Raw genomic sequence first — 72,089 nt, forward strand, 5'->3', positions numbered from 1 at the left:
CAAGTCCCTGTAGGGTTCACATTGAAAATAAGTGCACGAAGACAGTAATCTGTTATGTTCAGTAAGTATTAACACAAGTTACAATGGGATTACAATATCAATAAAATGGCAAAACTCATGTAATGAATCTGAGATGAATACGTTAAAGTCAACAGTACATTGGGGGAACAATCAAGTTTGCGGAAGCAGCAATGTGATTGTCGAATGTTAATCATAGAGGAAAGAAATACGGAAAGATACTATGCATACACCTACCATCTTCATCGAGCACATGCCGAGTTGTGAGTGTTCATAAATATACTTGAATTAAAATTGTGAAAGTCCTGCCATTAATCTGAAGTCCTCGCATGGTTCCTACACTTATGTTTGCAAACACTGCTGCTGCTCACTTAGAGTTACCAGTGTCCAAGACCGGTGGCTGCTAAACTATAAACCATCTGGTCTGCACCGAATGTTGCCCTCCCTCAAAGCCTGGAATAAAGGCCCCTCTCTTGGCTGAAACGTCACCTGTCGAGTCTCGGATGAAAGACACTCTGCAGATCACTCCCAGCAAGCAGCGGAATTTTTACTCTTACTTTCTGAGTGTGAGCATCCGAATGACAGCCAATCAGGTGCTAAGTCTTCCTTCCTTACTCACTTTTAATACAACTGACCATCTGTAGGGAGTTTTAGTACTGGAGCTCAGAAGCAGCCAAGCTCTGACTCCCACTACCTGTGGTATTTCGCGCTTCAGCCGGTAAGGCCTTCTCCATGTTCGCAAAAGCGAGTTAAGTTCTGCCATTCCAAAATTTATTTATGCATTGAGGAGCCGATGAAGTTCACCTGCCTAATATCGTGTAGGGCCCCCGCGAGCACGCAGAAGTGCCGCAACACGACGTGGCGTGGACTCGACTAGTGTCTGAAGTAGTGCTGGAGGGAACTGACACCATGAATCTTGCAGGGCTGTTAATAAATACGTAAGAGTACGAGGGTGTGGAGATCTCTTCTGATAGCACGTTGCAAGGCATCCCAGATATGCTCCATAATGTTCATGTCTGGGAAGTCTGGTGGCCAGCGGAGGTGTTTAAATTCAGAAGAGTGTTCCTGGAGACACTCTGTAGCAGTTCTGGACGTGTAGGGTGTCGCACTGTCCTGCTGGAACTGCCCAAGTCTGTCGGAATGCACAATGGACACGAATAGATGCAAGTGATCAGACAGGATGCTTACATACGTGTCACCTGTCAGCGTCGTATCTAGACGTATCACGGGTCTCATATCCCTCTAACTGCATAAAAGCCACAGCATTACAGAGCCTCCTTCAGCTTGAACAGTCCTCTGCTGACATGTAGTGTCCACGGATTCATGAGGTTGTCTCCATACCCGTAGACGTCCATCCGCACGATAGGATTTGAAACGAGACTCGTACGACCAGGCAACATGTTTCCAGTCATCAACAGTCCAATGTTGGTGTTGACGCGCCCAGGCGAGGCGTAAAGCCTTGTGTCGTGCAATCATCAAGGGTACACGAGTGGGCCTTCAGCTCCGAAATCCCTTATCGATGATGTTTCGTTGAATGATTCGCGCATTGACACTTGTTGATGTCCCAGCAGTGAAATATGCAGCTATTTGCGGAAGGGTAGCATTTCTGTCGCACTGAACGATTCTCTTCAGACGTCGTTGGTCCCTTTCTTGCAGGTTTTCCGGCAGCAGCGATGTCGGAGATTCGATGTTTTTCCGGATTCCTGATATTCAGTGTAATGGTCGTACTAGAAAATCCCCACTTCATCGCTATCTCGAAGATGCTGAGTCCCATGGCTCGTCCCCCGACTATAAGACCGCGTTCAAACTCACTTAAATCTTGATAACCTGCCATTGTAGCAGCGGTAACTGATCTAACAACTGCGCCAAACACTTGTCTTATATAGGTGTTGCCGATAGCAGCGGCGTATTCTCCGTATTTGGATATCTCTGTATTTGAATACGCAGGTTCGAATCCTGTCTCGGGCATGGACGTGTGTGATGTCCTTAGGTTAGTTAGGTTTAAGTAGTTTCAACTTCTAGGGGACTGATGACCTCAGAAGTTAAATCCCATAGTGCTCAGAGCCATTTGAACCATTTTTTGTATTTGAATACGCATGCCTATACCAGTTACTTTGACGCTTCAGTGTATTAGCCAATGGTAGTTACTCTTACTATTTCACAGTAAAGTCAACATTAATTCAGTTAGCTTAGTAGTGTCCTGATGCCTCGAGTGCCACGCTCCAGAGCACAAAAAAATGTTTCAAATGGCTCTGAGCACTATGGGACTTAACATCTGAGGTCATCAGTCCCCTGGACTTAGAACTACCTAAACCTAATCAACCTAAGGACATCACACACATCCATGCCCGAGGGAGGATTCTAACCTGCGACCGTAGCAGTCGCGCGGTTCCAGACTGAAGCGCCTAGACCCGCTCGGTCACAGCGGCCGGCTCCCGAGCACAAAGGAGTCAGATAATCTCATCTCACTCCACCTTACAGACCTTATCTTTGAGCTGTCCTGTGTCGAGCAGTTCCAAAATAAGCATTTTCTGCATGGCGCAGTGCATTACTGTACAACATACCCTGGTGCTGTTAGCTCAAGACATGCCTTCCCAGTGCCATTGGACACGCCATGTTAAAAGCAGTCTTTGATTACACAACAGCTTTCTTTAGGACGCAAATATAGACAGCGCCTATCCAGTGGAACTGGGCTCACACGCAACGTACTGAGCCAGTGCTTCTACCTGGACGCTTCTCTTCCCCTCACAGAGGCAGTGCGTACCTTTTTGAAGAGCACTGAGACACCCTAATGGCCTGAAACTGGCTCTTTTCCCTGGTTCTGCTTGCCTCCGCTTAACTTGTTTTCAACAGGTTTCCCAATTACCAATGTAAACAATCCTCCAGAATAAGAAATCAATGTTGAATTTAGTAGTTAATTAGAGCAATCACTTGCATCAACTTAAACCATACTCATACTCTCATTTCTAGCTGAGAGTTAATTTAGATTAGATGGGTTGATCATTTTAATGGCGTTTGATTACCGTACATGGCAGTTTTGACAAAACTGGTGACCACATGGATTCCAAGCTGCATGCTAAGCTATATAAGTAGGCTATTTGTACCTCACGACAGTCTGTGGTTTTGTTTTTATGGCGAGTCGTTCCACGTGTTGTAATTATATTTTCCTGGAGACATGTTGGGTACAAATTTTATCTTCGATAGGGAAAGATGAAGTAATGAGTTAAAATTTGTGCCGAGGTCCGGATATGAAACTGTGCCTCCTGCTTACTAGGCGGATGTGCCGACCACTACACCAGCCTGGCATTGTGACTGCCACAGCCACATGAATTACTCTAGTCCAACACCCTCCCTAGCACAAACTTCAATTCACACCTCAGCCCACCTTGATTTTCTCCTTATTAAATCATCAGAATAGCTGAGGCTGTCCAGTGCTGTAATAGCACATTAGCTTCTTTATGTAATGGGGAGATGCTACCTGTATCTCAGGCATAGGTGACCTACGAGATGTGATTGGAAAGTTTTAAGAATGGGCTTGTAATTGTACAATGGTGGCACTTACATGCTACTGCGATGCATCTCCTTCAAAATAGTCCCCTTCTGACTGAAAACTCCAACAGTGTTTCCACTTTTGGAAACATTCCTGGAAATTTTTTTCCCAGAGTGTGTTAACCCATTAAGTCCCAAATTAAGTTTTTTTTTTAAATGTAATTTTTTATTCCTTAATTATAATGTAGATAGTGTATGAACCACAATAAGTACATAAATAGCCAAAGAATATTTATACATGCTGATATAATGGCCGTCCTCAAAATAGGCCACTGGGATCTAACAGTAGCGTATAGCATACTAAACTGTATTCTAGTCTCAACTATTTATTTCTTGTGAAATGGTACAATCCACTTCACACACAGTGTTACACGGCATTTAACACAATATGTTTTAGGTTTCCCGTTGCATTTAGCTCTTACACATCTTCTTTGCGTGCTTCTTTTGTCAATCATATGACCAATTCCATCAAACCTGATGTCTAGTATCAGTCTCAACTGACTTGATGGGTATTCCATTGGATGTCCAATATTCGGTCTTCCAGTGCCCAATTTCAGGTATGTGACTGTAACAGCACGTCTGAAATCCAGTAAATCCTGTGCATTTTTCCCATGTACTAGTCTGTAGCAGAGTCAGGCATTTACGGGGACCATTTCCAGCAAACATGTAACAGGACCCAGTACCATTTCTTGTCCCTCTAATTAACGTCGCATATTTTCCAACTAACCAGTCATGGTGGTCAACACCTTCCATGTACGCGTTGTACGACTTCAAAACGGCAGGTTGTTCCACTTGTGTCTTCTTACTTGCTTGTCTACTGTACCGCGTAGCTGCTCCCAAAGGTTCAACTTGGTCAAAATTTGTATCAATTGTAATGCATCTGTTGTCGTGCCATCGAACAAATAAGACTTCACCATTCCTGTCGAACTGGTAGTCATAGTTTCGTCGAACTGTCTCTTTCAGTTCGTTGCTGCTCAGTAGTGGACAGTCACCGACTCGATTCTCTCTGTCAGTCCCAGTTGCTCGAAAACCCAAATTTCTCTGATGAATCAGAAGATCTCTACCAGTGAAGAAATTGTCAAAGTACACACAATGATTCTCAGGTTTTTCAATGCAGTCCAACATGTTTAGGACTACTCTTGATCCCAATAGTAGGTCATCCCTTGCAGTATCTTCTGGATCCTTTCCACAGTATAAATCAAATTTGAAACAGTAGCCACTTGCTCCACAAAGAGATCACAACTTTTAGCCAAATCTAATAGGCTTGCCTCGGATAAACTGTCCATCTCGAACTGTATTATTTACTAATGGGTACGATATTCATAAATATACTTACATAATACACTGTAAATTTCAAAGTAACTTCATATCCTGTAATTTATATATAAAAGAGGGGTCGTTACTTACCTCAGCAACAAAATCTGGTAAAATTACCACGTTCTAAAAAGAAAATACATCAGCAGTAGCAGAGTTTCATATTGGAACGTGCAGCAATACAAATTACTGAAATGATAACACCAAGTCCCAGTGTCCTATTTCGAGTACACCATATTTTATAACAATGGAAAACAATGAATATAACTCCAATTGAGTTAACAATGCAAATAGATTAAAAGACACATTGTTGACTGTAAATAATCGCAAAAAAGATCTTTGCCACATATTTCAGATATTACTAAATTGACGATAAAGTAAATACCTGTAATAACGAAAAGTGTGCCTTAGTATTCAATAATCAATTAAAGGTAGGATTTATTGCTTTTAATTTCCTCTAATCATACATTTGTTATAAAAAGCATCAACAAATGACGTAGAACAGTAAAATATGCAAATTAATAATTTATTGTGTATTTATAAATAAATATGTGCTCTGTCCTCAAAATAGGACACTCGTACTTAATGGGTTAAGGACGACCTCCATACTTGCCTGGATGTCTTCAATCGAGTCCAATCACTTCCTTCTCAAGAAAATTTTAGTTTACGAAACAGTTAAAAGTCCGCAGGGGCCAAATCAGGGGAATATGGCGGTTGTGGAAGCACAGGAATTTGGAATTTGGTCAAAAATTCAACGATGGAGAATGCACGATGAGCCGGAGGATTGTCACGGTGTAGCACCCAGCTCCTGCCCCTCCACAATGCAGGCCTTTTCTTCCGCATCTTTTCACACAAACTCTCAAGGACACATCTGTAGTATTCCTGGTCAACTGTCTGTCCTCCAGGAGTAAATTCATGACGCGCAATACCAGTAGAACCGGAAAAAATCACCAACATTTTCTTCACCTTCGACCGACTTTGCCGTGCTTTTTTCGGTCGTGGTGAACCTAGAGTCTTCCACTGTAAAGACTGCACTTTGGTTTCAGGATCATATCCATATACCCACGATGCGTCACCTGTAATTACCCTGTTTAACAAATCTGGGTCATTTTTAGTCCGATTAATCAGTTCTTGACACACTTCAAGTCGGTATTGTCTCTGGCGACTTGACAACACTTTAGGAATGAATTTTGCGGACACTCGACGCCTGTTCAGATCTTCATTTAAAATTGACTGAACTGCGTAGAAACATGTTCATCAGCAATCTCCCTAGTTGTAAGTCTACGGACAGAGCGCACTAAGTTGCGAACTTTCACAACATTTTCATTCGTTTTTGAAGTGGAACGACGGACGGTCCGTGGTTCATCTTCACATGATTTGCGGCCATTTTTAAATCTGTTGAACCAGAGAAAAACATTTGACTGGCTCATACAATTACCTCCAAAACTGTTTTTAATAGTTCGTAAATCTCTGAAGCTCATTTCCCGGTTTTAAAACAAAATTTCACACAAACTCGTTGCTCCGTTTCTACGTCTATTTTCGCGCAGACAGAATCCCGCAACGAGCCCTAACAGACCCGCACGCAACCAGCTGCCACAACGAAATGAATAAAGGAAATGCAGTTTCCTGACAGAGGGCGTTCAAGGAGTAGGCAATGACTCACTCCCCACCCTCCGTGTACCTGCACGCCAAACTAGTAAACAGTAGTAGATCCATTCTGGGAACTTTCCAATAACACCTCGTATGTCTTCAGGAAAATATAATCACATCATATCCATTGTTGATCACCTGTGCCTGAGGTACAGGCAGGGTTTCACAATTATGCACAAAAATTGGGATGCTGTTCCAGTATTGGAGAGTCCTGGCAATACCAATGATATTAAGTCAGGAAAAATGGGCTGATGGTGTGAACTGAAGCAAGCGTTGGGTAGGGCAATGGACTACAGCCCTGCAACCACAATGCCCAGGTGGTGTATGGTTAGCCCATCGACCTAGTAAGCAGGGGACCCATGTTCAAGTCTCAGCCTTTGCATAATTTTTGCTTCAGTACTTATCTTATATAATTATCGAAGGTTTCATGTGTGATGTTGAGATGGCAACAGATCACAGATGAAGCCACACGTATAAATAAAAACACTAGTTGTCGTCGGATATAATTTAAAAAAAAGGAAAACTGTTTTCGAGCACAATTAAAAAAATGTACATCGTACTATCTAACAATAACATATTTGTGTCAGTAACTCAGTTGATACAAGAGTTATGAGTGATAATCGCAGAACAAAATTATGAGCCCATTTGCATACTTCCGTTTGACAGAAATCTTGTTTTTATGTCTTGAACTGTTCGCGAACCAAAACTTAGAGGGTCTCGGGAAAATACAGAAAAGAGCTTCAGTCTGAAAGAATGCCGGACGAACACAGGAAGAGGGTGTATATACACTGTGTGATCAAAAGCATACAGACACTTGAAAAAAATGATTTACAAGTTTGTGGTGCCTTCATCGGTAATACAGGAATTCAATATGGTGTTGGTCCATCCTTAGCCTTTATGACAGCTTCCACTCTCGCAGGCCTACGTTCAATGAGGTGCTGGAAAGTTTCTTGAGGAATGGGAGCCCATTCTTCATGGAATGCTGGAGGAGAGGTATCGATGTCGGTCGGTGAGGCCTGGCACGAAGTCGGCGTTCCAAAACATCCCAAAGGTGTTCTATAGGATTCAGGTCAGGACTCTGTGCAGGCCAGTCCATTACAGGGATGTTATTGTCGTGTAACCACTCCGCCACAGGCCGTGCATTATGAACAGGTGCTGGATCGTGTTGAAAGATGCAATCGCCATCCCCGAATTGCTCTTAACAGTGGGAAGCAAGAAGGTGCTTAAAACATCAATGTAGGCCTGTGCTGTGATAGTGTCACGCAAAACAACAAGGGGTGCAAGTCCCCTCCACGAAAAACACAACCACACCATAACACCATCACCTCCGAATTTTAATCTTGGCACTACAGACGCTGGCAGATGACGTTCACTGGGCATTCGCCATACCCACACCCTGCCATTGGATCGCCACATTGTGTACCGTGATTCGTTACTCCACACAAAGTTTTTCCAGTGTCCAATTGTCCAATTGCTCCTTACACCAAGCGAGGCGTTGTTTGGCATTTACTGGCGTGATGTGTAGCTTACGAGCAGCCGCTCGACCATGAAAACCAAGTTTTCTCACCTCCCGCCTTACTCTCATAGTACTTGCAATGGATCCTGATGCAGTCTGGAACTCCTGTGTGATGGCCTGGGTAGATGTCTGTCTATTACGACCCTCTTCAACCGTCGGCGGTCTCTGTCAGTCAACAGACGAGGTCAGCCTGTTCGCTTTTGTGCTGTCCCTTCACATTTCCACTTCACTATCACATCGGAAGCAGTGGACCTAGGGATGTTTAGGAGTGTGGAAATCTCGCGTACAGACATATGACACAAGTGACACTCGATCACCTGAGACTACATTCAAAGTCCGTGAGTTCTGGGGAGCGCCCCATTCTGCTCTCTCACGATGTCCAATGACTACTGCGGTCGCTGATATGGAGTACCTGGCAGCACAAGGCACCTAATATGCAAAACGTATGTTTTTAGGCGTGTTCGAATACTTCTGATCACATAGTGTATTTGTGTCAGTACCTCAGCTGATACAAGAGTTATGAGTGATAATCGCAGAACAAAATTATGAGTCCCTTTGCATACTTCCGTTTGCCAAAAACCTTGTTTTTATGTCTTGAACTGGTCGCGAACCGAAGGTTAGAGGGTCTCAGGAAAGTAGAGAAAAGTAGAGAAAGGGTTTCAGTCTGAAAGGATGCAGGACAAACACAGGAAGAAGGTAGACATAGCAGCCATCAATGTCGCAGTTGTAAACCGTCCTATCTGTATTGGGAAAGAACCAGAGCTCCAACTGCTACTAGAAAGCACTGAAGCTCCAATTGCTAGAGGTATAAAATGCTGGCTAAAGCTAATTTTTACAAAGGACCTGACAGTGTTCAGAAAGGATAGATTAAATACAGTTTGTCACTGATAGTAGCAGTTTCTCTTGTAGTGAAATTGAATTACGTAGCCCCTTGTGAGTTGGTATTGGTAGAGGTTATACTAGACAACCAGAATAAATTGATAACTGTCTCCTTTTACTGTCCCCACCTCTGACACAGATGACTCTGTTGCTGAACATTTCAAAGAAAAGTTGAGTCTCATTCCAAATAGGTACCCCACTCATATAATTATACATTAGCTGGTGATGACTTCACTCTACCCTCAATATGTTGGTGAAAATACATGTCCAGAGCTGGTAGTCGGTGTAAAGGATCGCCCAAAAACATACTACAAGCTTTCTTAGAAACTTATTTTGAGCTGTTAATTCAGGAGCCCATTTGAACTGTAAATGATTATGAAAACGTACTTGAACTCTTAGCAGCAAATAATCCTGAGCAAATAGATAGCATCATGTCAGATACAGTGATTAGTGACCATAAGATAGTTGTATCGGGTTTGACTGCCGCAACATCCAAGTGCATAAAAATAAAACCGAAATATACCTATTTAAAAAAGCAGATAAAAAATCGCTTGGCACCTTCCTAGCAAACAGTCTCCACTCTTACCAAGCTGACTATGTAAGTGTAGACCAGTTGTGGGCTGAATTCAGAGAAATTGTATTGGTGGCAGTTGGGAGATTTATACCTAATTAATTACTAAAAATGATTCTGAACCCATGTGGTACACAAAACAGGTCAGAACACTTGCAGAATCAATGTAAAAAGCATGCCAAATTTAACAACTCACGAAATCTCCAAGATTAGCGGTTTTTTTATTTTTTATTTTATTTTTTTTATACTAAAGCTCGAAACTTAGAACGGACTTCAGTGCAGGATGTCTTTAATAGGTTCCACAAAAAAAAACTATGTCTCGAAATCTGATAGAAAATCCGGTCATATGTAAAGTACACCAGCCGCAAGACACACGCAATACCTCAGGTCACCGAGCGATATCAGTGCAAATATTACCAACGACATTTTTACGAAATTCCGACACCAAAGAAGATGAAGTAAATGTTTCATAATTCTAATGAAGAACAGCTCCCAATATGAGTAACTTAGGTGTAGATATTCTCGGTGTAGCGAAGCACCTTAAATGACTTAACACAGGCAAGTCTTCAGTCCAGATGGTATACCAATCAGATTCCTTTCAGAGTGTGCTGATACAATGGCACCATATTTAGCAATCATATACAACCAATCGCTCGACACAAGATCCATGTCAAAAGAAGGGGAAAGATACAGAAGTCATATCATTGATCAAGAAAGGAAATAAGAGTAATCAGCTGACTTACAGACCCATATCACTGACGCCGACTTGCAGTGGGATTTTGAAACATATACTGTGTTCGAACGTCATGAAGTATCTCGAAGAAAACGATTTACTAAGTACAGATTCAGAAAATATCGTTCTTGTGAAACACAAATAGCTCTTTATTCACACGAAGTAATGAGCGCTATCGACATGGGCTCTGAAACTCATTCCCAACTTCTAGATGCCGAAAAGGCTTTTGATGCGGTTCCTTAGGAAAGATTTCTTATTGAACTCCGTGCCTACAGGGTAGCGTGTCCGTTGTGCAAATGGATTCATGATTTCCTGCCAGTAAAGTCAAAGCCTGTAGTAAGTGAGCCGGCCGGAGTGGCCGTGCGGTTCTAGGCGCTACAGTCTGGAGCCGAGCGACCGCTACGGTCGCAGGTTCGAATCCTGCCTCGGGCATGGATGTGTGTGATGTCCTTAGGTTAGTTAGGTTTAATTAGTTCTAAGTTCTAGGCGACTGATGACCTCAGAAGTTAAGTCGCACAGTGCTCAGAGCCATTGAGCCATTGTAGTAACTGATGGAAAGCCATCAAGTGAAACAGAAGTGATACAAGGCATTCTTGTGTACTAAAAGAAAACCGTTAAATTTAGGTTACACGGTAAATCACAAAACTCTAAGATGGTCAGCTGAACTAAACACCTAGGAATTAAAGTTACAAACAACTTAAACTAGAACAATCACATAGACAATGTTGTGGGAAAAAGCGAACCAAAGATTGCGATTTATTGATATAACACTCAGGAAATATAAGAAGTCAACTAGAGACACTGCCTTCACTACACTTATCCTTGGTCTCCAGGAGTATTGCTACGTGACATGCGTTCCACATGAGACAGTATGGCGGAGGATATCGAAAAAGCTCAAAGGAGGGCGGCTTGTTTCATATTATAGCTAAGAAGGCAAGAGAGTGTCACAGATATGATACCTGAGTTGGAGTAGCAATAACTGAAATCAAGGCGTTTTTCGTTATGGCGGAATCTTTTCACATTCCAATCACCAATTTTCTCCTCTGTATGTGACAATATTTTATCATCACTACCCTGCACTGAGCGAAATTATCATAGTACTACACACATCAAGAAAAGTTTTGCATCACCCCAGTTCCCAGAACTCCTGAAGATAGACGTTGTGTAAACAACCACGCATGAGCAGCTTCTTTTAGTCAGAGGGGGTTCGACAGCCGATCAGTTCCAGTCATTCCACCAGAAAGGAGGTGCACAGCTCGAGTTGTCTGTAGTTTAACCATGCCTAGACGGTAAATACTGCAGTTCGATCGCGTCTTCAATGTTACTTTGTGCCAGGAAGGGCTCTCAACAATGTTCAGGCGTCTCGGAGTGAACGAAGGCGATGTTGTTCGGACATGGAAGAGATACAGAGAGACAGGAACTGTCGATGACATGCCTCGCTCAGGCTGCCCAAGGGTTACTACTGCAGTGGATGGCCTCTACCTACGGATTATGGATCGGAGGAACCCTGACAGTAACGCCATCATGTTGAATAATGCTTTTCGTGCAGCCACAGGGCGTCGTGTTATGACTCAAACTGTGTGCAATAGGCTGCATGACGTGCAACTTCACTCCCAACGTCCATGGAGAGGTCCATGTTTGCAACCATGACACCATGCAGCGCGGTACAAATGGGCCCAACAACATGCCGAATGGACTGCTCAGGATTGGCATCATGTTCTCCTCACAATGAGTGTCGAATATGCAGCCAACCATAAAATCGTCAGAGACCCTGTCAGGCTGAACTCCTTTAGACACACTGTCCAGAGAGTGCAGCAAGGTGGAGGTTCCCCACTGTTTTGGGGTGGCATTATGTGGGGCCGACGTACATCACTGGTGGTCATCGAAGGCGCCGTAATGGCTGTATGATGCGTGAATGCCATCCTCTGATCGATAGTGAAACCTTATCGGCAGCATGTAGGCGAGGCATTCGTCTCCATGTCCCCATCGTGCCCATCTTGTGAATGACTTCCTTCACGACAACGACATCGCTCGACTAGACTGGCTAGCATGTTCTCCAGACATGAACCCTATAGAACATGCCTGGGATAGATTGAAAAGGGCTATTTATGGACGACGTGATCCACCAACCACTCTGAGGGATCTACGCCAAATCGCCGTTGAGAAGTGGGACAATGTGGACCAACAGTGCCTTGATGAACTTGTGGATATATGCCATGACGAATACAAGAATGCATCCATGCAAGGGGATGTGCTATTTGGTATCAGAGATACTGGTGTGTACAGCAGTCTGGACCAACACCTCCCTCCAAGGTCTCGCTGTATGGTGGTACAGCATGCAATGTGGAGTTTTCATGAGCTATAAAAAGGGTGGAAATGATGTTTCTGTTGATGTTCTGTACAGGTTCCGAAACTCTCAGAACAGAAGTGAAGCAGAACTTTTTTTGATGTGTGTGAAATAAGAAACATTAGAGCTTGCAAGGAAAGTATAAGTGCTCTTTCTCCTCGAGCGCTGTTAAGGAGAGGAACGATAGAGAAATATCGTGTGAGCTAGATGTGGAGGGGGAGAAATGAATCGAAAGGGATTATTTATCAGGACTTAATGAGCTGAGTGGAAACGTGTGCCAGAACGGGTTTCAGACGTGGGATCTCCTGGTTACTAGGTGGCTGTATTAATCACTGCACACTACGGACAGAGTATTTATAGCAACTGCATTGACTATCTTGGCACACCACCCTGTTGACCCACACTGCCACCCATGTCCTCCATGCTCTACTTTGAGATTCCCACAGGGGATCTAAAGTAATTGTGCATCCACAATGAAGGTGATGGGTAGATTCATGGTCCATTGAGGCGAGTCAGTTATATGAATGTGTGGTGTCTGTTCTTTCAAAAATATGTATAGCGTCTGTGGATTCCATGTGGTGTCTGTGTTTTTGGACATGTCGGAAAGAAGAAGCTTCACACACTGATATGACAGAGAAATAGTCTGAAAATGGTTCAAAAAAGCCTCCGCCAGGCACTTAATTCTGAATTGTAGAGAAGTCGTGTAGATGTAGATGAAGCGCATCATGGCGGAGATACGCCACAAATGTCGATACATGCCTGAGTATGCAAATAATTATCATTTCAACATACACTATGTGATCGAAAGTATCTGGACACCTGGCTGAAGCTGACCTACAAGTTCGTGGCACCCTACATCGGTAATGCTGGAATTCAATACAGCGTTTCCCCACACTTAGGGTAGATGACAGCTTCCACTCTCGCAGACATACGTTCAGTCAGGATCTGGAAGGTTTCTTGGGGAATGGAAGCCCATTCTTCATGGAGTGCTGCACCAATGACAGGTATCAATGTCGGTTGGTGTGACCTGGCACAAAGTCGGAAATCCAAAAATCCCAAAGGTGTCCTATAGGATTTAGGACAGGACTCTGTGCAAACCAATCCATTGCAGGGATGTCATTGTCGTGTAACCACTCCGCCACAGGCCGTGCATTATGAACAGGTGCTCGATCGTGCTGAAAGATAAAATCGCCATCCCCGAAGTATCTTCAGCAGTGGGAGTCAAGAAGGTGATTAAAACATCAATGTCGGCCTGTGCTGTGATAGTGGCACGAAAACAACAAGGGATGCAAGCCCCCTCCATGAAAAACACGACCACACCCTGCCTCCGAATTTTACTGTTGGCCCTACACACGCTGGCAGACGACGTTCACCGGGCATTTGCCATGCCCACACCCTGCCATCGGATCGCCATATTGTGTATCGTGATTCGTCACTCCACACGACGTTTTCCCACTGTCCAATCGTCCAATGTTTACGCTCCTTATACCAAGCGAGGCGTCGTTTGGCATTTACCGGCGTGATGTGTGGCTTATGAGCAGGCGCTCGATCATCAAGTTTTCTCACCTCACCCCTAACTGTCATAGTACTTGCAGTTTGGAATTCCTGTGTGATGTTCTGGATAGATGCCTGCCTATTACACATGACGACCCTCTTCATCTGTCGGCAGCCTCTGTCAGTCATCAGAGGAGGTCGGCCTGTACGCTAGAGTGCTGTAGGTGTCCCTTCAGGAACTTCATTATCACATCAGAAACAGTGGACGTAGGAATATTTAGGAGTGTGGAAATCTCGCGTTTAGAGGTATGACACAAGTGACACCCAATCACATTCGAAGTCTGTGAGTTTTGCAGAGCGCCCCATTCTGCTCTCTCAGGAAGTCTAATGACTACTGAAGTCCCTGATATGTAATACCTGGCAGTAGGTGGCAGCAAAATACACCTAATATGAAAAACCTTTGTTTTTGGGGGTGTCTGGATACTTTTGATCCCATAGTGTAACCGCACAAAGTAGGTAGGTGTAATGTCATCTAGATTCTTTATCTTAGGAAACATTACACAGGCAGTTTACCTTTCGAAAATCGCCTTTGAATGTTGTTCCTTTGTAAAAAGATTGCATTAAGCATCAAGTAAAAACGAGTAATTTCTACCAGCACATATCAAAATTCGATAGTGAAATGATCATCAGCTATCAAGATTGTATTGTTCGATTATACTTCTGTTCATGTCCTTTGGGATCGAACACTTATCGTGCGAATGTAGAACTGATGGATTCAGAAGAGCTTTACTCAACGCCAAGCAAGATGTTAGTGGCCCCACATGACTAGCACAAGAGAGGACTCTTAGTTCGGCCTCACAGTATTACACAGTTATGTTATGTGCCTTGAGTCAGCAAAACAAGTATACACTTCGACAGTGCAACGCCTTCTGAAACAACGTGCTTTGCCAGCACAGTGACTATTGTTGTGGCTTCCATTAACGTGGCAACAGAGAGACGTGCACTGACAGTAATGCACATAATCTTACTTGACACGGGAGTGGCGCCATGTCGAATTTTATATGTGATTCCTTGTGCTGCATACAGCATTGCAATAAATGCGTCCGTGTGTGGAGCGTCTAGGGAGAATGTACATCGCTTTGTTGCGTATGTCAGCATCGTATGGTAGGATGAATACCCGCAGAGTTGACAACACCATTGCATCTGGTTCCCAGAGCCGACAATTTGGATAGTAGCCATTACATTTCTGGCATGTTGAGGCTGGTGACTGCCTTACAGTTAAGGTCTCTGTGACGTTATGCTTCAACAAGATAACACAAGACCACATGTTGCACGTGCCGTGCTGACCTACCTCAATGCAGCGGACTGTTGGACTGTTGCCACGGCCAGCATTTTCTCGAGACCGCTCACCCTCTGAAAACATCTGGCCACGGGTTGCTGAGAAACTGGCATGGCAGTGCTGGCCAGCCACTATGACATAAACTCTGGCACAGAGGTAACACAGCACACTGTGCCTGCCACCCACGCTGACTTTCATTCGATCTCCATCTGAATTAAGGCCATAACTGCTGTCAGAGGTTGCAGCTCTGTGTACTGAATTTCACACCATGTGTACCCCGGATCACCTACAAATTTAATCATGTCTTCCTCACAGTTAAAATTTCGTTCTTTGCTATGCTTCCTTCAGTGGCCAGCAGAGCGTTAACAATAGGATGGAAAAGCAATTTACTGCAGTCTGTGTGAAGTAAACTACAGTAACTTCATTCAGATGTGTTATCCGCTAGATTTCAGCTCTGTTCTCCTTGTTTGAAATATCTTCAATCATGGTTCACATAAACTCTGAAGTTATTATTGCAGTGTGAATTCTGTTGTGTATTATCTGTATTTGAAACTGATGACGCTAGTAATAACTAAACTGAAGTTCATTTGCTTTAACTGTAGCGTGAGTGAAAGTAACTATTATGAAGTCGCAATGGGGAAGTGGGTGTTTAAAGAACTGCAAACAGAAAACATTCGAGCAATCAGTCACAATTGCAGACAGTGTTGATGAGTATATTTTTGCGCTCATGTCACAGTGAATTAAAAATCGCACCAACATTATTAGACAAAGGCTAAAGGTCTTGACACAGTGGTGACACCAGTTCCCATCAGATCACCGTAGTCAATCAGTGCTGGACTTGGCTAGCACTTTAATGGGTCACCATCCGGTCTGCCGAGAGGTGTTGGCAACTGGGGTGCACTCAGCCCTCGTGAGGCAAACTGAGGAGCTACTTGGTTGAGAAGTGGCGGCTCCGGTCATCAAAACTGACAACGGCCTGGACTGCAGTGTGCTGACCCCGTGCCCCCTGTACCCGCATCTGGTGACGCCTAACGGCTGAGGATGACTCGGCGGTCGATCAGTACCATTAGGGCCTTCCGAGACCTGCTCGCACTGACTTTAGTTCAGCTTTTATTACTAGACAAAAGCCCCAATGAAACATCCTGGCAGATTAAAACTGTGTGCCGGACCGAGACTCGAACTCAGGACCCTTGCCTTTCGCGGGCAAGTGCTCTACCAACTGAGCTACCCAAGCACGACTCACACGCCCCGTCCTCACAGCTTTACTTCTGCCAGTACCTCGTCTCCTGCCTTCCAAACTATACAGAAGCTCTCCTGCGCACCTTGCAGAAATAGCACTCCTGAAAGAAAGGGTATTGTGGAGACATGGCTTAGCCACAGCGTGGGGGATGTTTCCAGAATGAAATTTTCACTCTGCAGCGGAGTGTGCGCTGATATGAAACTTCCTGGCAGATTAAAACTGTGTGCCGGACTGAGACTCGAACTCCGCAATATCCTTTCTGGCAGGAAGTTTCATATCAGCGCACACTCCACTGCAGAGTGAAAATTTCATTCTAAAAGCCCCAATGTCTGCAATTTTGTGTTCTGCTTTACACACTTCTCACTGTATCTGTCGGTTACAAGTAATGCCAGTGAAGCGTGGTCTTTTAATGCGAAAACCAAACAACAGTTGGAAGTTGCTCAACGAGTAACGCAAAGTTGCGACATGAACTACCAAAAGGGGCAGCGAGGCAGTGGTCCAAGGGGACAGACTGCTGTGGAGCCATAACTGTGACCTCGGTGGAAATTTAATCGAAGTGGATGAGACTTTAGACAGGTGCGTGGGAGTTCTCGGTTCGACTCTGAGAGATGAGACAGAACTGGGAGGAGGAGGAGAAGGAGGAGGAGATTAGTGTTTAACGTCCCGTCGACAACGAGGTCATTAGAGACGGAGCACAAGCTCGGGTGAGGGAAGGATGGGGAAGGAAATCGGCCGTGCCCTTTCAAAGGAACCATCCCGGCATTTGCCTGAAGCGATTTAGGGAAATCACGGAAAACCTAAATCAGGATGGCCGGAGACAGGATTGAACCGTCGTCCTCCCGAATGCGAGTCCAGTGTGCTAACCACTGCGCCACCTCGCTCGGTACAGGACTGGGTCAGCGACCCAATGAGGGGTGGATTGGTGATGTCAGAAAATATTCAGGGCGGATACCATGATGTATGGAGAGGGCCTTTTATACAGCATTCGACGTTATACAGCGTGGATGACGATGGCCTGAATAGGAAGGGGAGTCAGGACTGGCTTCCCTTCAACAAAGAAGCCTTTGGAGATAGAACACTAGCTAGAATTTGAGCGGGCTCATGAGAGAAAGTAACAATTCATCCAAGGGTGCATTCCAAACTTGTCAAAGGCAGTTTAAGGAAACGATGCAAATTCGATATATGAGTGACTAGATGGGGACCTCTTAACACTGCCCTACCATACTTAGTTACGATTTGATGGTGAGATAATAAATGTCGTGTGACGAGGGCCTCCCGTCAGGTAGACTGTTCGCCAGGTGCAAGTCTTTCGATTTGACGCCACTTCGGCGACTTGCGCGTCGATGGGGATGAAATCATGATGATTAGGACAACATAACACCTAGTCCCTGAGCGGAGAAAATCTCCGACCCAGCCGGGAATCGAACCTGGGCCCTGAGGATTGACATTCTGTCGCACTGACCACTCAGCTACTGGGGGCGGACGATGGTGAGATGAGGATGATGTTAACATGTTGTTTACATTATGATAACGATATGAGATGAAAATATGATGGCAATGGTGAAGTCATGGTGATGATTTGATGTGAGGGTGGTAATGACTTGATGTGGGGGAGATGATGATTTGATAATGACCTCAAGTCATATCCAGTCTCCTACCACTGCGCAACCTTGCCTGTTGGTGATATTTTGACATGACGATGTAAGTAGATGAGAAGCTGATGAGATTGTGATGATATGCAGAAATGATAAGGATGTGATGATAATGATTTTTACAATGATTTTTTTATAATGAACGATCAAAACTTTTCGGTTTGAGGGCATTGCTACAGCTTATATGCAACATAGTCCAACTCCAGTGCAGGTGTATACAGAATGTTCGAAAATTCCTGTTACAAACTTCTAAAGCTTGTAGAGGGGAGTAAGTAGATAATATTTAGAATAGGGACCCATGTCCGCATATGTACCATACCCATGCTGCTGTCGTTTGAAAACATATTTCCTAGATAAGCATGCAGCGTGGTAGTCCAATGCATGCTCTTTTCGCCACAATAACGCAACAGTTCGAGAAATGGTGCCTTTAGTGTCGGCAAGCTTGAGTATGGTACCCCAAGGAGATGCTGCCCACTCAGACTGGAAGAGGCCATACTGTATCCTGTTGAAGAGAATTTGTCAACGAGAATACGGGCAATTTCTTTGGATATTAGTGGGTGGGATCGTAAAACAAACTAAGTCACGCCTAATCAGTTATTTGTAAGAGTGGTCACGCTACCAATATGTTTTCAAATGGTTGTAGTGTGGAGATGATAGGTTTTCGGATATGGGTTCCCATTCAAAATACAGGGTGTACATAAAGTCCAGGAACACTTTCAAATATTTATTGCACAAAAACCAAACACTGTACAGATATCATACATGTGTCATTTTGAACAGAAACGCTGAAAGTTTTTTTTATGTATAACGCCACAGCATAGTTTGATAATCATCCGATAGCGCTAGTCGCAAACATGGCGAGTTCAGGTGTGGAGTGAACTTTCTGTGTGCTACAGCTTTCGACGGCTGTTTAGAACCAAATACAGTAAGAAGCCACCAACAAGGAAGGCCATTTACCACTGGCACAACAGATTCGTTACGTGGGTTGCTTGTGCCCGGCAAAGAGAAGCGGACGTCCCAGTGCGAGTGAAGTGGATGTGCACCGTGTACGAGAGACATTCGTAAGGAGTCCAAAGAAATTGGTGTGTCATGCATCCCGTGAACTCAAAATGGCTCCAATGACAGTGTGGAAAGTCCTGCGACAGAAGCTGTCTATGAAACCATTCAAATTGGAGCTAGTGCAGAAGCTCAATGACGACGACAGAGACAAGCGTTTTGAGTTTTGTTTGCAGTTGCAACAATTGAATGAGGATGGGGACGGCATTGTTGATTGCTTAATTTTTAGCGATGAAGCCACTTTTCACACTGATGGGGAAGTGAGGAGGCATAATTGTCAAATCTGGGGTACAAAGTAGCCACACAAATGCATTGAATTTGAGCGTGATTCCCCAAAGGTAAATTATTTTTGTGGCTTGTCACATCGAAAACTATACGGGCCATTCTTCTTCGTCAAGAGCTCTGTCACTAGATATTCCTACTTGGAGATGTTGCAGGAATGGCTGATGCCTCAAATGCAGTAGACTCTCTGTTCATCTTTCAGCAAGACGGGGCTCCACCCCATTTTCACCGTGAAGTCCGTGGGTACCTGAACACGGAGCTGCTACATCGATGGATCGGCTGTGCTACAGAAGGGGACAGCTGTTCTACGAAATGGCCTCCCCGATCACCAGATCTCACTCCGTGTGACTTTTTTCTGTGGGGACAGATTAAAGATCTGGTGTGTGCACCGCCTCTACCACGTGATGTAGCAGAGCTCCGGGAGAGAAAACGGGAGGCAACTGCCACAGTCGATGATGCCGTGCTGGGACGGGTGTGACAAGGATTCGATTACCGTATAGACTTCTGCCGGGTCACTCATGGTTCGCATATCAAATGTATGTAAAAAGACTTTCAGATTTTCTCTTCAAAATGCAGAACGCATGACATCAGTACAATGTTTAGTTCATGTGCAATAAATAACTGAAAGTGTTCCCGGATTTAATGCGCACCCAGTACTACCTACTCACTCCCCTCCAAATTTTGTAGAAATCTGTAACGAGAATTTACTAAAACCCTCTATAGGCACCAATACGTAGACAAGTGATTAGTGCAGCATTCGTGTCTCTCCAACATGTGTCCGGTAAATGCGGAAACGTGAACTATGGCGACGTTATTAAGAAGTGTGTCGAAACAGGCCTATAATGCTGTTATTCTTTTCATGGCTACCAAAACACAAACAGTGGCAGACATGCATCTCAGAATGCAGAATGTGTATGGGGCAGCATGTCTGTCGGAAACCACCTCTGTGGAATAATACACCAAGTGGTGCTACTGCTTCATGATAACACGGATCCCCATGCTGCAAATGTTCTAACGCAGAAGCTATGCTAACCCAAGTGGGAGACACTCTAGCACCCGCACTATACTCCTTAACCCTCCCCATGTCATTATGAGGCCGTCAATCTCTTAAAAAAAGCTTTGAAGTGTCGACTCTTCCTGTCGGGCGGGGATGTGCACCAGACAGTTACAAACTTCTTCATGCAGCAGGATACGGGTTTTTACCAAATGGGTATCTTCAACCTGGTGCGTTGGTAGGATAATTCCCTCAATGCTCACGGCAATTTTTACCTGATTGGCAGACCAATTCTGGACTGTACAGTCTTCGAAAGGAAAGTTTTTGGTTACCCTTTACATGTCAAGTTGTTCGACTGCTGATAAGATGATGATATGATTATGAATCGTCACTCTCACAAATTCGAATACTCTCACAAATCCAATCTCTTTCCACTGTCACCTTACTTGTTGATGACATGATAATACTGAAATGTCGTGAGATGATAAGATGATGATATGATCATGGTATATTGTTATAATAATGATAGTGATGATATGATGTTGAATTATCACACTTCCAAACGTGTATCCACACTCTTACCAATCTGCTTGGCGACGATATGCGTATAGCGATAAAACAATGATGTGATGACAATATGATGGTGATAATATACACATCAAAAAAAGTTTTGCATCACCTCGGTTCCGAGAGTTCCAGAACCTGCACAGAAAATTGGAATAGAGATTAACATAAACATCATGTCCACCCTTTCTATTGCTCATGAAAACCACACATTGCATGTTGTACCACCATATAGCGAGACCTTCAGAGGTGCTGGTCCAGATTGCTGCACATACCTGTACCCCTAATGCCCAGTAGCATGTCCTCTTGCATCGATGCATGCATGTATTCGTCGTGGCATACTGTCCACAAGTTCATCAATGCACTATTGGTCCAGATTGTCCATTCCTCAATGATGATTCGGTGTAGATCCATCAGAGTCGTTGGTGGGTCACATTGTCCATAAAGAGCCCTTTTCAATCTATCCCATGAATGTTCGGCAACGGACTTTCACTGTGGATACACCAGTTTTCGTCAGATCACCGAAGTTATGTGCTGTCAGGCGTGGCCGACACTTGGATGGGTGACCATCCAAGCTGCCATGCACTGTTGCCATTTTTCGGGGTGCAATCAGCCTCGTGATGCCAATTGAGGAGGTACTCGACCGAATAGCAGCAGCTCTAGTCAAAGACAACCATCGTAACGACCGCGAGAGTGGTGTGCTGACCACATGCCCCTCCTATCCGCATCCACAATGACACGGCGGTCGGATGTTTCCGATAGGCCACTTGTGGCCTAACGACGGAGTGCAGTGCCAGGCATGTTCGATAGGGTTCATGTCTGGAGAACATGCTGGCCACTATAGTCGAGCGATGTTGTTATCCTGAAGGAAGTCATTCACAAGATGTGCTCGATGGGACGCGAATTGTTGTCTCTGAAGACGAATGCCTCGCCAATATGCTGCCGATATGGTTGCACTATCGGTCGAAGGATGGCATTCACATATTGTACAGCTATTATGGCACCTTCCATGACAACCAGCGGCGTATATCACCTCCATATAATGCCTAAGGCGTTCAGCCTGACCGGGCTGCCTTCAAACATGTCTCTGATGATTGTCTGGTTGAAGGCATATGTGACACTCATTGGTGAAGAGAACGTGATGCCAATCCTCAGCAGTTGATGCTGCATGTTGTTGGGCCCATCGGTATCGCGCTGCATGGTGTCGTGGTTGCAAAGATGAACCTCGTCATGGACTCTGGGAGTGAAGTTGCGCAACATGCAGCCTATTGCACACAGTTTGAGTCGTAACACGACGTCCTGTGGTTGCACGAAAAGCGCCATTCAGCTTGGTGGCGTTGCTGTTAGGATTCCTGTGAGCTATAATCCTTAGGTAGCGTTCATCCAGTGCAGTAGTAGCCCTTGGGTGGCTTGGGCGAAGCATGTCATCCACAGTTCCTGTCGCTCTGTATCTTCTCCATGACTGAACAACATCACTTTGGTGGACTCCGAGACTCCTGGACACTTTCCTTGTTGAGATCCCTTCCTAGCACAACGTAACAATGCAGATGCGATCGAACCGAGGTATTGACTGTCTAGGCATGGTTGATCTACAGTCAACACGAGGTGTGTACGTCCTTCCTGGAGGAATGACTGGAACTGATCGGCTGTTGGGCCCCCTCTCTGCGCTGCTCATGCATGGTTGTTCACATCTTTGGGCGGGTATAGTGACATCCCTCAATAGTTAAAGATACTGTGATACAGTATCCACAGTCAACACCAATCTTCAGGAGTTCTGGCAAGTGGGGTGATGCAAAACTTTTTTTATGTGTATATTATCATGACAATAGGAAGTAATATGAAAATGACATGATAATCTCAGAATAGCGATAAGATGGTAGAGATGTGATTATGAAGTGAGCTACTCCCTAATGTGAATCCAGACCCCTTCCACAGCGTGATGATCTTGCCGATGTTATGTTGCTAATGATTATGATGTGATGAGGATATGTCGGGATTACGAGATGATGATTGTGCGAGATAGGTATAATGGTAAGATGGTGATGATACAATTACAAATTGCCATCCTGTCAAATACGTGTAGACTCGTATGACAGTGTGACCCAGATTACTGATGATATGAGAATGATTGTAAGACTGACAGTATTATAATGGCGACCACAAGAGGAGGGCGCGATATGGGGATGATAGCACGATGCTGGCTCGGTGTATTGGTGGAGCGGAGCTGCTACCTGCAGGAAGGAGCTCCTGGAGAGCGCGGCCACCTTGCCCACGTGGACGGTGAGCGGCCTGGAGGCCTGCGTCAGCACCACGAGCAGCGCGCGCCGAACCCCAGCCTCAGCCTCCAGCCAGCCGCATCCCCCGACAGACTCCACGAGGCGCTCGCTCTGCAACATTTTCAACTTCGTCAGTCTTATTACTCAAGTACTGGGTGATCAAAAAGTCAGTATAAATCGAAAACTTAATAAACCACGGGATAATCTACAGGGTGTTTCAAAAATGACCGGTATATTTGAAACGGCAATAAAAACTAAACGAGCAGCGATAGAAATACACCGTTTGTTGCAATATGCTTGGGACAACAGTACATTTTCAGGCGGACAAACTTTCGAAATTACAGTAGTTACAATTTTCAACAACAGATGGCGCTGCAAGTGATGTGAAAGATATAGAAGACAATGCAGTCTGTGGGTGCGCCATTCTGCACGTCGTCTTTCTGCTGTAAGCGTGTGCTGTTCACAACGTGCAAGTGTGCTGTAGACAACATGGTTTATTCCTTAGAACAGCGGATTTTTCTGGTGTTGGAACTCCACCGCCTAGAACACAGTGTTGTTGCAACAAGACGAAGTTTTCAATGGAGGTTTAATGTAACCAAAGGACCGAAAAGCGATACAATAAAGGATCTGTTTGAAAAATTGCAACGGACTGGGAACGTGACGGATGAACGTGCTGGAAAGGTAGGGCGACCGCGTACGGCAACCACAGAGGGCAACGCACAGCTAGTGCAGCAGGTGATCCGACAGTGGCCTCGGGTTTCCGTTCGCCGTGTTGCAGCTGCAGTCCAAATGACGCCAACGTCCACGTATCGCCTCGTACGCCAGAGTTTACACCTCTATCCGTACAAAATTCAAACGCGGCAACCCCTCAGCACCGCTACCATTGCTGCACGAGAGACATTCGCTAACGATATAGTGCACAGGATTGATGACGGCGATATGCATGTGGGCAGCATTTGGTTTACTGACGAAGCTTATTTTTACCTGGACGGCTTCGTCAATAAACAGAACTGGCGCATATGGGAAACCGAAAAGCCCCATGTTGCAGTCCCATCGTCCCTGCATCCTCAAAAAGCACTGGTCTGGGCCGCCATTTCTTCCAAAGGAATCATTGGCCCATTTTTCAGATCCGAAACAATTACTGCATCACGCTATCTGGACATTCTTCGTGAATTTGTGGCGGTACAAACTGCCTTAGACGACACTGCGAACACCTCGTGGTTTATGCAAGATGGTGCCCGGCCACATTGCACGGCCGACGTCTTTAATTTCCTGAATGAATATTTCGATGATCGTGTGATTGCTTTGGGCTAACCGAAACATACAGGAGGCGGCGTGGATTGGCCTCCCTATTCGCCAGACATGAACCCCTGTGACTTCTTTCTGTGGGGACACTTGAAAGACCAGGTGTACCGCAAGAATCCAGAAACAATTGAACAGCTGAAGCAGTACATCTCATCTGCATGTGAAGCCATTCCGCCAGACACGTTGTCAAAGGTTTCGGGTAATTTCATTCAGAGACTACGCCATATTATTGCTACGCATATGTGGAAAATATCGTACTATAGAGTTTCCCAGACCGCAGCACCATCTGTTGTTGAAAATTGTAACTACTGTAATTTCGAAAGTTTGTCTGCCTGAAAATGTACTGTTGTCCCAAGCATATTGCAACAAACGGTGTATTTCTATCGCTGCTCGTTTAGTTTTTATTGCCGTTTCAAATATACCGGTCATTTTTGAAACACCCTGTAGATACAGAGGTAAAAATTGACACACATTGTAAGAGGTCCGAGCAGATGTCATTTCGATGTATTGCTCATGCGCTGCCTGCGATATGCAAGGTCTCTGACCAGGGAGCAGTGTTGACTGCAGTAGGAACTGTGGAGCTGTAGCAGTAAGTTAGTGTAACCTCCCCACAAAATTTTCATTCACATTTAGTGTAACCTCAACAGAAAATATTTTACCGTAACCACCCAACAGTAAAAATTATAATTATGTCGTTCACATTCAGTGTAACGTCCCAACAAAAAAATAAATTCAGTAACCTGGTAATAATACAATGTAACTGACCTCTCAATTAAATTGTCGCTCACTTATAACTTTTCAATAATTGACTGTGAATTTAACCTGATAAATTTTGGACGTCAGCAGTGCTGCGTCATGGCCCTGAAAGATCATTCTGACTAAAAGAGAAAAATTCTTACCTCAATGAATTTTCCTGGCACAGCCCTGTGCAATGCTGGCCGATAGATTTGTCATTTATGAAAGGGAAACAACTGATTTTTCTTTTGCAATAATCGGGATGATCATGGATTGGAGAAATTAGTAAATTCTTTAAATTGAAATGAATGGTTGTTAAAAATTGCTTTTTATGAGAAAGATTATTATTACGAGAGTTTTAAAACATTTACATGGGACTTGAGATAACATTACTACATATGCGCGAGGCTGCTTTTTACCTTATATAATAATACTCAGGCTCCGGCATCGCTGCACCGCGACCGGGCCAGCCAACACGATACACCAGACCAGACTGCACGCTAGCAACAACTTACTGCTACAGCTACACAGTTCCTACTGCAGTCAACACCGCTCTCTGGTCTGAGATTCTCTTATACCTTGCATATCGCAGGCAGAGCGTGAGCAATACATCGAAATTACATCTGCTCGGACCTCTTACAAGCTGTGGCGAGAATGATTTCGAAGCCACGGGTTGTTTAGACGATAGACCCTGTAGTGGCCGACCGAGCACGAGGCGTAATGCTGCTGAGACAGTTCAAGAAGACATGGAGACTGTAGCGGATTCGTCTATGCACGGGGAAGTCAGCGTTCGTGCAGTCGCACGCCGCACCGGCATTCCATACACTATTGTTTGGTTGGCACTGAGGCGTACTCTCCGATGCTATCCGTACAAAATCCATCATGAACTGTTACCTGGGGATTTAGTGGAGCGGAGGGCATTTGCAGTGTGGGCGTTTCAAAAGATGGCGGAAGATGACGATTGGTTGAGTTACGTGTTATGGACCGATGAAGCTCATTTCACGCTCCAAGGGTCTGTCAACGCCCACAGCTGCAGAATCTGGGCTATCGAAAATCCTAGAACTGTCGTGGAAACTACAGTGCACGACGAGAAAGTCACGGTATGGGTTGGATTTACCACATCTACCGTTATCGGGCCTTTTTTCTTCGAGGAAATGCGTGATTCTGGTTTTGTAACTGCTACCGTGACGGGTGAGAGATACGCCGAAATGTTACAGAATCGCATCATCCCCAGCCTGGCTAGTAACCACCTGCTGGAACGTACGATGTTTATGCAGGATGGCTCTTCACCGCATATTGATAGACGCGTGAAAGATCTCTAGCGCGCGTCGTTTAGTGATGATCGTGTGCTTAGCCGCCACTTTCGCCATGCTTGGCCTCCCAGACCCTCAGACCTCAGTCCGTGCGATTATTGGCTTTGGGGTTACCTGAAGTCGCAAGTGTATCGTGATCGAGCGACATCTTTAGGGATGCTGAAACACAATATCCGACGCCAATGCCTCACCATAACTCCGGACATGCTCTACAGGGCTGTTCACAACATTATTCCTCGACTGCAGCTATTGTTGAGTAATGATGGTGGACATATTGAGAATTTCCTGTAAAGAACATCATCTTTGCTTTGTCTTACTTTATTATGCTAATTATTGCTATTCTTATCATATGAAGCGTCATCTGTCGGACATTTTTTGAACCTTTGTATTTTTTTGGTTCTAATAAAACCCCATGTCATTCCAAGCATGTGTCGGACATTTTTTGAACCTTTGTATTTTTTTGGTTCTAATAAAACCCCATGTCATTCCAAGCATGTGTGTCAATTTGTACCTCTCTATCTACATTATTCCGTGATTTATTCAGTTATCAAATTTATCCCGACTTTTTGATCACCCGCTACATCTACATCTACATCGATACTCTGCAAATTACATTTAAGTGCCTGGCAGAGGGTTCATCGAACCACCTTCACAATTCTCTGTTATTCCAATCTCGTACAGCGCGCGGAAAGAATGAACACCTATATCTTTCCGTACGAACTCTGATTTCCCTTATTTTATCGTGGTGATCGTTCCTCCCTATCTAGATCGGTATCAACAAAATATTTTCGCATTCGGAGGAGAAAGTTGGTGATTGGAATTTCGTGATAAGATTCCGTCGCAACGAAGAGCGCCTTTGTTTTAATGATGCCCACCGCAAATCCTGTATCATTTCAGTGACACTCTCTCCCATATTTCGCGATGATACAAAACGTGCTGCCTTTCTTTGAACTTTTTCGATGTTCTCCATCAGTCCTATCTGATAAGGATCCCACACCGCGGTGCAGTATTCTAAAAGAGGACGGACAAGCGTAGTGTACGCAGTCTCCTTAGTAGGTCTGTTGCATTTTCTAGGTGTCCTGCCAATGAAACGCAGCCTTTGGTTAGCCTTCCCCACAACATTTTCTATGGGTTCTTTCCCATTTAAGTTGTTAGTAATTGTTATACCTAAATATTTAGTTGAATTTGCGGCTTTTAGATCAGACTGATTTATCGTGTAACCGAAGTTTAACGAGTTCCTTTTAGCACTCATGTGGATGACCTCACACTATTCATTATTCAGGGTCAACTGCCACTTTTCGCACCAGATATTTTTTTCTAAATCGTTCTGCAGTTTGTATTGATCTCCTGATGACTTTATTAGTCGATACACGACAGCGTCATCTGCAAACAACCGAAGACGGCTGCTCAGATTGCCTCCCAAATCGTTTATATGGATAAGGAACAGCAAAGGGCCTCTAACTCTATCTTGGGGAACGCCACAAATCACTTCTGTTTCACTCGATGACTTTCCGTCCATTACTACGAACTGTGACCTCTCTGACAGCAAATCACAAATCCAGTCACAGAACTGAAGCGATATTCCACAAGCACGAAGTTTCACGACGAGCCGCTTGTATGGAACAGTGTCAAAAGCCTTCCGGAAATCCAGAAAAAAGGAATCAATCTGAAATCCCTTGTCAATAGCACTCAACACTTCATGTAAATAAAGAGCTAGTTGTGTTCCACATGAACGATGTTTTATAAACCCATATTGACTGTGTGTCAGTAGACCGTTTTCTTCGAGGTAATTCATGATGTTCGAACACAATATATGTTCTAAAATCCTTCTGCATATCGACGTTAACGATATGGGCCTATAATTTAGTAAATTACTCTTACTACTTCTCTTGAATATTGGTGTGACCTGTGCAACTTTCCAGTCTTTGGGTACGGATCTTGAGTCGAGCGAACGGTTGTATATGATTGTTGAGTATGGAGATAATGCATCAGCATACACCGAACCTAATTGTTATACAGTCTGGACCAGAAGACTTGCTTTTATTAAGTGGTTTAAGCTGCTTCACTACTCCGAGGATATTTACTTCTACGTTACTCATGTTCGCAGCTGTTCTCGATTCGAATTCTGGAATATTTACTTCGTCTTCTTTTGTGAAGGCACTTCGGAAGGCTGTGTTTAGTAACTCAGATTTGGCAGCACTGTCTTCGATAGTATTTCCATTGTTATCTCGCAGAGAAGGCATTGATTCTTTCTTGTCGCTAACATACTTCACATACGACCAGAATCGTTTTGGATTTTGTGCCAGATTTCGAGACAAAGTTTCGTTGTGGAAACTGTTATAAGCATCTCGCATTGAAGTCCGCGCTAAATTTCGAGCTCCTGTGAAAGATCGCCAATCTTGGGGATTTTGCGTCTGTTTAAATTTGGCATGTTTGTTTCGTTGTTTCTGCAACAGTGTTCTAACCCGTTTCGTGTACCAAGGAGGATCAGCTGCGTCTTTTGTTAATTTATTTGGTATAAGTCTCTCAATTGGTGCCGATACTATTTCTTTGAATTTAAGCCACATCTGGTCTACACTTATATTATTATTTTGGAATAAGTGGAAATTGTCTCTGAGGAAGGAGTCAAGTGAATTTTTATCTGCTTTTTTGAATAGGTATATTTTTCGCTTATTTTTCGAGGATTTGGGGATTACAATATTCATTCTCCCTAAGACAGACCTGTATTCACTAATCCCTGTATTGGTTTTGATGCTCGTTATTAAGTCAGGATTATTTGTTGCTAAGAGGTTTTTTCTTTCGTAATTTCCTATCACTGGCTCAGAATTGTTACAGCCATGAAAGTGGAAGACCCAGATCATGCTCAAACTCCTAGCAAACTACTATTAACCGATTTCCTCCTTTAGTGAAGTTGTGCCACAAATTCCGTTTTTCCGCTGTTGGATTCAGTGTCTGACAGGTAGAAAAACATGTTTAAACCTAACCTAAAATGATTTCTCCTTTTTTAAAGTGTAATTGTACCTAGTGTAGAATACAAAATGATCATTAATGTTAGCATTAATCACATATACACATCCTCTAAACTGATATCATTTTGACAAAAGAATCGTTCAGATGATCTATGGAACATTAAACTAAGTAACTAACCAACTAACTCATCATCAGTTACTCGATCTACCCATCTAATCTTCAGGTCACTTCTGTAAAACAACATTTCAAGAGCTTATCTTTTCTTGTCCTATCTGCTTATGGTTAACAGTTAATTTCTGTACATGGTCACATTTTGGACGAATAGCTTCAGAAAATTCCTAGCACTTGAATATACAGAGTGTTTCAAAATGAATATACGGGTTTTATGGCATTTTAGCATTTATTACATTCACCTTCCAATTATAAATAATGCATCAAATGAAAGGGCAACTCAAACGGTTTTGTTTGTACCTGTACGCAGAGGGAAGAGACTGGAACGAGCTAAGAGTGACTGAACAACGTGTTGAACGAGTGAGAGACTTTCACGCTAGCCTCAAGAAAGCAGTTCGGAAGGCTAGTCGTGAATTAGGAGCTCCAGTGACACCTGTGTGGAGACTTAAGTAGACGACTACAACTACGTCCTTATCGTTTGCAGCTGTTACAAGCTCGAAAGCCTACAGAGTACGGTTTACGTGCCAACTTTGCAACCGAAACGTTGCTGCATGGCGATGAAGATTTTCTGGATCGTGCCGTCTTCAGTGATGAACCGACATTTCACTTAAGTGGAAATCTGAACACAAGTAATACGCACATCTGGGGGTCAACAAATCCCCATGAGACGGTATAGTTGGAAAGAGAGTAAGCTGAGTTTCTCTCTGCCATGTCCCGGCAGAAAGTTTATGAACCACTGATGGGATGGCAATTCCATAGTCTGGCTGGTGCTAATCCCTCATCAACGTTGAGGGATTACACACATTGTTCGAGGAAGTCTATTAGTTGTTCTCAGACTTAAAGAGATTTAGTCCGCTTGTTCCACAACATGGCAGTCCTCCATTGTGGTGACCAGAACTGGCCAACTGGAACGTTGACGATGAGTATATCTGCCCTTTTCTTCCTATGTCTGTTCCGACACTGACAATGATGAGTGTTTATGGAAAAAGTTCAAGGCAATCGTAAAATGCGTTTTAGACAGGTACGTGCCGAGTAAAACTATGAGGGACGGGAAAAAGCCCACCGTGGTTCAACAACAAAGTTAGGAAACTACTGCGAAAGCAAAGAGAGCTTCGCTACAAATTTAAACGCAGCCAAAACCTCTCAGACAGAAGCTAAACGATGTAAGGAGGGCTATGCGTGAAGCGTTCAGTGAATTCGAAACTAAAATTCTATGTACCGATTTGACAGAAAATCCTAGGAAGTTCTGGTCTTACGTTAAATCGGTAATTGGGCCGAAACAGCATATCCAGATACTCTGGGATGATAACGGCATTGAAACAGAGGATGACACGCGTAAAGCTGAAATACTAAACACCTTTTTCCAAAGCTGTTTCACAGAGGAAGATCGCACTGCAGTTCCTTCTCTAGATCCTCGCACGAATGAAAAAATGGCTCACATCGAAATAAGTGTCCAAGGAATAGAAAAGCAACTGGAATCACTCAACAGAGGAAAGTCCACTGGACCTGACGGGATACCAATTCGATTGTACAGAGAGTACGCGAAAGAACTTGCCCCCCTTCTAACTGCCGTGTATCGCAAGTCTCTAGAGGAACGGAAGGTTCCAAATGGTTGGAAAAGAGCACAAGTAGTCCCAGTCCTCAAGAAGGGTCGTCGAGCAGATGTGCAAAAATATAGGCCTATATCTCTGACATCGATCTGTTGTAGAATTTTAGAACATGTATTTTGCTCGCGTATCATGTCATTTCTGGAAACCCAGAATCTACTCTGTAGGAATCAACATGGATTCCGGAAACAGCGATCGTGTGAGACCCAACTCGCTTTATTTGTTCATGAGACCCAGAAAATATTAGATACAGGCTCCCAGGTAGATGCCATTTTCCTTGACTTCCGGAAGGCGGTCGATACAGTTCCGCACTGTCGCCTGATAAACAAAGTAAGAGCCTACGGAATATCAAACCAGCTGTGTGGCTGGATTGAAGAGTTTTTAGCAAACAGAATACAGCATGTTGTTCTCAATGGAGAGACGTCTACAGACGTTAAAGTAACCTCTGGTGTGCCACATGGGAGTGTTATGGGACCATTGCTTTTCACAATATGTATAAACGACATAGCAGATAGTGTCGGAAGTTCCACGCGGCTTTTCGTGGATGATGCTGTAGTACACAGAGAAGTTGCAGCATTATAAAATTGCAGCGAAATGCAGGAAGATCTGCAGCGGATAGGCACTTGGTGCAGGGAGTGGCAACTGACACTTAACATAGAAAAACGTAATGTATTGCGAATACATAGAAAGAAGGATCCTTTATTGTATGATTATACAGGGTGATTCAAAAAGAATACCACAACTTTAAAAATGTGTATTTAATGAAAGAAACATAATATAACCTTCTGTTATACATCATTACAAAGAGTATTTAAAAAGGTTTTTTTTCACTCAAAAACAAGTTCAGAGATGTTCAATATGGCCCCCTCCAGACACACGAGCAATATCAACCCGATACTCCAACTCGTTCCACACTCTCTGTAGCATATCAGGCGTAACAGTTTGGATAGCTGCTGTTATTTCTCGTTTCAAATCATCAATGGTGGCTGGGAGAGGTGGCCGAAACACCATATCCTTAACATACCCCCATCAGAAAAAATCGCAGGGGGTAAGATCAGGGCTTCTTGGAGGCCAGTGATGAAGTGCTCTGTCACGGGCTGCCTGGCGGCCGATCCATCGCCTCGAGTAGTTGACGTTCAGGTAGTTACGGACAGATAAGTGCCAATGTGGTGGCGCTCCATCCTGCTGAAATATGAATTGTTGTGCTTCTTGTTCGAGCTGAGGGAACAGCCAATTCTCTAACATCTCCAGATACTGTAGTCCAGTTACAGTAGCACCTTCGAAGAAAAAGGGACCAAAAACTTTATTGGCTGAAATGGCACAGAAAACGTTCACCTTAGACGAGTCACGTTCATACTGAGTTGTTTCCCGCGGATTCTCAGTGCCCCATATACAGACATTGTGACGGTTGACTTTCCCGTTAGTGTGGAAAGTTGCTTCATCACTAAACACAATCTTTGAAACGAAAGATTCATCTGTTTCCATTTGAGCAAGGATAAAATCACAGAAAACGATTCTTTTAATCTTATCAGCTGCAGACAGTGCTTGAACCAATTTCAGACGATAAGGTTTCATAACTAACCTTTTTCGTAGGACTCTCCATACAGTTGATTGTGGAATTTGCAGCTCTCTGCTAACTCTGCGAGTCGATTTTCCTGGGCTGCAAACAAATGCTTGCTGGATGCGTGCTACATTTTCATCACTCGTTCTCGGCCGTCCAGAACTTTTCCCTTTGCACAAACACCCATTCTCTGTAAACTGTTTATACCAACGTTTAATACACCACCTATCAGGAGGTTTAACACCATACTTCGTTCGAAATGCACGCTGAACAACTGTCGTCGATTCACTTCTGCCGTACTCAATAACACAAAAAGCTTTCTGTTGAGCGGTCGCCATCTTAGCATCAACTGACGCTGACGCCTAGTCAACAGCGCCTCAAGCGAACAAATGTACAACTAAATGAAACTTTATAGCCCCCTTAATTCGCCGACAGATAGTGCTTAGCTCTGCCTTTTGTCGTTGCAGAGTTTTAAATTCCTAAAGTTGTGGTATTCTTTTTGAATCACCCTGTATGATAGCGGAACAAACACTGGTAGCAGTTACTTCTGTAAAATATCTGGGAGTATGCATACGGAGCCATTTGAAGTGGAATGATCATATAAAATTAATTGTTGGTAAGGCGGGTGCCAGGTTGAGATTCATTGGGAGAGTCCTTAGAAAATGTAGTCCATCAACAAAGGAGGTGGATTACAAAACACTCGTTCGACCTATACTTGAGTATTGCTCATCAGTGTGGGTTCCGTACCAGGTCAGGTTGACAAAAGAGATAGAGAAGATCCAAAGAAGAGCGGCGTGTTTCGTCCGGCAGTCGTTCTTCCCGCGAACCATACGCGACAGGAACAGGAAAGGGAGGTAATGGCAGTGGCACGTAAAGTGCCCTCCGTCACACACCGTTGGGTGGCTTGCGGAGTGTAAATGTAGATGTAGATGTAGATGTAGAAACATCCGGTCACTGTCACATATGGATGCCCCAAAAATGTGGATATTGCACGATTCGTCCAGTCAGCCAAATGGGGACCCAAAATGAGACACATTTCGAATTCTGTCAGATGCTTATAACGCCATCTCAGACAAGTACGCAGTATCCCATGTCCTTCACAGTGAGCAGTCATTTACTGCTCCTTATACAGGGTGTTACAAAAAGGTACGGTCAAACTTTCAGGAAAAATTCATCACACACAAAGAAAGAAAATATGTTATGTGCACATGTGTCCGGAAACGCTTAATTTCCATGTTAGAGCTCATTTTATTACTTCTCTTCAAATCACATTAATCATGGAATGGAAACACACAGCAACAGAACGTACCAGCGTGACTTCAAACGCTTTGTTACAGGAAATGTTCAAAATGTCCTCCGTTAGCGAGGATTCGTGCATCCACCCTCCGTCGCAAGGAACCCCTGACGCGCTGATGCAGCCCTGGAGAATGGCGTATTGTATCACAGCCGTCCACAATACGAGCACCAAGAGTCTCTACATTTGGTACCGGGGTTGCATAGACAAGAGCTTTCAAATGCCCCCATAAATGAAAGTCAAGAAGGTTGAGGTCAGGAGAGCGTGGAGGCCACGGAATTGGTCCGCCTCTACCAATCCGTCGGTCACCGAATCTGTTGTTGAAAAGCGTACGAACACTTCGACTGAAATGTGGAGGAGCTCCATCGTGCATGAACCACATGTTGTGTCGTACTTGTAAGGGCACATGTTCTAGCAGCACAGGTAGAGTATCTTGTATGAAATCATGATAACGTGTTCCATTGAACGTAGGTGGAAGAACATGGGGCCCAATCAAGACATCACCAACAATGCCTGCCAAAACATTCACAGAAAATCTGTGTTGATGACGTGATTGAACAATTGCGTGCGGATTCTCGTCAGCCCACACATGTTGATTGTGAAAATTTACAGTTTGATCACGTCGGAATGAAGCATCATCCGTAAAGAGAACATTTGCACTGGAATGAGGATTGACACATTGTTGGATGAACCATTCGCAGAAGTGTACCCGTGGAGGCCAATCAGCTGCTGATAGTGCCTGCACACGCTGTACACGGTACGGAAACAACTGGTTCTCCCGTAGCACTCTCCATACAGTGACGTGGTCAACGTTACCTTGTACAGCAGCAACTTCTCTGACGCTGACATTAGGGTTATTGTAAACTGCACGAAGAATTGCCTCGTCCATTGCAGATGTCCTTGTCGTTCTAGGTTTTCCCTAGTCGCGAGTCATAGGCTGGAATGTTCCGTGGTCCCTAAGACGCCGATCAATTGCTTCGAACGTCTTCCTGTCGGGACACCTTCGTTCTGGAAATCTGTCTCGATACAAACGTACCGCGCCACGGCTATTGCCCCATGCTAATCCGTACATCAAATGGGCATCTGCCAACTCCGCATTTGTAAACATTGCACTGACCGCAAAACCACGTTCGTGATGAACACTAACCTGTTGATGCTACGTACTGGTGAGCTCGATGTTAGTACTGTAGAGCAATGAGTCGCATGTCAACACGAGTACCGAAGTCAACATTACCTTCCTTCAATTGGGCCAACTGGCTGTGAATCGAGGAAGTACAGTACATACTGACGAAACTAAAATGAGCTCTAACATGGAAATTAAGCGTTTCCGGACGCATGTCGACATAACATCTTTTCTTTATTTGTGTGTGAGGAATGTTTCCTGAAAGTTTGGCCGTACCTCTTTGTAACACCCTGTATACCATACCAGAACTGGTAACAACATTAAATATTAACAACAATATACTCTGGTGCGTGTTCTATGTGTCACAGAGAACTTTATCTTCTGAGTGCTTTACTTTCTTTTGTGAGGCAGTGCATTTATTTATTTATTTATTTATTATAAATTGCTAATATCCTACATGCCATAAGTCCAAGTTCTGTATGTTTCAGGACACTTCCATTTTGGCGTTTAGGAAACCTTTTTCACTGTCGGTGCAGCCCAGTTCAGTAAAACAAAAGGCTTCGCAATACGATCAAGTGTAGTAAAAAGCCTAAAATATATCAGAGGCTGTCCCTTCCTTTGTTGAAGCGAAATAATTTGCGTCATTTGAGGCCTTTTTACTTCTAGAAAACAAGGAAGATGCCTTTGAGACGCGTGAACTAAATCCAGTGGCGTAGCGTGAGGGGAGACTAAGTCTCAGTCTCCCCTGTATTCGTGCTTAAAAAAGATGCTATAGTAATTCATAACAAAAATATAAACAACTTTCTACTAAGAGCACTAAATGTGCGCAGACATCAGCTTTGTAGCCCGTGCCGCCTCACCCTGAGTATTGGTGTTATCTGCCTGCTTGAGACTCGACTGCTCCCAGTCTCCGCCTCCCCTCCCTTACCTGGCTGTGTTAGGCCGGTATTACACTATCAAATTTCTTTGTCCAAAATCTTTGTCCAATATCTTTGTCAAAGATTTTTGATAGTGTAATAGGGACTTTGTCAAATGTCGTCCAATATTTGATTAAATCTAGGGCCTCGCTGTATATTTGATCAAAGAAACCGCTTGTCTTCTGTTCACTGCAATGTGATATGTTACCACTTGGAGCGCTAGCATCGCTGCAGCGTTCTGTCGTCTGTAGTGTTTTTATAACCACTGCCGGTAAATACAATTGGTGTGTGCCGACAACTACAAAATTAATAGAGATGTCTGAAGCTGATGAGGCGCTTTACAACGTGAGGCACCCTGAATACAAAAATAGATTAAGAAGATTGGAGACCTGACCTGACCTAACCTAACCTAACATAACCCTCTCCTGTAGCAAGGAATCGGAGTGTTACAGTGAGCCTGTCTTCTGAAGATGTAGCAGTTCTTAAGTGAATATTGTGCTTTGTTTCACTGAGCACATACAGAAATGTATGCTCATCCATTCTTAAGTAATTGATGTACGACTTGACGTCTTCCACTGTAAGCTCACGTAACAAGTTTTGTTGAATGCATTTATCGCGTCGTCGTAAAACCCACGGCTTCACCCAGATTAGATTAGTTTTTTCGTTCCATAGATCCGTGCTGAGGAGATCCTCGTGGATGTGGAAGATGTCGATTTTTTAAAGCTGAAATACCAATACTAATAGTATGAATAAATACAATACATCATTTGTTTCTATTAAAAATTTCGCCAATGGAGTAGAAGGAGTTGGCCAGTAGTAAGTCTTTCAGGCTCCTTTTAAACTGATCTTTATTTCTAACTAAATTTTTTATGTTTGCTGGCAAATTATTGAAGATGTGTGTTCCTGAGTAGTGGACCCCTTTTTGAACTAAAGTAAGTGCTTTTAAGTCCTTGTGCAGATCATTTTTGTTCCTGGTATTGTATGTATGAACTGAGTTGTTTGTTGGAAAAAGAGATATATTATTTACGACAAATTTCATTAAGAAGTAAATATACTGAGAGGCAGTAGTTAGTATACCCAGTTCTTTGAAGAGGTTTCTGCAGAAGGTCCGTGAATTTACTCCACAAATAATACGTATTACACGCTTTTGGACCTTGAAAACTTTTGTCTGACTTCAAGATTCACCCCAAAATATTATCCCATATGACATTATGGAATGAAAGTATGCAAGCTTTTTCATTTTTACGTTGCCTATGTCTGCTAACACTCGAATTGCAAATACAGATTTGTTAAGGCCTTTCTGCAGTTCTGTGGTGTGCTCCTCCCAACTGAATTTATTATCAAGTTGTAATCCCAGGACTTTTAAGACTGTCAACCTCGTATGTATGGTTCCATTTTTTCCCCCACTTCTTTTCCGCATGTGCACACAATGCAATTGGAGTACGTAGAACTGCTGCAGTTAATAACAAGTTGTTGTCAGCCATCTTGAACTTTGATGAAAAATTTGATAACAGTGTAATACCCCTTCTAGCGCTACGTCAAAGATCTTTGTCAAATATATTGGACGGAATATTGGATCACATCTTTGATCAAATCTTTGACAAAGAAATTTGATAGTGTAATACCGGCCTTAGTGCCATACTCGGCTCCCCTCCACATCCCCTCTTCCACGAAGGCCGGTGCGCTGCACTTGCTAGCAGGTATCGAGACTAGTCTCTGCCTCTTCTATGCTGGCTTTTAACACGGAAGTAATCAGTCACGCGGTTTGTGTTCATAGTCAGTCTTGTGTGATTTTAGTGCACATTTTCGTTGTGTCGCCAACATGAGTGAGCCAGCAACTGAACACCTCATAGAATTTTTATTAAAAACACCTTAACGCCTTTTTATACATTAACTTACGAAAAAAGTGCGAATTGAAGGACAAACGACCTACTCCTCAGTGTAGTTTTAAGTGAAGCCAAACAAAAACGCACTTTCCAGACAGCCTGGTACGAAAAGTGTGCTTGGCTGATTGCGAGTGCAGTTAATAAGAGATTATATTGTAAAAATTCGGAGTAGGTATTAAAATCCATGGAGAAGAAATAAAAACTTTGAGGTTCGCCGATGACATTGTAATTCTGTCAGAGACAGCAAAGGACTTGGAAGAGCAGTTGAACGGAATGGACAGTGTCTTGAAAGGAGGATATAAGATGAACATCAACAAAAGCAAAACGAGGATAATGGAATGTAGTCAAATTAAATCGGGTGATGCTGAGGGGATTAGATTAGGAAATGAGACACTTAAAGTGGTAAAGGAGTTTTGCTATTTAGGGAGTAAAATAACTGATGATGGTCGAAGTAGAGAGGATATAAAATGTAGACTGGCAATGACAAGGTAATCGTTTCTGAAGAAGAGAAATTTGTTAACATCGAGTATAGATTTAAGTGTCAGGAAGTCGTTTCTGAAAGTATTTGTGTGGAGTGTAGCCATGTATGAAAGTGAAACATGGACGATAACCAGTTTGGTCAAGAAGAGAATAGAAGCTTTCGAAATGTGGTGCTACAGAAGAATGCTGAAGGTAAGGTGGGTAGATCACGTAACTAATGAGGAGGTATTGAATAGGATTGGGGAGAAGAGAAGTTTGTGGCACAACTTGACTAGAAGAAGGGAGCGGTTGGTAGGACATGTTTTGAGGCATCAAGGGATCACAAATTTAGCATTGGAGGGCAGCGTGGAGGGTAAAAATCGTAGAGGGAGACCAAGAGATCAATACACTAAGCAGATTCAGAAGGATGTAGGTTGCAGTAGGTACTGGGAGATGAAGAAGCTTGCACAGGATAGAGTAGCATGGAGAGCTGCATCAAACCAGTCTCAGGACTGAAGACCACAACAACAGCATATGTCTTCTGTTTGGTGGTGAAAAGGAATCATGCAATGAGGGCATTTGCACAATAAAGAACTTTGACAGGAAAGCACAAAAGCACCAGATTTCAAAACGTCACCTGCAGAGCAAAGAATCATTTCAGTTATTGGGCAAAAGTAGAAATGAGTACGCCCTTTCTGAAGCCACTCGTCTGACAGCAATAAAATACAAAAACAAGTTACATCCAGCAGGAGAGTATTGGCCCGTCTTATTCAGGCAGTTGTATTTCTTTGTTAAACAAGAACTAGCCTTTCGCGGCCATAAAGAAGACGAATCCTGCAGCAACACAGGTATCTGGACTGTTGGCTTTACTAGCTCAAGGAGATCAGTTAATCCGAGACCGTCTGTCATCATCTTCAACCTTTAAAGGAACTTCTCCAGATATACAGAATGATGTAATAGAAATGATAACTCTGGCAGTTAATGAGGAAATAAAATCAGAAATTCAGAACTGCAATTTCATTTCGATCCAGGCTGATGAAACATTAGGCGTCTCATGCAAGAGTCAAATGAGTATAATATTCAGGTCGTGTATTGCAGACAAAATTGAGGAAAGATTCGTTGGATTTTACGATGTTTCTGGAGATAAAACTGCTGAAGATTTGTCAAAAATTGTTCATGCAGTATTGAAAGAATGGAATGTGGAAGAAAAAGTGGTTAATCGAGCATATGATGGCGCTTCAGTAATGGCGGGCAGAGAACGAGGACTACAACAATTGGTGAAGCAGTTCTGTCCCTATACGCTGTTTATTCATTGTTACGCACACCAACTGAGTTTGGTACAGTTACATGCCTCCAAAATCATACGACAAGTACGCGTGTTTGTAAGTGATCTCACTGCATTCCATTCGTTTTTCAGCAAATCATCAAAATGAACTGTATTGCTGAGAAAGGATTTAAACTGCCACATGTAAGCAACACTCGCTGGAACTTTCGTTCCAGGGCAGTTTCAAGAACATCTAGTCATATCTCACGGCAGTGGGACCCAGAATCTTTGAGCTGTGCTGTGGAAATGAAACGACGGATGGATGATCCTAAGTTTGTCTACTTGCTTTGCTTCTACCGAGAGTGCTTTGTTTATGTTGATCATCTCTTCAATGTTCTTCAGTCAAAATGTGTCAGTATAACTGCTTGCCACGACGAAACAAGAAATGTTTTGAGAAACTTACAACAATTAAGAACGGAAACATTAGTTGATGAATGCATTAAATGCAGCTAGTGTTTGAATGGCAACTTATTATTCTGTGACAGTCAAAAGACATCTCTCAGGGCACTAACTTATGAGATACTGGATTTGCAAATTGTTCAGATGGAAAGAAGGTTTCAAGACTTTCCCCAAATTTAGTTTGTTGGACTTTTGAACGAAAAGTGTTTCCTGAACTATCAAAAAGAATTCCCAAAGTTGAAACTGTTTCAAATATTAGAACAGTACCTATTTTTCAAACAAGAACAAATTGAAAATGAACTGTGTAACATAAGCGCTGATGAGAAAAAACACATCTCCAAGAATCCTCTTAAAGTACATTGTCAACAATGATTTAGACTCCGTTTATGAAGAAACAACAAAGTTCCTGCGTTTGCTTTTGACCCTACCCGGAACTACAGCAAGCAGTGAACGAAGCATGAGTGCTCTTAAACGAGTGAAAGATTATTTAAGGAATTCAATGTCCAATATCCAGCTGTCGTGTTTGAGCACGTTAGCAATAGAAAAGACACTACTTGGAGACCTATCCAGTGATCAGACCTTTGTAGACCGAGTTATAGACTTATTCGTGGAAAGAAAAGACAGGCGCATTCCACTTGTGTACGAGAAAATATAAGTGCTTCTTCTCTTGCTGCTGGAGTTTTACAAATTTGTCATCGTTTCTTGAACAAGTTAGTTATTATTATTATTAGTGGCGGTGGTAGTGGTAGTGGTAGTAGTAGTAGTAGTTGTTGTTGTTGTTTTATTTGATGCATTTTGTTTAATTTGTTTAAGTTATTGTTTATTGTACTATTTTGTCTCCCTGTAATTTAACTGCAGAGTCTCCCCAACCTTTACAACCACGCTACGCCACCGACTAAATCCATGATACTCTTAAAGACACCAGTCTGTACTGGCGATGCAGCGACACTCAAACACAGCAGGGCGCTTATGGACAGCCTCACGTTAACCATTGTCACATGAATGTTGGATTCAAGTTTACATTCGTGACAAAAAAATTCCGTCGTTATTCCCACTTTATGGTTTACGATGGAAAGTCGCGAGTTTTTTATATGTCTGCAACAGAATGGCCGAGTTCAGTTGACGCTCTTTTCCTAGTGTGTGACCGTATGGCCCAGTTAGTAACAGGAAGAACTGTTGAATCTCTTTCACGATAAAAAAAAAGGACGTGATAATACACTAAATACACGGCCTGACAGAAAAAGTGAAGCACACAGAAGAAGTGGTGGAGTAGGACATTAACGTTTAACGTCCCGTCGACATCGAGGTCATCAGAGGCGGGGCACAAGCTCGGAAATCAGCTGAGCCCTTTCAAAGAGGCGTCCTGGCATTTGCCTTAAGGAGGGGTAGGACGTCAAACGGGCCGACTTGGAGCAGGAGAGGCACAACAGAAAATTTTATTTTCTACTGTCTATACTTTTACAAGTAAATTCATAAAACTTTGTCAGCATGACCAGGAAAAATTCCGGATTTTACACACTCATAGCAGTGGAAGTGCAAAAATATAACAAAATAATTTTTTTTAGATATGAAATTTCATCATTTTTCACTTACTGTTGGCAGCATTTGTTGCTATAGGCACATTTTTCTTCACAAGTAAGATTCTTTGATGAATTTTGCACAGCATACAAACCATACTTACAGGTGTATGAAACTCTAGAATTTTCCAAATCTACTAAAAACTGTGGTAAAAATTGAGATAATTACCTACAAAATTTGATTTTTTTCTGAACATAAAGTTTAAAACGTGACAGCTTATTCATTTTTTCATAAATTAAATAGATTCTAGAGTTTCAGACACCTGTAAGTATGGTTTGCATGCTGTGCAAAATTCATCGAACAGTCTCTCTTACTTATGAAGGAAAGTGTACCTATAACAACAAATGCAGCCAATAGTAAGTGCAAAATGATGAAATTTCACATGTAAAAAAATTATTTTTGTTATGTTTTTGAACTTTCGCTGCTACTAGTGAGAATCCTGAATCCTTCCTGGTGATGCTAACAAAGTTTTATGAATTTACTTGTAAAAGTATAGACAGTGGAAATTCAAATGTCCTGTGGTGCCTCTCCTCCTCCAAGTCGGTCCGTTTGACGTCCTACCCCCCTTAATCCATTTAGAGAAATCACGGAAGACGAAAATCAGCATGGCTGGACGCGGGCTTGAACTGCCGTCCTCCCGAATGTGAAACCAGTGTGCTAACCACTGCACTACCTCGGTCGGTAAAGATATGGTCATGTGTCAATATGACTTCATGCAGACACACACTTGCACTTCAGCAGGTGTGTAAATGATTGGACATGCAATGCTCTGTGACAGATGGAATGGCGTCCTGAGTGCATCTGTGTTGTTCACCTGTAGTGCTGTCGCCAGGCCGTGTAGCTGTGGCCGAGCGGTTCTAGGCGCTTCAGTCCGGAACCGCGCTGCTGCTGCGGTCGCAGGTTCGAATCCTGCCTCGGGCATGGATATGTGTCATGTCCTTAGGTTGGTTAGGTTTAAGTAGTTTGAAGTCTATGGAACTGATGACCTCAGATGTTAAAGCCAATAGTGCTCACAGCCAAACAAGGCAGGTCGTAGCACAGGCCCTCGATGTGCCACAAAGTGTGATCTCAAGATTATGGCAACGAATCCAGCAGACCGGAATCGTGTCCAGGCGCTACAGTGCGGGACTTCCACAGTGTGCAACACCACAAGAAGACCCATATCTCACCATCAGATCGGTGCCCGCGGACGGCCACAGAGTAGGCTCACTCTGGAACTTGCCGCAGCCACTGGAACAGTTGTCTCCAGACATACAGTTTACAGACGACTGAACAGACATGGTTTATTCGCCGGAAAGACCTGCAAGGTGCATTCCACTGACCTCTGGTCACAGGAGAGCCCGTAAAGCCTGGTGTCAAGAACACAGTAAATAAAATATGGCGTTTCAGTCTTCGATCGCTATTCTTTATTTTCAATTACCGGTTTCGGGCTAGCTGCCCATCTTCAGACCATATATTACAGAGTAACTTGTCCGTACAGAACACCCGGTTCGCTGTCGATCGAAGACTGAAACGCCATATTTTATTTAATGAACGATCGCGGAATTTCCATTGAGACAATCATGTCTAGTTTTGATAAGAACACAGTACATGGTCATTGGAGCAGTGCTCCCAGGTTATGTTCACAGACGAGTCCACGCGTAGTGTGAACAGTGATTCTCGCCGGGTTTTCATCTGGCGTGAACCAGGAACCAGATACCAACCCCTTAATGTCCTTGAAAGGGACCTTTGTGGAGTCGTGGTTTGATGGTGTGGAGTAGGATTATGATTGGTGCACATACACCCCTGCATGTCTTTGACAGAGGAACTGTAACAGGTCAGGTGTATCGGGACGTCATTTTGCACCAGTATGTCCGCCTTTTCAGGGGTGCAGTTGGTCCCACCTTCCTCCTGATGGATGATAACGCACAGCCCCACCGAGCTACCATCGTGGAGGAGTTCCCCGAAACATATCAGGCGAATGGAGTGGCCTGCCTGTTCTCCAGACCTAAACCCCATCGAGCACGTCTGGGATGCTCTCGGTCGACGTATCGCTGCACATCTTCAAACCCCTACGACACTTCAGGAGCTCTGGCAGCCACTGGTGCAAGAATGGTTCTTCAGTTCTTCATGGAATAATAGGTCGAATTATAGAACATGGTAGTACATGCACATGGACCATCGAGCCACTATTAACAACACTAACAAGGTGAGACCACGACTTTGCGATCACTGATTTACTGCAAACTGTAACAGCTTTAGTAGATAATTAAAACAACATAGTAGCAGGTTCGAATCCTGCCTTGGGCATGGATGTGTGTGATGTCCTTAGGTTAGTCAGGTTTAAGAAGTTCTAAGTCTAGGGAACTGATGACCTCAGATGTTAAGTCCCATAGTGCTCAGAGCCATTTGAACCATTTGAACCAAGCCGTGCAGGGTGCATGAGGGAGGTTCACAGTATCAGATGTTGCGTGGTCACTGTGAAGAATACAGGGGTGCCACGTACTCCTGCGATACAGCGTTATCAGCGCCTGACTGAAAGGAGCCTCATTGTGTGTCTCCACATGGCCCGCTGGTGTAGTCTTGCTATATCCGGATTTGTGGGGTATTCAAGTGTGGCAGTGGCTCATTGTTGCACTACACTGGACGCGAGAACAGTCATGCTAATCATCAAGATTCCTGTCGATCACGCCTGACTATCGTCGTATAGTGCACCAACAACAGCATACGCCCTTCACATCTGTACTTGTCAGCTGAGAACAAGTAATTTACTCCCTGTGACATTACACTATGTGATCAAAAGTATCCGGACACCTGGCTGAAAATGACTTACAAGTTCGTGGCGCTCTCCATCGCTAATGCTGGAATTCAATATGGAGTTGGCCCACCCCTTAGCCTTGGTGGCAGTTTCCACTGTCGCAGGCATACATTCAGTCAGGTGCTGGAAGGTTTCTTGGGGAATGGCTGCCCATTCTTTATGGAGTGCTGCACTGAGGAGAGCTATCGATGTCGGTCGGTGAGGCCCAGCACGAAGTCAGCGTTCCAAAACATCCTAAAGGTGTTCTGTAGGATTCAGGACAGGGCTCTGCGCAGGCCAGTCCATTACAGGGATGCACAGCCCGCGCATTATGAACAGGTGCTCGATCGTCTTGAAAGATGCAATCGACATCCCCGAATTGCACTTCAACAGTGGGAAGCAAGAATGTGCTTAAAACATCAATGTAGGCCTCTGCTGCGATAGTACCACGCAAAACGCAAGGGGTGCAAGCCCCCTCCATGAAAAACACGACCACACCATAACACCACCGCCTCCGAATTTTACTGTTGGCACTACACACGCTGGCAGATGACGTTCACTGGGCATTCGCCATACAAACACCCTTCTTTCGGATCGCCACATTGTGTACCGTGATTCGTCATTTTACACAACGTTTGTCCTCCAATCGTTCAATGTTTACGCTCCAAGCGAGGCGTCGTTTGGCTTTTACCGGCGTGATATGTGGCTTATAAGCAGCCCCTCGATCAGGAAATCCAAGTTTTCTCGGCTCCCGCCTAACTGTCATAGTACTTGCAGTCGACCCTGATGCTGTTTGGAATTCCGGTGTGAACGTCTGCATAGATGTCTGCCGATTACACATTGCGACCCTGTTCAACTGTCGTCCGTCTCTGTCAGTCAACAGACGAGGTTCCTGTATGCTTTAGTGCTGTACATGTCCCTTCACGTTTCCACTTCACTGTTGTTGTTGTGGTCTTCACTCCTGAGACTGGTTTGATACAGCTCTCCATGCTACTCTATCCTGTGCAAGCTTCTCCATCTCCCAGTACCTACTGCAGCCTACATCCTTCTGAATTTGCTTAGTGTATTCATCTCTTGGTCTCCCTCTACGATTTTCACCCTCCACGCTGCCCCCCAATGCTAAATTTGTGATCCCTTGATGCCTCAGGACATGTCCTACCAACCGATCCCTTCTTCTAGTCAAGTTGTGCCACCAACTTCTCTTCTCCCCAATCCTATTCAATACCACCTCATTCGTTACATGATCTACCCACCTAATATTCAACATTCTTCTGTAGCACCACATTTCGAAAGCTTCTATTCTATTCTTGTCCAAACTATTTATAGTCCACGTTTCACTTCCATACATGGCTACACTCCATACAAATACTTTCAGAAACGACTTCCTGATACTTAACTCTATACTCCATGTTAACAAATTTCTCTTCTTCAGAAACGCTTTCCTTGCCATTGCCAGTCTACATTTTATATCCTCTCTACTTCGACCATCATCAGTTATTTTGCCCCCAAATAGCAAAACTCATTTACTACTTTAACTGTCTCATTTCCTAATCTAATTCCCTCAGCATCACCCGAGTTAATTCGACTACATTCCATTATCCTTGTTTTGCTTTTGTTGATGTTCATCTTATACCCCCCTTTCAAGACACTGTCCATTCCGTTTAACTGCTCTTCCAAGTCCTTTGCTGTCTCTGACAGAATTACAATGTCATCGGCGAACCTCAAAGTTTTTATTTCTTCTCCATGGATTTTAATACCTACTCCGAACTTTTCTTTTGTTTCCTTTATTGCTTGCTCAATATACAGATTGAATAGCATCGGAGAGAGGCTACAACCCTGTCTCACTACCTTCCCAACCACTGCTTCCCTTTCATTCCCCTCGACTCTTATAACTGCCATCTGGTTCTGTACAAATTGTAAATAGCCTTTCGCTCCCTGTATTTTACCCCTGCCACCTTTAGAATTTGAAAGAGAGTATTCCAGTCAACATTGTCAAAATCTTTCTCTAAGTCTACAAATGTTAGAAACGTAGGTTTGCCTTTCCTTAATCTTTCTTATAACATAAGTCGTAGGGTCAGTATTGCCTCACGTGTTCCAACATTTCTACGGAATCCAAACTGATCTTCCCTAAGGTCGGCTTCTACCAGTTTTTCCATTCATCTGTAAAGAATTCGCGTTAGTATTTTGCAGCTGTGACTTATTAAACTGATAGTTCGGTAATTTTCACATCTGTCAACACCTGCTTTCTTTGGGATTCGAATTATTATATTCTTCTTGAAGTCTGAGGGTATTTCGCCTGTCTCATACATCTTGCTCACCAGATAGTAGAGTTTTGTCAGGACTGACTCTCCTAAGGCCGTCAGTAGTTCTAATGGAATGTTGTCTACTCCCGGGGCCTTGTTTCGACTCAGGTCTTTCAGTGCTCTGTCAAACTCTTCACGTAGCATCGTATCTCCCATTTCATCTTCATCTACATCCTCTTCCACTTCCATAATATTGTCCACAAGTACATCGCCCTTGTATAGACGCTCTATATACTCTTTCCACCTTTCTGCTTTCCCCTCTTTGCTTAGAACTGGGTTTCCAACTGAGCTCTTGATATTCATACAAGTGGTTCTCTTTTCTTCAAAGGTCCCTCTAATTTTCCTGTAAGCAGTATCTATCTTACCCCTAGTGAGATAAGCCTCCACATCCTCACATTTCCCCTCTAGCCATCCCTGCTTAGCCATTTTGCACTTCCTGTCGATCTCATTTTTGAGACGTTTGTATTCCTTTTTGCCTGCTTCATTTGCTGCATTTTTATATTTTCTCCTTCAATTAAATTCAATATTTCTTCTGTTATCCAAGGATTTCTACTAGCCCTCGTCTTTTTACCTACTTGATCCTCTGCTGCCTTCACTACTTCATCTCTCAGAGCTACCCATTCGTCTTCTACTGTATTCCTTTCCCCCATTCCTGTCAATTGTTCCCTTATGCTCTCCCTGAAACTCTGTACAACCTCTGGTTTAGTCAGTTTATCCAGGTCCCATCTCCTTAAATTCCCACCTTTTTGCAATTTCTTCAGTTTTAATCTACAGTTCATAACCAATAGATTGTGGTCAGAGTCCACATCTGCCCCTGGAAATGTCCTACAATTTAAAACCTGGTTCCTAAATCTCTGTCCTACCATTATATAATCTATCTGATACCTTTCAGTATCTCAAGGATCCTTTTAGTATCTCCAGGATTCTTCCATGTATACACTTCACTATCACATCGGAAACAGTGGACCTAGGGATGGTTAGAAGTGTGGAAATATTGCGTACAGATCTATGACTTAGGTCATACCCAATCACCTGACCACGTTTGGAGTACCCCATTCTGCTCTCTGACGACGTCTAATGACTACTGAGGTCGCTGATATGGAGTACCTGGCAGTAAGTGGCAGCACAATGCGCCTAATATGAAAAACGTATGTTTTTTGGGATGTCCGGATACTTTTGATCACATAGTGTATTGTCATCCTGGTCCATTCGTTGGAAACTATCTGCAGTCAGACTACAGAATTACCATGTCATGCATAGATTTCTGTTAGGGCCACAGCACAAAAGGCAGTGTTTGGAGTGATGCCATAACCAGGAACCATGAAATGTTCATCAATGACGTCATATTATGTACAGCAATGAATCGTATTTGTGCACTATCTCGGATGACTATAGTCAGCGAGTATGGCGGAACATGGAGAGATGTCCCATCCTCCCAATGTTTTGTAGCCGCACAGTGGTGTTACCCCTTTGGTCGTGGTGTGGGGAGCCATCAGATACGACTTCAGGTCTTGACCAATTGCGACTGAGACGACTGACAGCACAATGGTACTTCAAGATCATCGTGCGTCCTTATATGCTACCTCAGATGTAACAGTATCGTGGTGCTACTTTCCAACATGGCAATGCTCAACTACACTTGGCACATCATTCTACGAACTGTCTTTGTGATGTTGAAGTACTCTCGTGGCTAGCAAGACACCCTGACAGATCGTGAATGGGACTGGCTAGGATTTCAACTCTGTCCCAGTGGAAGTATCCAGGGTATCAAAGGCCAATCACAACTGTCTCTGTTGGTCCATCATGGAGAGGCGACGTCGGCTGCGTAAGTAATTGTCAGTATCAATCAAATTCATCAGCAGCCGTGTACTGTAAGATATTACTTTTTTTATTGTGGAGGAAACAGTTTCCGCATTTCATTATGTCATCTTCAGGCCCCATTCGCATCTGTCCAAATAAACGTACTTGTCATATAGCACCATAAACCACTGGATATCGTCAATTCAATCTATAAACATGCACCACACATGGATTCCATGTTCGTTTTAAACTTAGGCTTGACTGCTTTGTGTTTTTCGATTCAATTCACGATATCTAGTGATTTGTGGCGCTATGCGACAGGTTCGTTTATTTGGATTGATGCTTATGGGGCCTGAAGGTGGCATAATGAAATGCCGAAACTGGTTGCCTTCACAACGAAATAAATATCTTAAAATATATGGCTGTTGGTTTTGGACCAGCTTGGCTCAGGAGAGAATACAATGGCTTTGTGAAACCCTTCTCAACCAAATCAGTGCGCTCATTCAGGCCAAAGAGGGGGAAAGTGAGCGTTCATCGGAGGTGAGGGTATCATCTGGAGTGCCCCAGGGAAGTGTGGTAGGTCCGCTGTTGTTTTCTATCTACATACATTATCTTATGGATAGGGTGGATAGCAATATGCGCCTGTTTGCTGATGATGCTGTGGTGTACGGGAAGGTGTCGTCGTTGAGTAACTGTAGAAGGATATAAGATGACTTGGACAGGATTTGTGATTGGTGTAAAGAATGGCAGCTAACTCTAAATATAGGTAAATGTAAATTAATGTAGATGAATAGGAAAAAGAATCCCGTAATGTTTGAATACTCCATTAGTAGTGTAGCGCTTGACACAGTCACATCGATTAAATATTTGGGCGATATGAAGTGGGACAAGCATGTAATGGCAGTTGTGGGGAAGGCGTATAGTCGTCTTCGGTTCATTGGTAGAATTTTGGGAAGATGTGGTTCATCTGTAAAGGAGACCGCTTATAAAACACTAATACGACCTATTCTTGAGTACTGTTCGAGCGTTTGGGATCCCTGTCAGGTCGGATTGAGGGAGGACATAGAAGCAATTCAGAGGCGGGCTGCTAGATTTGTTACTGGTAGGTTTGATCACCTCGCGAGTGTTACGGAAGTGCTTCAGGAAGTCGGGTGGGAGTCTCTGGAGGAAAGGAGGCGTTCTTTTCGTGAATCGCTACTGAGGAAATTTAGAGAACCAGCATTTGAGGCTGACTGCAGTACAATTTTACTGCCGCCAACTTATATTTCGCGGAAATACGACAAGTCTAAGAGAGATTAAGGCTCGAACAGAGGCCTATAGGCAGTAATTTTTCCCTCGTTCTGTTTGGGAGTGGAACAGGGAGAGAAGATGCTAGTTGTGGTACGAGGTACCCTCCGCCACGCACCGTATGGTGGATTGCGGAGTATGTATGTAGATGTAGATGTAGATGAAAGTTATTCTGATAAGTGGACTCATATGCCAAGTTCTTTATGAATCTGACTTAATTTTGTAATATATAACATACTCTATAAAGTAGCGGAGATTCGTTTCGTTCCCTCGTCTCCTTCTTTGTGCTCAATTTTTTCTTTTTTTTTTTTTTTTTTTTTGCCAGATAGTGATGTACCAGTGTCCTAGTGCCTTTCTGTACCTCAGATGTCCTACATAAGCCCTTCCCCACATGTGATATGTTATATTACTTTCTAAACCACCCTCCTACGTCTCCAGCATGGGCCTGACAAACTGCTCACGATGAAGGCATGACGCGCACTCACCTGGTCCGTGATGGCCTGCCCGAACATGCAGAACATGCCCGTCTCGAACATGTAGGCGACGAACGTGAAGAGCATCTTGGTCACCAGGCCCCAGTCGATGCCACTGCGGAAGAGCTGACACACACAAGACAACATTACAGGGGAGCTAACTGCACGCGAGGTGCATCCAAAAACGAGAATCTTCCTCTTATGTTTACATATGGGACAATAGCATTGAATCTGAGGTCATTTGTCACATAAAACAAAATTCGCGCGTTTTTCTCATAACACCATCAAAACCTATGGATCAAAGCAGTCAGACAGAGACAGTATTTCTTGAGTCCTCAAAAGCGTTTAACTCGATACAATATCAATGTTTATTATCCTATAGCGTATCAAGTGCAGACTGTTACAGGATTGAGGATTTCATGGTAGACAGGACACAGCATGTTATCTGTGTGGTGTCACCGCCAGACACCACACTTGCTAGGTGGTAGCCTTTAAATCGGCCGCGGTCCGTTAGTATACGTCGGACCCGCGTGTCGCCACTATCAGTGATTGCAGACCGAGCGCCGCCACACGGCAGGTCTAGAGAGACTTCCTAGCACTCGCCCCAGTTGTACAACCGACTTTGCTAGAGATGGTTCACTGACAAATTACGCTCTCAACTGTCGAGGCGATAGTTTAGCATAGCCTTCAGCTACGTCATTTCCTACGACCTAGCAAGGCGCCATTATCTTTGCTATTAATCTTGTGATTCATGTACCGTCAGACCGATGTTCACCAATTATGGACTAAAGTTAAGTATTCCTGAAGCTACGTACTTTTCTTGATAGTATAATTACTTTCCCTGTTCCAGACCTCACGCCAGCCTGCGTGAGCTTCAACGCGTGCCTTTCGGCTTCCTCCAACCCCGTGAATTGGCTCCTGCCAATTCACAACAATCTGGAATGGAGGACGGTCGACTGGTGTATAAGTAACTTCAGTTGTCCCCCAGGCAAGTATGTTGCGTTATTTGCGGTTCATGTTGTGTATTAACGGCCTTAATAGTAACCTCATACTCCTCACAGAAGATGCACTTACCTATAATGAAGTACTGTCTTAAAAAAACTGCACAAATTTTCATTCAGGTCTTGATAAGATTGTCAAGTGGTACAGAGGATTGCAAACATGTTTTACAAGGCAGCGATGAAAAGCAATGCCTCCGAACTTTTTCGTGAGAACACTCTTAAAGCTTTTGAAATAAAATAAACTTCATTAACATTCCGCGTCGTTGTTCTTCATGTCGACACACACTGAAGCGCCAAAGAATCCGGTATAGGCATGCGTATTCAAATACAGAGATACGTAAACAGGCAGAATACGGCGCTGTGGTAGGCAACCCCTATATTACACAACAAGTGTCTGGCGCAGTTGTTAGACCGGTTACTGCTGCTGCAACGGCAGTCTATCAAGATTTAAGTGACTTTGAACGTGGTGTTATAGTCGCCGCACAGGCGATGGGACAAAGCACTTCCGAGACAGTGATGAAGTCTCGATTTTCCTGTACGACCATTTCACGAGTGTACAGTGAATATCAAGAATCTGTGATATATTCATCTCTGACATCGCTGCAGCCGGATAAAGATCCTGCAAGAAAGGGACCAATGACGACTGAAGAGAATCGTTCAACGTGACAGAAGTGCAACGCTTCCACAAATTGCTACAGATTTCAGTGCTGGGCCACCAACAAGTGTCAGTGTGCGAACCATTCAAAATGGTTCAAATGGCTCTGGGCACTATGGGACTTAACTTCTGAACGTAGGACTACTTAAACCCAACTAACCTTATGACATCACACACATCCATGCCCGAGGCAGGATTCGAACTTGCGACCATAGAAGCAGCGTGGTTCCGGACTGAAGCGCCTAGAACCGCTAGGCCACTGCGAGCTATTGAACCAAACATCATCGATATGGGCTTTTGGAGCCAAAGACCACTCGTTTACCCTTGATGACTGCACAACACAAAGCTTTACGCGTTGCCTGGGCCCGTCAACACCTACACTGGACTGTTGATGACTGGAAACATGTTGCCTAGTCGGACGAGTCTCATTTTAAATTATATTGGGTGGATGGACATGCACGGGTATGGAGACAACCTCATGAATCCGTGGACCCTGCATCTCAGCAGAGGACTGTTCAAGCTGGTGGAGGCTCTGTAATGGTGTGAGGTGTGTGCAGTTGGAGTGATATGGGACCCCTGATAGTCTAGATATCACTCTGTCACGTGACACATACATAAGCATCCTGTCTGATCACCGGCATCCATTCATATCCATTGTGCATTCCGACGGATTTGGGCAATTCCAGCTGGACAATTCGACACTCCACACGTCCAGAATTGCCGCAATGTTCCGGGAACACTCTCCTGAGCTTAAACTCCCCAGACACGAACATTGTTGAGCACATCTGGGATACCTTGCAACGTGCTGTTCGGAAGACATCTCCACCCCCCGCCCCTCCCGTACTCTTACAGATTAATGGACAGCCCTGCTGTATTCGTTCATTAATTCAATTCCGTTCAACACTACTTCAGACATCAGTCCAATACATGTCACGTCGTATTGCGGCACTTCTGCTCGTAGAGGCCCTACACAATATTTGGCAAGTATAACAGTTTCTTTGGCTCTTCAGCGTATTTATTTCTCAACATATTCACCCTGGCGACGAACATATTTCTCCCAGCAAGAGACCAGTTTGTTGATTCACTGTAGCATGTTTGACTTTGTTAAAGGAACCACAATCTCACCTCTGCTTGCACCGCTTTATCAATATCAAAGTGAAGTCCTTGGAGAGCTTCCTTGAATTTTAGAACCAGATGAAAATCGGTTGCAGCCAAGTCGGGAGGGTGATCGATGACAGTGAACCCAAGCTGTCAGATTGTAACAGATGTGTCAGCACTCATGCAGGATCTGGCACTATCATGCTTCCCACCCTTTAGAAGACGCCCAGTGCTATTGTAATGTGGGAAATACCTCTGATTCATTTCTGCCCCAGAATGACCCTCAACACAGAACTGCCCATCAGAAACGCCACTGAATTCTGTGCACAGTGTAGTACCTGAATGATTATCAATATTGTCTAGTGCTAATAGTCAACCCTGCCAATGGCCTTGCCACAGTGGTAACACCGCTTCCCATCAGATCACTGAAGTTAAGGGCTGTCGGGTTGGGCTAGCACTTGGATAGGTGACCATCCAGTTTGCCGAGTGCTTTTGGCTCTTGTGAGGCAAACTGTGGAGCTACTCGACTGAGAAGTAGCGGCTCCGGTCTCGTAGAATGTCATACATCCAGGAGAGTGCTGTGCTGACCACATGCCCCTCCATATCAGCGTCCAGTGACACCGTTGGGTCTTCATGGTCTGTTCAGGTGGGGCTACGTTTAATTTTTTAAAGTCAATCCTAAGTTGGCAACTTGTAATAATACAGGAAAGGCTATACACTGAAACGATTGGTTTACTCAACAGAAATGTGTGTGGAATATGATGTTCAAGATAACAATACAGGAAAACAAACCCAATGAAACACGTATAAATCACAAGTATGTGAGTAGTAACGATCGGCTGGCAAAGTTGCCTGAAGGGATGGGATTTTCTATGTTATGCCTCGCTCTTTGTGGGTCACCAGTAACGCTATCTGACTGACTCTATCTTACAGGGTGACAATTATCAAACTACAGCGTCCGCCAGAAAAATGCATGCTCTCCTTGCCAGGCTCTATCTAGATATCGACATTGTCGTTCGATTTGAGTTATGAGTGTGGTGTAGTATGATCTTTGGCTCAGTGGATGTTAGTACTTTCACCTTCGTATTGAGAAAACAAGATGGCTGGAGCACGCTTGAAGCTCGAGCAACGAAACTGTATTATGCCGTTGATTTCAAATGTGATAATGCCGTTGAAGTGCAACGTCAGTGAAGGCGTGAATCTGAAACAGAACTGCCTACCCGCCTAACAATCAAACGCATCACTGACAAGTTTGAATCGCATGGGACGATTTGTGATGTTCACAAACGAAGATCATGAAGACAGCGCACAGCTACAATTCCTCCTTCGTCAGCTCTCGTGTTGGAAATGTTTGTTAATTCTCCACAGAAGTCCGCTACGCAATGTGCACGTGAAGTGGGGGTTAGCAGCACAAGTGAACGAAGAATTCTGAAAGCTGCAAAGTGGAAATTTTACACTGCTCGATTACTCCAGGCGATTAATGATGACGATCCTGATCGCCGGATGCAATTTTGCGAATGGTATCAGCAAATGGTAGCTGATGACGAACAATTTGTGACGAAGGTAATGTGGAGTGATGAGCACAATTTGAACTTAATGGAACTGTCAATTGGCATAACAGTGTGTGTTCAGCACCGGAAAATCCGCATGTTTGTGTGGATAAAGTGGTCAATCTACCAGGGGTTCATGTGTGGTGTGATCAACTAGGGGCATAGTAGGGCCCTTTTTCTTTCATGCTACTGTCACTGGAGAAGTGTACCTGGAAATGTTACACACATCAGTTTTGTCAGGTATACGTGCGCTTCATGAAGCTGACGAAGAGCTCTTCTACCAATAGGACGGGCCGCCACCACACTACCACCTAGCCGTACGAGCTTTCCTGGATGACAGTTTTCCAGGGCATTGGACCGGGACGAACAGGGCTCATAGAGTTCCCTCCACGGCCGCCAGATCTAAGACCTATGGACTTTTACTGGTGGGGAACTGTGAAAGATTACGTCTATCGACGTAAGCCACGCACGCTGGAGGAACTTCGCCAGGAGATTACAGCGACATGTGCAGCGATATCCACTGTAACACTGACTGACGTAGTTGCGGCGACCTCTCGGCGTTCCGTTATGTGTATAGCCGCCAACGGTGAACATTTTGAACATTTAGTGTAACAATGCGCTAAACGGAAGGTTGTACAACATGTGTGGTCAATTATCAAATGTCAAATAAACACATAAGTAATACTTTTCGATCCTTAGAGTGTGTATGCATTTTTCTGGCGGACTCGTGTGTATGAAAAAAAAAAAAACTTAGATTAGTTACAAACTACAGCGTGCAAATACTTTATTCAACGTGTAAACTTCAGTACTGATACTCGGATTTAAGTTATGACATGTTCGATTTGCCTGTCGTCATTGGCGATGATGTGGCACAGACGACTAGCGAAATTCTGCATGACCCGCTGAAGTTTCAGTACACTGATGCTGTCCATAAACTCCTGATTGGCTGTTTTCATCTGTGCAACGATTTTGGCGTTATTGTTATACACCTTGTCTTTAATATAGCCTCACAAACCGGAGTCGAATGCGTTCAGATCCGGAGAAAATGGCGGCCAATAGAGGCAACTGCCGGTAGCCCCTGGGTACCCCAGAGCCGGAATGCGGTTACCAGAGTCGTCCTCCAGGACATCAAACACTCTCCTGCTTCGGTGGGGTCTAGCTCCGTCTTGCATGAATCACACCTTGTCGTAATCGTGGTCACTTGTTGTTGTTCTTGTGGTCTTCAGTCCTGAGACTGGTTGGATGCAGCTCTCTATGCTCCTCTATCCTGTGCAAGTTTCTTCATCTCCCAGTACCTACTGCAGCCTACATCCTTCTGAACCTGCTTAGTGTATTCATCTCTTGGTCTCACTCTACGATTTTTACCCTCCACGCTGCCCTCCAGTACTAAATTGGTGATCCCTTGATGTCTCAGAACATGTCCTACCAACCGATCCCTTCTTCTAGTCAAGTTGTGCCACAAACTTCTCTTCTCCCCAATACTATTCAATACCTCCTCATTAGCTATGTGATCTACCCATCTAATCTTAAGCATTCTTCTGTAGCACCACATTTCGAAGGCTTCTATTCTCTTCTTGTCCAAACTATTTATCGTTCATGTTTCACTTCCATACATGGCTACACTCCATACAAATACTTTCAGAAACGACTTCCTGACACTTAAATCAATACTCGATGTTAACAAATTTCTCTTCTTCAGAAACACTTTCCTTGCCATTGCCAGTCTTCATTTTATATCCTCTGTACGTCGACCATCATCCGTTATTTTGCTCCCCAAATACCAAAACTACTACTTTAAGCGTCTCATTTCCTAATCTAATACCCTCAGCATCACCCGACTTAATTCGACTACATTCCATTATCGTCGTTTTGCTTTTGTTGATGTTCATCTTATACCCTCCTGTCAAGACACTATCCATTCCGTTCAACTGCTCTTCCAAGTCCTTTGCTGTCTCTGACAGAATTACAATGTCATCGGCGAACCTCAACGTTTTTATTTCTTCTCCATGGATTTTAATACCTACTCCGAATTTTTCTTTTGTTTCCTTCACTGCTTGCTCAATATACAGATTGAATAGCATCGGGGAGAGGCTACAACCCAGTTTCACTCCATTCCCAACCACTGCATCCCTTTCGTGCTCCTCGACTCTTAGAACTGCCATCTTGTTTCTGTACAAATTGTAAATAGCCTTTCGCTCCCTGTATTTTACCCCTGCCACCTTCAGAATTTGAAAGAGAGTATTCCAATCAACATTGTCAAAAGCTTTCTCTAAGTCTACAAATGTTAGAAACGTAGGTTTGCCTTTCCTTAATCTCTCTTCTAAGATAAGTCGTAGGGTCAGTATTGCCTCACGTGTTCCAACATTTCTACGGAATCGAAATTGATCTTCCCCGAGGTCGGCTTCTACCAGTTTTTCCATTCGTCTGTAAGGAATTCGCTTTAGTATTTTGCAGCTGTGACTTATTAAACTGATAGTTCGGTAATTTTCACATATGTCAACACCTGCTTTCTTTGGGATTGGAATTATTATATGCTTCTTGAAGTCTGAGGGTATTTCGCCTGTCTCATACATCTTGCCCACCAGATGGTAGAGTTTTGTCAGGACTGGCTCTCCCAAGGCTGTCAGTAGTTCTAATGGAATGTTGTCTACTCCCGGGGCCTTGTTTCGACTCAGGTCTTTCATTGCTCTGTCAAACTCTTCACGCAGTATTGTATCTCCACTTTGGATAAAAAGGATGAAATCATCTTCCAAAACCTACATGTACCACTCGGTAGTAACCGTGCCATCGAGGAATATCGCACCGATTATTCCGGGACTGGACACTGCACACCGCACAGTCCCTCGTTCAGGGTGAAGAGAATTCTCGATCGCGAAATGTGGATCCTCAGTCCCCCAAATGTGCCAATTTTGCTTACTGACGAACCCATCCAAATGGAAGCGGCCTGCGTCGATAAACCAGACCATACTAACCAACCGCGTCCAACCGTGCAGTTTGAACGTTCTAAAGCAAACCGTTCAGAAGTTACGACGATTTTATTTCATATTGCTCAATAATTGTCTACCTGTATGTCAAAAACTATTTTATATTCCTGGCAAACGTAGCTGTTGACAGGCATGATGTTAGTAAGAACTCCGCTTACAGCGACATAACTGGTTATTCAATTGTAAGCGGTTTCGTAGTCCGTGGCTCGTGGTCTGGCGGTAGCGTTCTCGCTTCCCGCACACGGGGTCCCGGGTTCGATTCTAGACGCGGTCAGGGATTTTCACCGCCTCGAGATGACTGGGCGTTGTGTGTCTTTCATCATCATTTCATCCTCATTCACTCGCAAGTCGCTGTAGTGGCATTAAAGAACTTGTGGAGCGGCGGACGAACCGCCCCGCGAGGGGTCTCCCGGCCACCAATGGCATACGCTCATTATTATTATCATTAATACCGGTTTCGTGGCTTAAAGCCGCATCATCAGATACAATCTACATAGCAAAAAGGAAAGTACAGTGTCACGACGTTTTTTGGATATTAAAACCAATAAAGGAATATCTAAAACATACTGACGACGTTAAAAGATCATCGGCATACCCGTCGATCCTAGTCAAAATTTACTGTTCGTAGAGTATCATCGATACTATGGCGAGCGAAAGGTAAACAAGACTTGCTCCATTCTTTAAAATTTGCCTGCATATAAAATGAACCCGCCCCATGAACCATGGACCTTGCCGTTGGTGGGGAAGCTTGCGTGCCTCAGCAATACAGATAGCCGTACCGTAGGTGCAACCACAACGGAGGGGTATCTGTTGAGAGGCCAGACAAACATGTGGTTCCTGAAGAGGGGCAGCAGCCTAATCAGTAGTTGCAAGGGCGACAGTTTGGATGATTGACTGATCTGGCCTTGTAACAATAACCAAAACGGCCTTGCTGTGCTGGTACTGCGAACGGCTGAAAGCAAGGGGAAACTACAGCCGTAATTTTTCCCGAGGGCATGCAGCTTTACTTTATGATTACATGATGATGGCGTCCTCTTGGGTAAAATATTCCGGAGGTAAAATAGTCCCCCATTCGGATCTCCGGGTGGGGACTACTCAAGAGGATGTCGTTATCAGGAGAAAGAAAACTGGCGTTCTACGGATCGGAGCGTGGAATGTCAGATCCCTTAATTGGGCAGGTAGGTTAGAAAATTTAAAAAGGGAAATGGATAGGTTGAAGTTAGATATAGTGGGAATTAGCGACGTTCGGTGGCAGGAGGAACAAGACTTCTGGTCAGGTGACTACAGGGTTATAAACACAAAATCAAATAGGGGTAATGCAGGAGCAGATTTAATAATGAATAGGAAAATAGGAATGCGGGTAAGCTACTACAAACAGCATAGTGAACGCATTATTGTGGCCAAAATAGACACGAAGCCCACGCCTACTACAGTAGTACAAGTTTATATGCCAACTAGATCTGCAGATGACAAATAAATTGAAGAAATGTATGATGAAATAAAAGAAATTATTCAGATAGTGAAGCGAGCCGAAAATTTAATAGTCATGGGTGACTGGAATTCAGTAGTAGGAAAAGGGAGAGAAGGAAACGTAGTAGGTGAATATGGATTGGGGCTAAGAAATGAAAGAGGGAGCCGCCTTTGCACAGAGCACAACTTAATCATAGCTAACACTTGGTTCAAGAATCATAAAAGAAGGTTGTATACATGGAAGAAGCCTGGAGATACTGACAGGCTTCAGATAGATTATATAATGGTAAGAAAGAGATTTAGAAACCAGGTTTTAAATTGTAAGACATTTCCAGGGGGCAGATGTGGACTCTGACCACAATCTGTTGGTTATGAACTGTAGATTAAAACCGAAGAAACTGCAAAAAGGTGGGAATTTAAGGAGATGGGACCTGGATAAACTGAAAGAACCAGAGGTTGTACAGATTTTCAGGGATAGCGTAAGGGAACAAATGGCAGGAATGGGGGAAAGAAATACAGTAGAAGAAGAATGGGTAGCTTTGTGGGATGAAATAGTGAAGGCAGCAGAGGATCAAGTAGGAAAAAAGACGAGGGCTAGTAGAAATCCTTGGGTAACAGAAGAAATATTGAATTTAATTGACGAAAGGAGAAAATATAAAAACGCAGTAAATGAAGCAGGCAAAAAGGAATATAAACGTCTCAAAAATGAGCTCGACAGGAAGTGCAAAATGGCTAAGCAGGGATGGCTAGAGGACAAATGTAAGGATGTAGAGGCTTATATCACTAGGAGTAAGATAGATACTGCTTACAGGAAAATTAAAGAGACCTTTGGAGAAAAGTGAACTACTTGTATGAATATTAAGAGCTCAGATGGAAACCCAGTTCTAAGCAAAGAAGGGAAAGCAGAAAGGTGGAAGGAGAATATAGAGGGTCTATACAAGGGCGATGTACTTGAAGACAATATTATGGAAATGGAAGAGGATGTAGATGAAGATGAAATGGTAGCTACGATGCTACGTGAAGAGTTTGACAGAACACTGAAAGACCTAAATCGAAACAAGGCCCCGGGAGTAGCCAGCCTTGGGAGAGCCAGTCCTGACAAAACTCTACCATCTGGTGAGCAAGATGTATGACACAGGCGAAATACCCTCAGACTTCAAGAAGAATATAGTAATTTCAATCCCAAAGAAACCAAGTGTTGACATATGTGAATATTACCGAACTATCAGTTTAATAAGCCACGTCTGCAAAATACTAACGCGAATTCCTTACAGACGAACGGAAAACCTAGTAGAAGCCGACCTAGGGGAAGATCAGTTTGGATTCAGTAGAAATATTGGAACACGTGAGGCAATACTGACCCTACGACTTATCTTAGAAGAGAGATTAAGGAAAGGCAAACCTACGTTTCTAACATTTGTAGACTTAGAGAAAGCTTTTGACAATGTTGACTGGAATACTCTCTTTCAAATTCTGAAGGTGACAGCGGTAAAATACAGGGAGCGAAAGGCTATTTACAATTTGTATAGAAACCAAATGGCTGTTATAAGAGTTGAGGGGCATGAAAGGGAAGCAGTGGTTGGGAAGGGAGTGAGACAGGGTTGTATCCTCTCCCCGATGTCATTCAATCTGTATATTGAGCAAGCAGTGAAGGAAACAAAAGAAAAGTTCGGAGTAGGAATTAAAATCCATGGAGAAGAAATAAAAACTTTGAGGTTCGCCGACGACATTGTAATTCTGTCAGAGACACAAAAGGACTTGGAAGAGCATCTGAACGGAATGGATAGAGTCTTGAAACGAGGATATAAGATGAAAATCAACAAAAGCAAAACAAGGACAATGTAATGTAGTCGAATTAAGTCGGGTGATGCTGAGGGAATTAGATTAGGAAATTAGACACTTAAAGTAGTAAAGGAGTTTTGCTATTTGGGGAGCAAAATAACTGATGATGGTCGAAGTAGAGAGGATATAAAATGTAGACTGGCAATGGCAAGGAAAGCGTTTCTGAACAAGAAAAATTTGTTAACATCGAGTATAGATTTAAGTGTCAGGAAGTCGTTTCTGAAAGTATTTGTATGGAGTGTAGCCATGTATGGAAGTGAAACATGGACGATAAATAGTTTAGACAAGAAGAGAATAGAAGCTTTCGAAATGTGGTGCTACAGAAGAATGCTTAAGATTAGATGGGTAGATCACGTAACTAATGAAGAGGTGTTGAATGGGATTGGGGAGAAGAGAAATTTGGGGCACAACTTCACTAGAAGAAGGGACCGGTTGGTAGGACATGTTCTGAGGCATCAAGGGATCACCAATTTAGTATTGGAGGGCAGCGTAGAGGGTAAAAATCGTAGAGTGAGACCAAGAGATGAATACACCAAGCAGATTCAGAAGGATGTAGGTTGCAGTAGGTACTGGGAGATGAAGAAGCTTGCACAGGATAGAGTAGCATGGAGAGCTGCATCAAACCAGACTCAGGACTGAAGACCACAACAACAACAACTAAAATGAAAATATTTTATAGTGAGTGGACGCTAAAAGTTTTTAGAAAGGGACGGAATTGGGGATAAAGAATTGCCATTGCTGACATGATTAGTTGGCGCTCTATGCAAATTACTATAATTATAGCTAACACATGGTTCAAGAATCATAAAATAAGGTTGTATACCTGGAAGAATCCTTGAGATACTAGAAGGTATCAGAGATTATATGATGGTAAGACAGAGGTTTAGGAACCAGGTTTTAAATTGTAAGACATTTCCAGGGGCAGATGTGGACTCTGACCACAATCTATTAGTTATGAACTGTGGATTAAAACTGAAGAAATTGAAAAAAGGTGGGAATGTAAGGAGATGGGACCTGGATAAACTGAAAGAATCAGAGGTTGCGCAGGATTTCAGGGAGAGCATAAGGGAACAATTGACAGGAATGGGGGAAACAAATACAGTAGAAGAAGAATGGGTAGCTTTGAGGGATGAAATAGTGAAGGCAGCAGAGGACCAAATAGGTAAAAAGATGAGGGATAGTAGAAACCCTTGGGTAACAGAAGAAATATTGAATTTAATTGATGAAAGGAGAAAATATAAAAATGCAGTAAATGAAGCAGGCAAAAAGGAATATAAACGTATCAAAAATTAGATCGACAGGAAGTGCAAAATGGCTAAGCAGGGATGGCTAGAGGACAAATGTAAGGATGTAGAGGCTTATCTCACTAGGGGTAAGATAGATTCTGCCTACAGGAAAATTAAAGAGACCTTTGGAGAAAGGAGAACCACTTGCATGAATATCAAGAGCCAAATGGAAACCCAGTTCTAAGCAAAGAAGGGAAAGCAGAAAGGTGGAAGGAGAATATAGAGGGTCTATACAAGGGCGATGTACTTGAAGACAATATTATGGAAATGGAAGAGGATGTAGATGAAGATGAAATGGGAGATATGATATTGCGTGAAGAGTTTGACAGTGTTGTGGATTGGCAGGAGAGCCAACCTGTATGAATAGAGGAAGCCGAAAGGCACGCGTTTTAGCTCACGCAGGCTGGCATGAGGTCTGGAACAGGACAAGGAAATTAGAACTTAGAAAAATGGACGCAGATGGTGGAATACTTCACTTTAATCCATTAATGTTGAACGTAGCTCTTGTCTGTACATTATTTACAATATCAATAGCAACTGATAATGGCGCCTTGCTAGGTCATAGTAAATGGCGTAACTGAAGGCTATGCTAACTATCGTCTGGACAAATGAGAGCGTATTTTGTCAGTGAACCATCGCTAGCAAAGTCGGCTGTACAACTGGGGCGAGTGCTAGGAAGTCTCTCTAGACCTGCCGTGTGGCGGCGCTCGGTCTGCAATCTCTGACAGTGGCGACACGCGGGTCCGACGTATACTAACGGACCGCGGCCGATTTAAAGGCTACCACCTAGCAAGTGTGGTGTCTGGCAGTGACACCACAGACAGAGAACTGAAAGAGCTGAGTCGAGACAAGGCCCCCGGAGTAGACAACATTCCATTAGAACTACTGACAGCCTTGGGAGAGCCAATCCTGACAAAACTCTACCGTCTGGCAAAATACCCTCAGACGTCAAGAAGAATATAAATTCCAATCCCAAAGATACCAGTTTAATAAGTCACAGCTGCAAAATACTAACGCGAATTCTTTAGAGACGAATGGAAAAACTTATAGAAGCCGACCTCGGGGAAGATCAGTTTGGATTCCATAGAAATGTTGGAACACGTGAGGCAATACTGACCCTACGACTTATCTTAGACGAAAGATTAAGGAAAGGCAAACCTACGTTTCTAGCATTTGTAGACCTAGAGAAAGCTTTTGACAATGTCGATTGGAATACTCTCTTTCAAATTCTGAAGGCGACAGGGGTAAAATACAGGGAGCGAAAGGCTATTTACAATTTGTACAGAAACCAGATGGCAGTTATAAGAATCGAGGGACATGAAAGGGAAGCAGTGGTTGGGAAGGGAGTGAGACAGGGTTGTAGCCTCTCCCTGATGTTATTCAATCTGTATATTGAGCAAGCAGTGAAGGAAACAAAAGAAAAATTCGGAGTAGGTATTAAAATCCATAGAGAAGAAATAAAAACGTTGAGGTTCGCCGATGACATTGTAATTCTGTCAGAGACAGCAAAGGACTTGGAAGAGCAGTTGAATGGAATGGATAATGTCTGAAAGGAGGATATAAGATGAACATCAAGAAAAGCAAAACGAGGATAATGGAATGTAGTCGAATTAAGTTGGGTGATGCTGAGGGAATTAGATTAGGAAATGAGACACTTAAAGTAGTAAAGGAGATTTGCTATTTGGGGAGCAAAATAACTGACGATGGTCGAAATAGAGAGGATATAAAATGTAGACTGGCAATGGCAAGGAAAGCGTTTCTGAAGAAGAAAAATTTGTTAACATCGAGTATAGATTTACGTGTCAGGAAGTCGTTTCTGAAAGTATTTGTATGGAGTGTAGCCATGTATGGAAGTGAAACATAGACGATAACCAGTATGGACAAGAAGAGAATAGAAGCTTTCGAAATGTGGTGCTACAGAAGATTGCTGAAGATAAGGTGGGTAGATCACATAGCTAATGAGGAGGTGTTGAATGGGATTGGGGAGAAGAGAAGTTTGTGGCACAACTTGACTAAAAGAAGGGATCGGTTGGTAGGACATGTTCTGAGACATCGAGGGATCACCAATTTAGTGTTGGAGGGCAGCGTGGAGGGTAAAAATCGTAGAGGGAGACCAAGGGATGAATACACTAAGCAGATTCAGAAGGTTGTAGGCTGCAGTAGGTACTGGGAGATGAAGAAGCTGGCACAGGATAGAGTAGCATGGAGAGCTGCATCAAACCAGTCTCAGGACTGAAGACCACAACAACAACAACAACATGTGGAATGCATCAGGCGGCAGTGTCTTACCAGTGTGACCGTAGGGCAGCTCTGCGCAGGGTGAAACAAAAGCGGGCCGCACGAACGACAAAGAGACTGGCTGGCTGGCGGAACGGAAGCTATCCGTATGGACAGCGTGACGTCATATACCCATGACTAGGAGCGTTGGGTCGCTAACATTGCGAGCGAGAATAATACAGAATTTTATTATGTGCTATAGTTCATTTCTTTTATCTTGGCAGTTCGCGCATGCTCGCCCAGACGCGGGAAATTGGTGCGTTGCCAGTTGCAAACGACACGCGCGCCAAGAGAAGCAGCGTCATAGTATAGTATAGTTCGCATACTTACGTTTAGGGGGGAGCGCGCAGTTTGAGAAGTAAAGCCACCACGGTCGCATTAACCCTTTCGCTGCTACAGAGACGTGCTCCCCGCATTTTGTATCACTGCACTGCTCGCCTGCGCAGCCACATACATGGTGTTTCGACTGCTTTGACACACTTTATCATTCGATTTCACAAAACCTATTTGGCCCAAAAATTTCATTTTTACACTTCTTCTTGACTGATACCTTCGCCCCATAAATGACTTAATTTTGTTTCGATGTTCAACGCAGGTATTGTGCAGCATTAGATGTAGTAAACCATTGCACGAAATTTTGAAGAGTTTGCAGAGGTAAAAGTCCATAGCGTATACTTTCCATATGGTCGATTTTAGTTGCCACTAGAAATTTCAGAAAATTACATCCAAACGAATAAAATTCATGAAGTAAGACACTTCGATATTGTTTTTAAATAAAGAAAACATTCAGCACCGAACAATGTTTTTCTTTCACTTCACTGCCAAACACTTTAACCTCACGCTAATGCAGCTCGTCACTGATTAGAACTCACTAAGCACTTTAAAATATCACGCAAAATGCCATCAAACACTGTTGGTATGACTATGAATTACTCACGTTTCATCGAAGTACAATAGGAAATAAACAATTACCGCTGTTTTTTATTCCGAAAAAGCAGTTCGTGAGAACGATAAAAACACCTTTCCTTGCTATCGCCTGAATTAGGAGGCTTATTGCTTGTTTGGTTTAATTGAATAATAGAATATGAAACAATTGGTATAAAGAATGCTTTTTCCACACTTTCTATCAAAGAAATTCTGCTATCAAGACCTTGCTTTTATTCAGTTACTTTATTTATGACTGAACGTTTCTAAAACTGAAGACACTCGTCCGTGCTCTGCACTGCAGTCGAGCTCTGGCAACGTCGTTCTCTGTTCATTGGCTGACTGTGTTTTGTGACGTCAGATGCGCAGAACGAACCTAAACTCGGCCGACAACATAAATGATGCACACTTTAACACCTAATCATACAAACAAATAAAATTAGTCAGAATGCTTAGGTGGTTTCAATCCAAATGGATGCGCGTTTCCCTTTTTATGTCTAAAAATTTCCACATCCCCTACTACATTCAATATATGGCTTCTTTCTTTTTATGAAGTATTTTTAAATTTTCTGAATGGCGAGCCATGTTGTGCCCCTCCACATGTAAGAGCCCTGTTAATGCAGATTGCGGGCTATTTAAGTAAAGGTGTTCCTGAAATCTTATTCCAAATGACCAACCAGTAGTTTGTCCTATGTACTTGTCTAAGCAATCATTGCGTGTGGTGCAGTATGCACCCGCTTCATTATACACTACTGGCCATTAAAACTGCTACACCAAGAAGAAATGCAGATGATAAACGGGTATTCATTGGACAAACATATTGTAATAGAACTGACATGTGATTACATTTTCACGCAATTTCGGTGCATACATCCTGAGAAATCAGTACCCAGAACATCCACCTCTGGCTGTAATAAAGTCCTTGATACGCGTGGGCACTGAGTCAAACAGAGCTTGGATGGCGTGTACAGGTACAGCTACCCATGCAGCTTCAACACGATACCACAGTTCATCAAGAGTAGTGACTGGCGTATTGTGACGAGCCAGTTGCTCGGCCACCGTTGGCCAGACGTCTCCAGTTGGTGAGAGATCTGGAGAATGTGCTGGCCAGGGCAGCAGTCGAACATTTTCCGTATGCAGAAAGGCCTGTACAGGACCTGCAACATGCGGTCGTGCATTATCCTGCTGAAATGTAGGGTTTCACAGGGATCGAATGAAGGGTAGAGCCAAGGGTCGTTACACATCTGATATGTAACGTCCACTGTTCAAAATGCCGTCAATGCGAACAAGAGGTGATCGAGACGTGTAACCAATGGCACCCCATACCATCACGCCGGGTGATACGCCAGTTCACCGCGCTGTTGCAAACACGGATGCGACCATCGTGATGCTGTAAACAGAACCTGGATTCATCCGAAATAATGACGTTTTACCATTCGCGCACCCAGGTTCGTCGTTGAATGGACCAACGCAGGCGCTCGTGTCTGTGATGCAGCGTCGAGGGTAACCGCAGCCGCTGACTCCGAGCTGATAGTCCGTGCTGCTGCAAACGTCGTCGAACTGTTCGTGCAGGTGGTTGTTGTCTTGCAAACGTCCCCATCTGTTGACTAAGGGATCGAGACGTGGCTGCACGATCCGTTACAGCCATGCGGATAAGATGCCTGTCTTCTTGACTGCTAGTGATCCGAGGCCGTTGGGATCCAGCACCGCGTTCCTATTACCCTCCTGAACCCACCGATTCCATATTCTGCTAACAGTCATCGGATCTCGACGAACGCGAGCAACAATGTCGCGATACGATAAACCTCAATCGCGATAGGCTACAATCCGACCTTTATCGAAGTCGGAAACGTGATGGTACGCATTTCTCCTCCTTACACGAGGCATCACAACAACGTTTCACCAGGCAACGCCGGTCAACTGCTGTTCGTGTATGAGAAATCGGTCGGAAACTTTCCTCATGTCAGCACGTTGTAGGTGTCGCCAGCGGCGCCAACCTTCTGTGAATGCTCTGAAAAGCTAATCATTTGCATATCACAGCATCTTCCTCCTGTCAGTTAAATTTCGCGTCTGTAGCACGCCATCTTCGTGGTGTAGCAATTTTAATAGCCAGTAGGGTATTTATTTGCCAAAGCATTTTCTTTCTGCGTGAATTTCTGCCTAGATCTGAAAACACAAAATATTTTGGAATAACGTATTAGGTCTCATACATCTGCCAGTTTTTTCGAATATTGCGCGAAAAAAAAAAACGTCCCTTTGTCTGCTCGGCTGGTCTAAGGGTTACAAAATCTTCCTCTTGACCGATATGGAAAGGAAAATTTTTATTTTTCAACGTACTTCTGTTAATTGCGTTAAAAATTCTGGATAGAAACCATTTTGATACGCTATATATTGTATAACCTCATATTCAGCCACTTGAGCTTCATTTATGAGGGACAGTTCACACGTACGGTTTAACATGCCTCAGGATGCTGCAGCTTTATATTTCACTGGGCGACATGACTGCCTGTGTGCAACAAGATCCGTGGTGGTTTGCTTTCGATAAATATCGAAGCTTGTATTCCCATTTTTTTAAGGTCACTTGGAGGCCCAAAATCGGTAAAGTATCATTCTAAGCGTACAGCGGAGTGAACTGTATCTTTGGGTTAAAACTATTTAGATCCCAAAGGAACTGGTCGCTTTCAGCATTATTACGATCATATAATGTGAAAACATTGTCAACATATCTATTCCATAAAATTAATCTTCTAGTATGTTCAGGAAATTCTGTGGTAAATTCTTGCACAAAGTTGGTCATAAAAATATTTACTATGCAATAGGCAAGTGGAGAGCCCTTGGCTAAGCCTCCTTGTCGTGCATAAAAATCATTCCCACATTTAAAATAATTAAAAGATAAAAGTTTTTAATAAAGCCAGCACTTCCTCCACCTCCTTACGAGGTCTCCCCGAAAAGGTATTTCAGCTTCTCCTTGTTAATACTTTGTATCTGAGCAATAAGTATATTAGCGAACATCTTACTGACGTCACATGTCACCATACGTGTGGTTGCCGGTATGAATACACCCTGAAAATTGTTTATAAGCTGTTTCCTATTTTTGTACCGAAATAGTAGGATATCGGAAATGTTTAGTCAGATACTCAGCAAGCAGCTTTTCTGCTTCATGCTTCATAACCTGCGCCCCCCCACCCCCACCCCCCACCCCCCACTTCTAGCATTCACAATCGGGTTTACCTGTTTTGTGAAGCTTTAAAGTTCCATGAAATTTTGATGCAGTTGGATGCATAGGTAAAAGTCATTTCTTTTGATTCTTATTAGGAAACATTTCCGATTTACTAATAAACTTTTTTAGGTTCGCTACATATTTTGCAGTTAAATCAAATCTAATTTTCATTATATTATTCCGCTCAAAAAATTTGGAAATTTACTATGTCACCTTGTGCTATGAGTGCTTGATGTGCTGATAACTTACTATTAATTGACATTTAATAATACTGTCCGAATTTTCATTCTCTGCTTTTCTTTGTTCTTCCTTTTCCTGCGTAGATATAAGCTTGGTAACTGTGACCGAAACTTCATTACGCTCTGCAGTAGATAGTCGAGCAGAATCCAAAGTGACAGTTTTTATGCTGTCCATTTGCCCCCGAGAGTACAGTTTTTTGTAACAACATCTCCTTTTTCTCATCGAATATAATGTTACTCAGATTATGTAATCTAGGTGTAAAATGAAAGTGACATTTTTGGGTTCCCGCTTCTACATCTACATCCATATTCTGACGGTGTGTGGCGGAGGGTACCTTCTGTACCTCTATCGGTTCTCCCTTCTATTCCAGTGCCGGCCGAAGTGGCCGTGCGGTTAAAGGCGCTGCAGTCTGGAACCGCAAGACCGCTACGGTCGCAGGTTCGAATCCTGCCTCGGGCATGGATGTTTGTGATGTCCTCAGGTTAGTTAGGTTTAACTAGTTCTAAGTTCTAGAGGACTAATGACCTCAGCAGTTGAGTCCCATAGTGCTCAGAGCCATTTTTTTTTTTCTATTCCAGTCTCGTATTGTTCGTGGAAAGAAAGATTGTCGGTATGCCTCTGTGTGGGCTCTAATCTCTCTGATTTTATCCTCATGGTCTCTTCGCGAGATATACATAAGAGGGAGCAATATAGTGCTTGACTCCTCGGTGAAGGTATGTTCTCGTAACTTCAACAAAAGCCCGTACCGAGCTACTGAGCGTCTCTCCTGCAGAGTCTTCCACTGGAGTTTATCTATCATCTCCGTAATGCTCTCGCGATTACTAAATGATCCTTTAACGAAGCGCGCTGCTCTCCGTTGGATCTTCTCTATCTCTTCTATCAGCCCTATCTGGTACGGATCCCACACCGGTGAGCGGTATTCGAGCAGTGGGCGAACAAGTGTACTGTAACCTACTTCCTTTGTTTTCGGATTGCATTTCCTTAGGATTCTTCCAATGAATCTCAGTCTGGCATCTGCTTTACCGACGATCAACTTTAGGCCTATATGATCATTCCATTTTAAATCACTCCTAATGCCTACTCCCAGATAATTTATGGAATTCACTGCTTCCAGTTACCTGCTATATTGCAGCTAAATGTTAAAGGATCTTTCTTTCTATGTATTCGCAGCACATTACACTTGTCTACATTGAGATTCATTTGTCATGCCCTGCACCATGCGTCAATTCGCTGCAGATCCTCCTGCATTTCAGTACAATTTTCCATTGTTACAACCTCTCGAGATACTACAGCATCATCGGCAAAAAGCCTCAGTGAACTTCCGATGTTATCCACAAGGTCATTTATATATATTGTGAATAGCAACGGTCCTACGACATTCGCCTGTGGCACACCTGAAATCACTCTTATTTCGGAAGAATTCCCTCCATTGAGAATGACTTGCTGCGTTCTGTTATCTAGGAACTCTTCAATCCAATCACACAATTGGCCTGATAGTCCATATGCTCTTGCTTTGTTCGTTAAACGACTGTGGGGAACTGTATCGAACGCCTTGCGGAAGTCAAGAAACACGGCATCTACCTGTGAACCCGTGTCTATGGTCCTCTGAGTCTCGTGAACGAATAGCGCGAGCTGGGTTTCACACGATCGTCTTTTTCGAAACCCGTGCTGATTCCTACAGAGTAGATTTCTAGTCTCCAGAAAAGTCACTATACTCGAACATAATACGTGTTCCAAAATTCTACAGCTAACCTATCTTATGTGACAGTAATTGTGAACCACTAAACTGAAAGGCTGTGCTGCATACATTAACTGAATTGATTAATGCTGCACATCGTGGTTGAACCTCGCACTTGCTGCTGTGAGGAATCTGTGGCCAGGATGCCCATGCTGAGGCTCGAACTTTGTATGTCGCCCCTCGTATGGACGAAACTCTTCTGCCGGCCAGTGTGGGCGAGCGGTTCTAGGCGCTACAGTCTGGAACCGACCGACCGCTACGGTCGCAGGTTCGAGTCCTGCCTCGGGCATGGATGTGTGTGCTGACCTTAGGTTAGTTAGGTTTAATTAGTTCTAAGTTCTAGGCGACTGATGACCTCAGAAGTTAAGTCACATAGTGCTCAGAGCCATTTGAACCAACTAGTTGATGGCCCAGCATTGAAATCTGCAGCATTTGCGTAATGTCTGCCCTTCTGTCAATTGGAAAGAGTCTCTTCAGTCGTCATTGCTCCCGTTCCTGCAGGATCTTTTTCCGGCCGCAGCAATGTCGGAAATTTGATGTTTTACCAGATTCCTTATATTTGTGAAATGATCGTACGGGAAAATCCCCACTGCATCGCTACCTCGGAGATGATGTGACCCATCACTACCTTCAAACTCACCTAAATCTTGATAACCTGCCATGGTAGCAGCAGTAACCTATCTAACAACTGCGCCAGACACTTATATAGGGGTTGCCGACTGCAGCGCCGTATTCTACCAGTTTACATATCTCTGTATTTGAATACGCATGCCTATACCAGTTTAATTGGCGCTTCAGTGTATATTGTGTGGAACTTATTGTCCCAGAGTAAATTAAAAATAATCCTAACCCCTGGTTCTGACCAAGGTTTTTAGGAGGTAGCTTGGTTGAAAGGCAAATGGCAGAACTAGTAATGCCCTTAAAAAAATATTCGCAACTGGGATTGTCCCTACCTTATCGTACCTTGTGTTCGGCTAATATGACCCTGACACTTCAGGGTGCCTGGACAGGCAGCCCTATCTTTATTTGCAGGGAATGATAAATATAAC

The sequence above is a fragment of the Schistocerca piceifrons genome, chromosome 11 (genome assembly GCF_021461385.2).
Source record: "Schistocerca piceifrons isolate TAMUIC-IGC-003096 chromosome 11, iqSchPice1.1, whole genome shotgun sequence".
Classification (NCBI taxonomy): domain Eukaryota; kingdom Metazoa; phylum Arthropoda; class Insecta; order Orthoptera; family Acrididae; genus Schistocerca; species Schistocerca piceifrons.